General features: G+C 45.1%; 2 protein-coding genes and 1 long non-coding RNA gene across 4 annotated transcripts; all 3 read right to left on the bottom strand.

The window, feature by feature from the left end:
- Positions 1 to 19,734: 19,734 nt before the first annotated feature.
- Positions 19,735 to 22,055, bottom strand: LOC109733693 (uncharacterized). 2 transcript variants are annotated; one of them, XM_073509351.1, is made up of 3 exons: positions 21,635 to 22,055; positions 20,656 to 21,546; positions 19,735 to 20,503 (listed from the first exon to the last, which is right to left on the bottom strand). In XM_073509351.1, the coding sequence occupies exons 1-3, from the start codon at positions 21,647 to 21,649 to the stop codon at positions 19,970 to 19,972; spliced, it is 1,440 nt and encodes a 479-aa protein (XP_073365452.1). In that variant the 5' UTR covers positions 21,650 to 22,055; the 3' UTR covers positions 19,735 to 19,969. The 2 variants fall into 2 exon arrangements, with proteins under 2 accessions (XP_073365452.1, XP_073365453.1); XM_073509352.1 differs by having other exon boundaries at positions 19,735 to 20,446; positions 21,635 to 22,024.
- A 3,719-nt stretch (positions 22,056 to 25,774) lies between these two features.
- Positions 25,775 to 29,209, bottom strand: LOC141041845 (uncharacterized). The gene is made up of 3 exons (XM_073509350.1): positions 26,746 to 29,209; positions 26,261 to 26,660; positions 25,775 to 26,181 (listed from the first exon to the last, which is right to left on the bottom strand). Exon 1 carries the CDS (start codon positions 29,172 to 29,174, stop codon positions 27,093 to 27,095), a length of 2,082 nt encoding a protein of 693 aa, XP_073365451.1. The 5' UTR covers positions 29,175 to 29,209; the 3' UTR covers positions 25,775 to 26,181; positions 26,261 to 26,660; positions 26,746 to 27,092.
- A 2,073-nt stretch (positions 29,210 to 31,282) lies between these two features.
- On the bottom strand, positions 31,283 to 38,618 carry LOC109733695 (uncharacterized). Its single transcript, XR_002225692.3, has 7 exons — positions 38,298 to 38,618; positions 38,167 to 38,217; positions 36,962 to 37,154; positions 35,312 to 35,447; positions 34,465 to 34,594; positions 32,980 to 33,146; positions 31,283 to 31,819 (listed from the first exon to the last, which is right to left on the bottom strand). It is a non-coding gene; the product is annotated as an uncharacterized lncRNA (long non-coding RNA).
- Between the last annotated feature and the right edge of the window lie 33,471 nt (positions 38,619 to 72,089).

A 72,089-nucleotide genomic window follows, 5' to 3' on the forward strand; every position in this document is an offset into this window, starting at 1 on the left:
AGAAACGACAGCTTAGGTTTCTTCCCAAACCATAATTCATACGGTGTCGTCTCAACGGATTTTGACAAAGCCCTATTTAAAGTGAATGCGGCAGTCTCTAAAGCATAACCCCAAAATGATAGCGGTAGATCGGTACGAGACATCATAGATCGCACCATATCTAATAGAGTGCGATTACGACGTTCGGACACACCATTGCGCTGAGGTGTTCCAGGCGGCATGAGTTGTGAAACAATTCCACATTTCCTTAAGTGCTTGCCAAATTCGTGACTCAAATATTCCCCTCCATGATCTGATCGTAAGAACTTTATTTTCCTGTCACGTTGATTCTCAACCTCAGTCTGAAATACCTTGAACTTTTCAAAGGTCTCAGACTTGTGTTTCATTAAGTAGACATACCCATATCTACTCAAGTCATAAGTGAGGGTGAGAAGATAACGATAACCACCGCGAGCCTCAACGCTCATTGGACCGCACACATCAGTATGTATGATTTCCAATAAGTTGGTTGCTCGCTCCATTGTTCCGGAGAACGGAGTCTTGGTTATTTTGCCCATGAGGCATGGTTCGCACGTGTCAAATGATTCATAATCAAGAGACTCCAAAAGTCCATCTGCATGGAGTTTCTTCATGCGTTTGACACCAATGTGACCAAGGCGGCAGTGCCACAAGTACGTGGGACTATCATTATCAACCTTACATCTTTTGGCATTCACACTATGAATATGTGCAACATCACGTTTGAGATTAAATAAGAATAAACCATTGACCAGCGGGGCATGACCATAAAACATATCTCTCATATAAATAGAACAACCATTATTCTCAGATTTAAATGAGTAGCCATCTCGCATTAAACGAGATCCAGATACAATGTTCATGCTCAAAGCTGGCACTAGATAACAATTATTGAGGTTTAAAACTAATCTCGTAGGTAAATGTAGAGGTAGCGTGCCGACGGCGATCACATTGATAGCTCACAAGTATAGGGGATCAATTGTAGCCTCTTTCGATAAGTAAGAGTGTCGAACCCAACGAGGAGCTAAAGGTAGAACAAATATTCCCTCAAGTTCTATCGACCACCGATACAACTCTACGCACGCTTGACGTTCGCTTTACCTAGAACAAGTATGAAACTAGAAGTACTTTGTAGGTGTTTCTGGATAGGTTTGCAAGAAAGTAAAGAGCACGTAAATAAAAAGTAGGCGCTGTTTAGATAAAGACACAACTAAATTAGTTTTAGTAGAGAGCTTTTTGTCACGAGAAAATTATTTGTCCCTAGGCAATCGATAACTAGACCGGTAATCATTATTGCAATTTTATATGAGGGATAGGCATAAGCTAACATACTTTCTCTACTTGGATCATATGCACTTATGATTGGAACTCTAGCAAGCATCCGCAACTACTAAAGATCATTAAGGTAAAACCCAACCATAGCATTAAAGCATCAAGTCCCCTTTATCCCACACGATTGGGCTGAAACCTTCGCCGTGATTTTTTACCATATGCTGCCCTTTCACCGTTTCGTATATATATATATATATATATATATATATATATATATATATATATATATATATATATATATATATATATATATATATATATATATATATATATATGGAGATCCGTAACTCCGATTGGGCTGAAACCTTCGCTGTGATTTTTTACCAAAAAATAGCTTTCTTGCGGCCGAAGAAGGGCATCAACCGCCTTACGGGTGGCCCACGAGGGTCAGGGTCGCGCCCAGGGGGCAGGCGCGCCCCCTGCCTTGTGGCCACCTCGGGCACCGCTTCGCGTTGATCTTTCTCCCAGATTTTCCAAATATTCCAAAAATAAGCTCCGTCCGTTTTTATCCCGTTTGGACTCCGTTTGATATGGATATTCTGCGAAACAAAAACATGCAACAAACAGGGACTGGCACTGGGCACTGGATCAATATGTTAGTCCCAAAAAATAATATAAAAAGTTGCCAAAAGTATATGAAAGTTGTAGAATATTGGCATGGAACAATCAAAAATTATTGATACGACGGAGACGTATCAGCATCCCCAAGCTTAATTCCTGCTCGTCCTCGAGTAGGTAAATGATAAAAAAGATAATTTTTGATGTGGAATGCTACCTAGCATAATCTTGATCATATGTCTAATCATGGCATGAATATTAAGATACGAGTGATTGAAAGCAATAGTCTATCATTTAACATAAAAACAATAATACTTCAAGCCTACTAATAAAGCAATCATGTCTTTTCAAAATAACAAGGCCAAAGAAAGTTATCCCTAAAAAATCATATAGTCTGGCTATGCTCCATCTTCTTCACACAAAATATTCACATCATGCACAACCCCGATGACAAGCCAAGCAATTGTTTCATACTTTTGACGCTCTCAAACCTTTTCAACTTTCACGCAATACATGAGCGTGAGCCATGGACATAGCACTATAGGTGGAATAGAATAATATGATGGGGGTTATGTGGAGATGACAAAAAAAGGAGAAAGTCTCACATCGATGCGGCTAATCAACGGGCTATGGAGATGCCCATCAATTGATGTCAATGTGAGGAGTAGGGATTGCCATGCAACGGATGCACTAGAGCTATAAGTATATGAAAGCTCAAACCGAAACTAAGTGGGTGTGCATCCAACTTGCTTGCTCATGAAGACCTAGGGCATTTGAGGAAGCCCATCGTAGGAATATACAAGCCAAGTTCTATAATGAAAATTCCCACTAGTATATACAAGTGATAACTCAAGAGACTCTCTATATGAAGAACATGGTGCTACTTTGAAGCACAAGTGTGGTAAAAGGATAGTAACATTGCCCCTTCTCTCTTTTTCTCTCATTCATTTTTCTTGTTTTATTTTTTTTGGGCCTTCTCTTTTTTTGGCCTTTCTCTCTTTTTTTATTTTTATTTTTCGTCCGGAGTCTCATCCCGACTTGTGGGGGAATCATAGTCTCCATCATCCTTTCCTTACTGGGGCAATGCTCTAATAATGATGATCATCACACTTTTATTTACTTACAACTCAATATTACAACTCGATATCTAGAACAAAGATATGACTCTATATGAATGCCTCCGGCGGTGTACCGGGATGTGCAATGATCTAGCATAGCAATGACATCAAAAAAGGGACAAGCCATGAAAACATCATGCTAGCTATCTTACGATCATGCAAAGCAATATGACAATAAATGATCAAGTCATGTATATGATGATGATGGAAGTTGCATGGCGATATATCTCGGAATGGCTATGGAAATGCCATGGTAGGTAGGTATGGTGGCTATTTTGAGGAAGATATAATGAGGTTTATGTGTGATAGAGTGTATCGTATCACGGGGTTTGGATGCACCGGCGAAGTTTGCACCAACTCTCGAGGTGAGAAAGCGCAATGCACGGTACCGAAGAGGCTAGCAATGATGGAAGGGTGAGAGTGCGTATAATCCATGGACTCAACATTAATCATAAAGAACTCACATACTTATTGCAAAAATCAATTATTCATCGAAACAAAGTACTACGCGCATGCCCCTAGGGGGATATATTGGTAGGAAAAGACCATCGCTCGTCCCTGACCGCCACTCATAAGGAAGACAATCAATAAATACCTCATGCTCCAACTTCGTTACATAACGGTTCACCATACGTGCATGCTACGGGAATCACAAACCTCAACACAAGTATTTCTACGATCCACAACTACCCACTAGTATGACTCTAATATCACCATCTTTATATCGCAAAACTATTGCAAGGAATCAAACATACCATATTCAGTGATCTACAAGTTTTATGTAGGATTTTATGACTAACCATGTGAATGACCAGTTCCTGTCATCTCTCTAAATAGATATAAGTGAAGCGAGAGAGTTTAATTCTTTCTACAAAAGATATGCCCACGCTCTAACAAATATAAGTGAAGCAAAATAGCATTCTACAAATGGCGGTAGTCTATGTAAAGAGAAACAGGCAATCCAAACTTCAAATGATATAAGTGAAGCACATGAAGCATTCTATAAAGCCATACTCAAAAGATATAAGTGAAGTGCAAAGAGCATTCTATAGATCAACCAAGGACTATCTCATACCAGCATGGTGCATAAAAGAAAAGTGAAAACTAAATCAAAAGACGCTCCAAGATTTGCACATATCGCATGAACGAAACGAATCCGAAAACATACTGATACTTGTTGAAGAAAGAGGGGATGCCTTCCGGGGCATCCCCAAGCTTAGACGCTTGAGTCTCCTTGAATATTTACTTGGGGTGCCTTGGGAATCCCCAAGCTTGAGCTCTTGCCTCTCTTCCTTCTTCTCACATTGAGACCTTCTCGATCATCGAACACTTCATCCACACAAAACTTCAACAGAAAACTCGCTAAGATCCGTTAGTATAATAAAGCAAATCACTACTCTAAGTACTGTTGCAAACCAATTCATATTTTGTATTTGCATTGTGTATACTGTAATATAGCTTTTTCATGGCTTAATCCACTGATATAAATTGATAGTTTCATCAAAACAAGCAAACTATGCATCAAAAACAGAATCTGTCTAAAACAGAACAGTCTGTAATAATCTGAACATTCACCATACTTCTGATACTTGAAAAATTCTGCCAAAATTAGGAAAAATAAATGATTTGTACGGAAAGACAGTGCAAAAAGAATTAGAACCATTTGACGTTCCAGTAAAAAATTAAAAATCACGAACTACAGCCAAAGTTTCTGTCCTGCACCGCACAAGCCAACAAGCATTGTAAACATCCTAAAGGCAAACCTTGGCACATTATTTTTATTTTTAAACTTCATAAAAGAACACAACAGAAATAAATGACTCTCTAAAACTTCCGGGTTGTCTCCCTGGCAGCGCTTTCTTTAAAGCCATTAAGCTAGGCATATAGTGCTCAAGTAATGAATCAACCCGGATCCCAAGGTATATCAAAGCCAATTTTAATTAGCAATGATTTGTAATTTAGTAGTAAGCACAAAGTAACATATATCATGTAATGACGAAGTCTAACTCTCTTCCTATGCATCGGCATGTCATAAAAGAACAATTCATGCACACAAAGTAAAGGCCAATGCATAGTATAAACAGTTTCTTGCAATTTTATCGTGTTGGAAACATAGAGAGGTGGAGATATAGTTCCTCTCTCATAATAATTGCAAGTAGGAGCAGCAAGAACATGCATATTATATCTATAAAAATCATCATGTGCAACTGTAAAAGACAACCCATCAATATAATCCTTAATAAGGGCAAACTTCTCCGATATAGTATATTCGGGAGAATTCAAAAAGATAATAGGACTATCATGCGTGGGTGCAATAGCAAAAATTTCATGTTTAACATAAGGAACTATAGCAAGTTCATCTCCATAAGCATAATTCATATTGGCATCTTGGCCACAAGTATAGCAGGCATCATCAAAAAGGGATATTTCAAAGGAATTCAAGGGATCATAACAGTCATCATAGCAATCATCCTTCGGTAAGCACGAAGGGAAATTAAACAATGTATGAGTTGAAGAGTTACTCTCATTAGAAGGTGGGCACGGGTGATCAATCCGCTCTTCCTCCTTTTGTTCTTCGTTCTCCTCCTCATCTTTTTCATCCAATGAGCTCACAGTTTCATCAACTTCTTCTTCCATAGATTCCTGCAAAATATTAGTCTCTTCTTGGACAGCGGAGACTTTCTCAATAAGCACATTAATATAGGAATTATATTCATAATTATCATAGCAATATTTTAGGATAGCTAAATTTTCAGGCCTATAAACATCATCATCAAAAGCTTCACACTTTTCAAACAAAGATTCAATTTCATAAGCACCCTTAAAAGCAACAAATTCTTCTATTTGTTCCACATCATAGTAATCATATATACCTCTAGCATAAGAAGCCAATGTTTCATTATCATTAAATTTGCAAGAAAAGGGAAGGTGTGGAGCCTTCATCCTAGAGCAACAAGTATAATCATAACTCAAGCATACTTGCCGAGCATACCACTTCAATATATAAATTTGATCCCATAATAGTTTCCCTTTTTGTGTCAAGCAATAATCCCTAAAGTATTCACGTTGATCCAACGTTACTCCCATTACGAAATTGAATGGGGTTTTCTCTGGATTATCAAAGTAGTACATAATTTCTGTCACATAACGAGCATCGAGGATTTTAGGAGGTTCTCATTATGATGATGTCTTACCGAGTGGGCCCAGGGATGCCTCTCCATCACACGGAGTGACAAATCCGAGTCTCGATTCGTGTCAACTCAACAGACACTTTCGGAGATACCCGTGTGCCTTTATAGCCACCCAGTTACGTTGTGACGTTTGGCACACCCAAAGCATTCCTACGGTATCCGGGAGTTGCACAATCTCATGGTCTAAGGAAATGATACTTGACATTAGAAAAGCTTTAGCAGACGAACTACACGATCTTGTGTTATGCTTAGGACTGGGTCTTGTCCATCACATCATTCTCCTAATGATGTGATCCCGTTATCAACGACATCCAATGTCCATGGTCAGGAAACCGTAACCATCTATTGATCAACGAGCTAGTCAACTAGAGGCTCACTAGGGACATGTTGTGGTCTATGTATTCACACATGTATTACGATTTCCGGATAACACAATTATAGCATGAACAATAGACAATTATCATGAACAAGGAAATATAATAGTAACCATTTTATTATTGCCTCTAGGGCATATTTCCAACATAGTTCACATCTTTATGTGATCAGTTCACATCGCTATGTGACTAACACCCAAAGGGTTTACTAGAGTCAATAATCTAGTTCACATCGCTATGTGATTAACACCCAAGGAGTACTAAGGTGTGATCTTGTTTTGCTTATGAGAGAAGTTTAGTCAACGGGTCTGACATATTCAGATCCAAATGTATATTTCAAATATCTATGTCTACAGTGCTCTGCACGGAGCTACTCTAGCTAATTGCTCCCACTTTCAATATGTATCCAGATCGAGACTCAGAGTCATCCAGATCGGTGTCAAAGCTTGCATCGACGTAACTCTTTACGATGAACTCTTTATCGCCTCCATAACCGAGAAATATTTCCTTAGTCCTCTAAGGATAATTTTGACCATTGTCCAGTGATATACTCCTAGATCACTATTGTACTCCCTTGCTAAACTCAGGGCAGGGTATACAATAGGTCTGGTACATAGCATGGCATACTTTATAGAACCTATGGCTAAGGCATAGGGAATGATTTTCATTCTCTCTCTATCTTCTGCCGTGGTCGGGCTTTGAGTCTTACTCAACTTCACACCTTGCAACACAGGCAAGAACTCCTTCTTTGATTGTTCCATTTTGAACTACTTCAAAATCTCGTCAAGGTATGTACTCACTGAAAAATCTCATCAAGCCTTTTGATCTATCTCTATAGATCTTGATGCTCAAGCAGCTTCACTAAGGTCTTTCTTTAAAAAACTCCTTTTCAAACACTCCTTTATGCTTTGCAGAAAAATTCTACATCATTTCTGATCAACAATATGTCACTCATATATACTTATCAGAAATGATGTAGTGCTCCCACTCACTTTCTTGTAAATACAGGCTTCACTGCAAGTCTGTATAAAACTATATGCTTTGATCAACTCATCAAAGCGTATATTCCAACTCCGAGATGCTTGCACCAGTCCATAGATGGATCGCTGGAGCTTGCACACTTTGTTATCATTCTTTGGATCGATAAAACCTTCAAGTTGCATCATATACAACTCTTTTTCCAGAAATCCATTCAGGAATGCAGTCTTTACATCCATTTGCCAAATTTCATAAAATGTGGCAATTGCTAACATGATTTGGACAGACTTAAGCATCGATATGAGTGAGAAAATCTCATCGTATTCAACTCTTTGAACTTTGTCGAAAACCTTTTGCGACAATTCGAGCTTTGTTGATAGTAACACTACCATCAGCGTCTGTCTTCCTCTTGAAGATCCATTAATTCTCTATGGCTTGCCGATCATCGGGCAAGTCCACCAAAGTCCATACTTTGTTCTCAAACATGGATCCCATCTCAGATTTCATGGCCTCAGACCATTTCGCGGAATCTGGGCTCATCATCGCTTCCTCATAGTTCGTAGGTTCGTCATGGTCTAGTAACATGACCTCCAGAATAGGATTACCATACCACTCTGGTGCGGAACGTACTCTGGTTGACCTACAAGGTTCGGTAGTAACTTGATCTGAAGTTTCATGATCATCATCATTAGCTTCCTCACTAATTGGTGTAGACATCACTGGAACTGATTTCTGTGATGAACTTATTTCCAATTCGGGAGAAGGTACAACTACCTCATCAATTTTCTACTTTCCTCCCACTCGCTTATTTCAAGAGAAACTCCTTCTCTAGAAAGGATCCATTTTAAGCAACAAAGATCTTGCCTTCGGATCTGTGATAGAAGGTGTACCCAATAGTCTCTTTTGGGTATCCTATGAAGACGCACTTTTCCGATTTGGGTTTGAGCTTATCATGCTGAAACTTTTTCACATAAGCATCGCAACCCCAAACTTTAAGAAACGACAGCTTAGGTTTCTTGCTAAACCATAGTTCATACTGTGTCGTCTCAACGGATTTTGACGGTGCCCTATTTAACGTGAATGCAGCTGTCTCTAATGCATAACCCCAAAACGATAGTGGTAAATCGGTAAGAGACTCATAGATCGCACTATATCTAATAAAGTGCGGTTATGACGTTCGGACACACCATTACGCTGTGGTGTTCCAGGTGGCATGAGTTTGTGAAACTATTCCACATTGTTTTAATTGAATACCAAACTCGTAACCCAAATATTCGCCTCTGCGATCAGATCGTAGAAACTTAATTTTCTTGTTACGATGATTCTTCACTTCACTCTAAATTCTTTGAACATTTCAAATGTTTCAGACTTGTGTTTCATTAAGTAGATATACTCATATCTGCTCAAATCATCTGTGAAGATCAGAAAATAATGATACCTGCCGCGAGCCTCAACACTCATTAGACCGCATACATCAGTATGTATTATTTCCAATAAGTCAGTTGCTTGCTCCATTGTTCCGGAGAACAGAGTCTTAGTCATTTTGCCCATGAGGCATGGTTCGCAAGCATCAAGTGATTCATAATCAAGTGATTCCAAAGCCCATCAGCATGGAGTTTCTTCATGCGCTTTACACCAATACGACCTAAACGGCAGTGCCACAAATATGTTGCACTATCATTATCAACTTTGCATCTTTTGGCATCAATATTATGAATATGTGTATCACTACGATCGAGATTCAATAAACCATTGAGTGTATGACCATAGAAGGTTTTATTCATGTAAACAGAACAACAATTATTCTTTGACTTAAATGAATAACCGTATTGCGATAAACATGATCCAATCATATTCATGCTCAACGCAAACACCAATAACCGTATTGCAACAAACATGATCGAATCATATTTATGCTCAACGCAAACACCAAATAACATTTATTTAGGTTCAACACTAATCCCGAATGTAAAGGGAGTATGCGATGGTGATCTTATCAACCTTGGAACCACTTCCAACACACATCGTTACCTTGCCCTTAACTAGTCTCTGTTCATTTTGCAACTCCTGTTTTGAGTTACTAATCATAGCAACTGAAACCGGTATCAAATACCCAAGGGTTACTATGAACACTAGTAAAATACACATCAATAACATGTATATCACATATACCTTTGTTTACTTTGCCATCCTTCTTATCCGCCAATTTTTGGGGTAGTTCCGCTTCCAGTAACCAGTCTCTTTGCAGTAGAAGCACTCAGTCTCAGGCTTAGGTCTAGACTTGGGTTTCTTCACTTGAGCAGCAACTTGCTTGCCGTTCTTCTTGAAGTTCCCCTTCTTTCCCTTGCCCTTTTACTTGAAACTTAGTGGTCTTTTGTCAACCATCAACACTTGATGCTTTTTCTTGATTTCTACCTTCGCTGATTTCAACATCGCGAAGAGCTCGGGAATCTTTTTCGTCATACCTTGCATATTATAGTTCATCACGAAGGTTTAGTAACTTTGTGATAGTGACTAGAGAATTCCGTCAATCACTATCTTATCTGGAAGATTAACTCCCACTTGATTCAAGCGATTGTAGTACTCAGACATTATGAGCACATGCTCATTGGTTGAGTGATACGTCTCCAACGTATCTATAATTTTTGATTGCTCCATGCTATATTATCTTCTGTTTTGGACATTATTGGGCTTTATTATTCACTTTTATATTATTTTTGGGACTAACCTATTAGCCGGAGGCCCAGCCCAGAATTGTTGTTTTTTGCCTATTTCAGAGTTCCGCAGAAAAAGAATATCAAACGAAGTCCAAACGGAATGAAACCTTCGGGAACGTGATTTTTGGAACGAACATGATCCAGGAGACTTGGACCCTACGTCAAGCAACCAACAGGGAAGCCACGAGGTAGGGGGCGCGCCTACCCCCACGCCCCCCCCCCAGGCGCGCCCTCCACCCTCGTGGGCCCCCTGTTGCTCCATCGACGTACTCCTTCCTCCTATATATACCTACGTACCCCCAAACTACCAGATACGGAGCCAAAAACCTAATTCCACCGCCGCAACCTTCTATACCCACAAGATCCCATCTTGGGGCCTGTTCCGGAGCTCCGCCGGAGGGGGCATCGATCATGGAGGGCTTCTACATCAACACCATAGCCCCTCCGATGATGTGTGAGTAGTTTACCTCAGACCTTCGGGTCCATAGGTATTAGCTAGATGGCTTCTTCTCTCTTTTTGGATCTCAATACAATGTTCTCCCCCTCTCTCGTGGAGATCTATTCGATGTAATCTTCTTTTGCGGTGTGTTTGTTGAGACCGATGAATTGTGGGTTTATGATCAAGTTTATCTATGAACAATATTTGAATCTTCTGAATTCTTTTATGTATGATTGGTTATCTTTGCAATTCTCTTCAAATTATCAGTTTGGTTTGGCCTACTAGATTGATCTTTCTTGCAATGGGAGAAGTGCTTAGCTTTGGGTTCAATCTTGCGGTGTCCTTTCCCAGTGACAGTAGGGGCAGCAAGGCACGTATTGTATTGTTGCCATCGAGGATAACAAGATGGGGTTTTTATCATATTGCATGAATTTATCCCTCTACATCATGTCATCTTGCTTAAGGCGTTACTCTGTTCTTATGAACTTAATACTCTAGATGCATGCTGGATAGCGGTCGATGTGTGGAGTAATAGTAGTAGATGCAGGCAGGAGTCGGTCTACTTGTCTCGGACGTGATGCCTATATACATGATCATACCTAGATATTCTCATAACTATGCTCAATTATGTCAATTGCTCAACAGTAATTTGTTCACCCACCGTAAAATACTTATGCTCTTGAGAGAAGCCACTAGTGAAACCTATGGCCCCCGGGTCTATCTTCATCATATTAATCTTCCAACACTTAGTTATTTCCGTTGCTTTTATTTTACTTTGCATCTTTATCACAAAAATACCAAAAATATTATCCTATCATATCTATTAGATCTCACTCTCGTAAGTGACCGTGTAGGGATTGACAACCCCTTATCGCGTTGGTTGCGAGGATTTATTTGTTTTGTGTAGGTGCAAGGGACTCGCGCAGAGCCTCCTACTGGATTGATACCTTGGTTCTCAAAAACTGAGGGAAATACATACGCTACTTTGGTGCATCACCCTTTCCTCTTCAAGGGAAAACCAACGCAGTGCTCAAGAGGTAGCATTGAACTATTCTCCTCCATCTTGTAGTCAAAGTACTGTCAGTGGTCTCATACCTCTCGACACGGGCATGAGTGTGAAATACCAATTTCAACTCTTGGAACATCTTATATGCTCCGTGGCGTTCAAAACAATTTTTGAAGTCCCAGTGCTAAGCCGTAAAGCATGGTGCACTAAACTATCAAGTAGTCATCATACCGAGCTTTGTCAAACGTTCATAATGTCTGCATCTGCTTCTGCAATAGGTCTGTCACCTAGCGGTGCATCAAGGACATAATTCTTCTGTGCAGCAATGAGGATAATCCTGAAGTTATGGACCCAGTCCGTGTAATTGCTACCATCATCTATCAACATATTTTTCTCTAGGAACATATCAAAATAAACGGGAAGCAACATCGCGAGCTATTAATCTACAACATAGTTATGCAAATACTATCAGGGACTAAGTTCATGATAAATTAAAGTTCAATTAATCATATTACTTAAGAACTCCCACTTAGATAGATATCCCTCTAATCATCTAAGTGATCACGTGATCCAAATCAACTAAATCATGTCTGATCATCACGTGAGATGGAGTAGTTTTCAATGGTGAACATCACTTTGTTGATCATATCTACTATATGATTCACGCTCGACCTTTCGGTCTCAGTGTTCCGAGGCCATATCTGCATAAGCTAGGCTCGTCAAGTTTAACCCGAGTATTCCGCGTGTGCAAAACTGGCTTGCACCCGTTGTAGATGAACGCAGAGCTTATCACACCCGATCATCACGTGGTGTCTCGGCACGACGAACTTTGGCAACGGTGCATACTCAGGGAGAACACTTTTATCTTGAAATTTTAGTGAGAGATCACCTTATAATGCTACCGTCAATCAAAGCAAAATAAGATGCATAAAAGATAAACATCACATGCAATCAATATAAGTGATATGATATTGCCATCATCATCTTGTGCTTGTGATCTCTATCTCCGAAGCACCGTCATGATCACCATCGTCACCGGCGCGACACCTTGATCTCCATCGTAGCATCGTTGTCGTCTCGCCAACTATTGCTTCTACGACTATTGCTACCGCTTAGTGATAAAGTAAAGCAATTAGAGGGCGATTGCGTTGCATACAATAAAGCGACAACCATATGGCTCCTGCCAGTTGCCGATAACTTCGTTACAAAACATGATCATCTCATACAATAAAGTATAGCATCATATCTTGACCATATCACATCACAACATGCCCTTCAAAAACAAGTTAGACGTCCTCTACTTTGTTGTTGCAAGTTTTACGTGGCTGCTACGGGCTGAGCAAGAACCGTTCTTACCTACGCATCAAAACCACAACGATAGTTCGTCAAGTTAGTGCTGTTTTAACCTTCTCAAGGACCGGGCGTAGCCACACTCGGTTCAACTAAAGTTGGAGAAACTGACACCCGCCAGCCACCTGTGTGCAAAGCACGTCGGTAGAACCAGTCTCGCGTAAGCGTACGCGTAATGTCGGTCCGGGCCGCTTCATCCAACAATACCGCCAAACCAAAGTATGACATGCTGGTAAGCAGTATGACTTGTATCGCCCACAACTCACTTGTGTTCTACTCGTGCATATAACATCAACGCATAAAACCAGGCTCGGATGCCACTGTTGGGGAACGTAGTAATTTCAAAAAAATTCCTACGTACACGCAAAACCATGGTGATGCATAGCAACGAGAGGGGAGAGTGATGTCTACGTACCCTCGTAGACCGACAACGAAAGCGTTGACACAACATAGTGGAAGTAGTCATACGTCTTCACGATCCAACCGATCCAAGTACCGAACGCACGGCACCTCCGAGTTCTGCACACGTTCAACTCGATGACATCCTGCGAGCTCCGATCCAGCCGAGCTTCGAAGGAGAGTTCCGTCAGCACGACGGCGTGATGATGGTGATGATGTTGCTACCGACGCAGGGCTTCGCCTAAGCACCGCTACGATATGACCGAGGTGGATTATGGTGGAGGGGGGCACCGCACACGGTTGGGAGAGATCAACTTGATCAACTTGTGTGTCTAGGGGTGCCCCCCTGCCCCCGTATATAAAGGAGCAAGGGGGGAGGCCGGCCGGCCCTAGGGGATGCGCCAGGAGGAGGAGTCCTCCTCCTAGTGGGAGTAGGACTCCCCTTTCCTAGTCCCACTAGGAGGGGGAAGGAAGGAGTGGGAGAGGGGAAAGGCAAGGGGGGCGCCCCCCTTTCTTGTCCTATTCGGACTCAAGGGGAGGGGGAGCCTCTTGCCCTGGCCGGCCCCTCTCTCTCTCCACTAGGGCCCAACAAGGCCCATTAGTTCCCGGGGAGTTCCGATAACCCTTCGGCACTCTGGTTTTCTCCGAAATCACCCAGAACACTTCCGGTGTTTGAATATAGTCGTCCAATATATCAATCTTAATGTCTCGACCACTTCGAGACTCCTCGTCATGTCCGTGATCACATCCGGGACTCCGAACTACCTTCGGTACATCAAAACACAAAAACTCATAATACGATCGTCACCGAACTTTAAGCGTGCGGACCCTATGGGTTCGAGAACTATGTAGACATGACCGAGACACGTCTCCGGTCAATAACCAATAGCGGAACCTGGATGCTCATATTGGATCCTACATATTCTACGAAGATCTTTATCGGTCAAACCGCATAACAACATACGTTGTTCCCTTTGTCATCGGTATGTTACTTGCCCGAGATTCGATCGTCGGTATCTCAATACCTAGTTCAATCTTGTTACCGGCAAGTCTCTTTACTCGTTCCGTAATACATCATCCCGCAACTAACTCATTAGTTACAATGCTTGCAAGGCTTATAGTGATGTGCATTACCGAGAGAGCCCAGAGATACCTCTCCGACAATCAGAGTGACAAATCCTAATCTCGAAATACGCCAACTCAACAAGTACCTTTGGAGACACCTGTAGAGCACCTTTATATTCACCCATTTACGTTGTGACGTTTGGTAGCACACAAAGTGTTCCTCCGGTAAACGTGAGTTGCATAATCTCATAGTCATAGGAACATGTATAGGTCATGAAGAAAGCAATAGCAGAATACTAAACGATCAAGTGCTAAGCTAACGGAATGGGTCAAGTCAATCACATCATTCTCCTAATGATGTGATCCCGTTAATCAAATGACAACTCATGTCTATGGCTAGGAAACACAACCATATTTGAGCAACGAGCTAGTGTAGTAGAGGCATACTAGTGACACTCTATTTGTCTATGTATTCACACAAGTATTATGTTTCCGGTTAATACAATTCTAGCATGAATAATAAACATTTATCATGATATAAGAAAATAAATAATAACTTTATTATTGCCTCTAGGGCATATTTCCTTCAGCGACATCCTTTTTTCCATCAAGTTAGGATTGCTCCCCATGTCGTTGCATCCTACATGTGGATATTCTTCTAGTATTACAAAGCTCCCCATGTAGCTAGCTCCGTCGGCTTGTCGAATACTCGAACACCACCTAAATTTTTACTATTAAAGGAAAAAAGGTACTGAACTCGTTAAACACCGAGTGTTACACCTTCGCCGTAGCTAGGGTCTGCCCCTTATTCGTACCCTTAGTACTCATTGTCGTGATCGTGACCCCAAAAACTGTGGCAGAAAAATTGGGGAACTAGCCATGGAAGGGGGCCCACATTGTTCGGATCTGTTACAATATTGCGGTGGTTCAGATTTTTTTTATTTCTCATTTAGTTAATAAATTTATTAGTGAACAAGGAAAAATATTATTGAGACAAATAAATAGATTAACATTAAAACAACAATGATTTATTACTCTTGCCATAAAACAAGTTTGTATTTTATCTTTCTGCCATTTCGTAACTATGATAACGAAAAGCAATTTCAGGTCCGGTCAATTTATGAGATTTGTCCATGTATACTATTAAATAAAATGGTCACAGCATGTAATTTTTTACCACATATATGATATCCCTTTCCGGTTTAGAAGGCCCGAGCATATCCTTGAATCGACAATTCGACTAAAGTAATACTTCCTCTATAAGAAAAATAAGATTGTTTTTTCTGTGTGAAAAATGTATATAAGACCGTTTAAATCATTATATTAGTGATCTAAACAATCTTATATTTCTTTACAAAGGGAATACAAATTATATATGACAAAGTTTATACCGTTAGAAAATATAACATTAAAATTTACAATGGTATTTTCTTTGTGATATATAACCATTCATACAGACCACTTATGTGCATGGAATCTTCACGTATATACTGGAACTTGTTGTCACAAAATAGAATTTCACTAGTAGAACTTGTGAAACATGCAAATATTTTTACAAAACACATATAAAAATCATTTGTGATGATTGCTTGTACGGACCCAAGGACATTTATGTAATTTCTTTATTTCCATGATGATGATGACTGCTTGTACTACTAATATTTCTTGAATAAGTAGTTTGACCATAGTTTGACCAAAGTTTGACCAAAATTCAAAAAAACTGAAATTTGAGCATAACTTTTTTTCCTTTTAGAATTTGAGGATTCTAAAAATTTGCAAAACGGCATATGTACCCGGTACCCTCCAGAACACTTCCGGTGTCCCGATATGTACTCGGTACTCTCCGGAACACTTCCGGTGTCCCGATATGTACCCAGTAGTCTCCGGAACATTTCGGTGTCCGAATACCATCGTTATATATATCAATCTTTACCTCTCGACCATTTAGAGACTCCTCGTCATGTCCGTGATCTCATCCGGGACTCCGAAAAACATTCGGTCACCAAATCACATAACTCATATAATACAATATCCTCATCGAACGTTAAGTGTGCGGACCCTACGGGTTCGAGAACTATGTAGACATGACCGAGCCACCACTCTGGTCAATAACCAATGGCGAAACCTGGATGCCCATATTGGCTCCTACATATTCTACAAAGATCTTTATCGGCCGAACCGTTATGACAACATACGTAATTCCTTTTGTCCATCGGTATGTTACTTGCCCGGGATTCGATCGTCGATATCTTCATACCTAGTTCAATCTCGTTACCGGCAAGTCTCTTTACTCGTTCCGTAATACATCACCTCGTGACCAACTCCTTAGTCGTCTTTCTTGCAAGCTTATGATGTGTATTACTGAGAGGGCCCAGAGATACCTCTCCGATACTCGGAGTGACAAATCCTAATCTCGATCTATGCCAACTCAACAAACACCTTCAGAGATACATGTAGAGCATCTTTATAATCACCCACTTACGTTGTGACATTTGATAGCACACAAGGCATTCCTGCGGTATCCAGGAGTTGCATAATCTCATAGTCGAAGGAATATGCATTTGACATGAAGAAAGCAATAGCAATAAAACAGAACGATCATAATGCTAAGCTAACGAATGGGTCTTGTCCATCACATGATTCTCCTAATGATGTGATCCCGTTATCAAATGACAACTCATGTCCATGGTTAGGAAACCTCAACCATCTTTGATCAACGAGCTAGTCAAGTAGAGGTTCACTAGGGACACGGTGTATGTTTATGTATTCACACATATATTTAGGTTTCCGATCAATACAATTCTAGTATGAATGATAAACCTTTATCATGAATAAGGAAATATAAAATAATAACTTTATTATTGCCTCTAGGGCATATTTCCTTTAGTCTGCCACTTGCACTAGAGTCAATAGTCTAGATTACATTGTAATGAATCTAACACCCATGGAGTCTTGGTGTTGATCATGTTTTGCTCGCGGAAGAGGCTTAGTCAACGAGTCTGCTACATTCAAATCCATATGTATTTTGCAAATCTCTATTGTCGGCGTTCTAGGAACGGGGGTACCCAGACTTGCCTGCCTACGGCCCACGGCGTGGCTCCATCGACGGCCTGGTACGGCCCAGCTTCAACATCAACAACTCAAGACCCTCGCGAGGGGTCAAGCCTCGCGAGGAGGACGACACCAAGACCTCCACAAGGAGCCGCCTCCTCAGGCTGGCTCCTAAGGAGCGGAGATCTCTATGCAAGCCTCACCTCGCGAGGTTCGGATGACGTGAGCCATGACGACCAAGACCAGGTGGGCGCCAACGGACGCAGTGTACCAGTTTCCTCTTCGGTGCTAAGGAGGCAAGCACAGGCACGGAGTCCCGATGAATCAGCCAAAGGTTTCCATTCCCGTGCAATAAGACCAAGACCGCCAGGACGGAGGTCATCACCGAGCCCACCACGGCGTCACGACTTGAGGCTTTTGCAGGCGAAGACTACTTTTGTCAGGATAGCATGTACTAGTTGTCTCCCTTCGAATTTGGCCGTTGTGGGATCCCTTCCCGCCTTCATTTTGAAAGAGGACCAAGGCCACTATAAATAGGACTTAGCCACCACCATAGAGGGGACGGATCCATTCCACCCTCACACTCAGTAGCTCACTCGAGCCCAAGAACACTCCTCCTGAGGTTGTTCTCAGACTATGCTAGTTCATCCTCAGCCCCTCGAGGCTAATCCACCACAAAGCAGGAGTAGGGTTTTACACCGCAAGGTGGCCCGAACCTGGGTAAACTGTTGTGTCTCTTTCCCTTACAGTTCGACGAGCTAGGCTGTGAGATTAGCGAGTAGGGAGACTTGGGAGGATGAGTCCTTCGCACGCACCCCAGAGTTCGAACCTCTCAAGGGTTTGCGGAACCCGAAATCCGACATTTGGCACGCCGGGTAGGGGTGCGTCGAAACTTCCTCCGTCCGTCCGCCGCACTCCGCCCGTGCCGTTCAGCTCTCATGGCGGGCGTCGCTTCTCTGACTGGATCGACGGGCACGCACGGAGGCGCCGTGGGTCTCCGGGCCTTCACCCCCGCCTTACGGTGAGTGTAGTGGCCGCCCATGTTCAGGCCGGAGATGCCGCCTCGCTACGATGGCGCGGCAGACCCGGTGGGGTTTCTCCAGGCGTATGAGGAGGCGGTTCTGGTGGCCGACGGCGACGACAAGGTCATGGCGAATTGGCTCCCCATGGCCCTCACGAGCGCGCTGCGCGCCTGGCTCCTGGGCCTAACGGAATCTTCGGTGGCCTCCTGGGAGGAGCTGCACAGCCTTTTGGTCACGCGCTTCGCGGTGCCGGCACCTCACGCCGTCGCAGCCATCCTCGGCGGCTCGCAGGCCGCCCTCGGATCACCACATCAAGCAGTTCTTTCGCCAGGCGGGTGCCGCCCCCATGCAGCGGGCGGCACCGCCGGGTTGGGCGGCGCCCAAGGCCGACCTCACCTTCGACTCCGGGGACCACCTTGTCTTGTCGGTCAGGAGGTCCAAAAAAAAAGAAAAACTGAGTGATAACGAAAAAGAAACAGAAGACCCGGAGCTTTGTTGGGCCGGAAGCTGGCAATAGTCAAGAAGACGACAACGGCCCAGTCTCTTCCGCTTTTGCCCTGCTCGCTCGAGGCGAGGGGAAAAGCTTGGCCGACGCCTCTCCACCGGAGACGCCGCCGTAGGAAACAAACAAATCAATTTCCATGCATGCATTTAACATTACTGATTCAATAAGAGGTTTTTGCTTATGCGGACATAAATTTAATCTGTACCACTTTGACACAACTTGGTTCAAAGCAAGAAAGTTTATACTCCCTCCGTTCCTACATATAAGTCTTTTTAGAGATTTCAAATGAACTACCACATACGGATGTATATAGACATATTTTAGAGCGTAGATTCATTCATTTTGTTCCGTATGTAGTCACCCGTTGAAATCTCTACAAAGACCTATATTTAGGAACGGAGGGAGTACTTCCAAGCAAAAAAAAAGAACACTTTAAGCAAACCTTTCTACCATTTGAACATTCTAGTCACATATACTGGATATGTCAGGCTAATAAGTAATAATACATCTCAACATTGGACACCTGCTTGAGGTCTGTCTGTGTCAACCACAAGTAAAAAGTACTCCCTCTGTATAGCCATAATGGACTGGTATAACATAGACCAAGCAGAAAACACAACCTTGGAAACATTTATTAATAACTATTTTCGCCCTAAGGCATCAGTACAAGCTTCAGTTGAGGGATAAATAAATAATAATACAAATACAGGACTACTGAATTATGGAGCGAGCACAGAAGCTCCTTGCAGCTACATAGCCGAGAAATAAGAGTACATATGCCATGAATGATTACATGGAATCTAGATTTTACTGATGACACCATGCATCTTATTCTTCAATTATTAATTAGGACCTGAAGTGAATCACAGCAGGCGAAGCCATCGGCAACTCCTTAGTAATCTCCTCCCTCAACATATCCTTCTCCTCAGTGGTCCGTGGATACCGAGAAGGACAGACCTTGATATTGGGATCCAAGTCACCGCAGTCCTCGCACACCTGCCAGTCGTACAGAGATATCTCCTTCATGTTCACCGCGATTTCCATGACACGCCTAATGTACCGCACAAAGTTCTCCTCAGGTTGGAAGCCGCAGATGGTGAGCTTAACCAGATTCTTGTGCTTAAAATGAACAGCAGATGGTTGCCACTCCACGTTTGCTTTCTCACAGTAACCCTTTTTCCTTCGAACATCCTTGTTTGTCTCCATTTCACACCAATGATCCCACACCGTGATGCATAGCTCCTTTAGGGAGCTTGCAGCTTCAAGAATGAACATGGTCCAATCAATATTGCATCCTTGAGGAAGATTATCCAGATTCGCAATCTGTAGCTTGCCAAGCACAGGTGCAAGCAGTTTAGGGCACTCAGGTAAAACCCAAATCTGGCACAGCAGAAGCAAATTAATAATTGTGTACAAACTGCAAACAAATTACATTACACCCTCAAGAGCTAGAAAAGGGACTCAGTTAAGTTAATATTACTATTATAAGCACATAAATAGGAATAAGACATATATGGATGACTAGTGAGTACCTTTTCACTTTGAAAATCCAGACGCAGGTCAGTTATCCAGGGTACATTAGCAAGGAGCTGACTTAACTGAATATTACTAGTCGAACTAACACCAACTTTTCCAAGGATTAGCTTTGAAAGCTGCGGGACAGAACCAAAAATCAGGGGATCTTCTTGGTAAGACCAACCAACATATTTGACACGTTGGAGTTTTGGTAGACAGTTGAGTTGGATGGCTTCAAATTCCCCATAGTCGATCTGGAGCGCAACAAGTTGAGCATGCTGTACTTGAAGCACGGAGCGGACCCCTGCGTCACAATGGGTGAGACGCAGAGATTCCAAGCGCTTGCAGGTGTTGAGGATGTTGTGGATGTCCAGTTCACCAAACCTCAAATTCCGCAGCCACAGGTGCGTGAGACCAGCAAACACAACTGGACAATCACCAAACCAAGTATTGAACCGCTTGGCAAAGGAGAGGAGATCATGTTGAGTGCATCTCCAACTAGTCTTCTCCGTGAGGACGACAAACTCAGCGACATCGAGCTTGTGGGTTGCCATGGTGCGGGCAACAGCTTGGCTGATGGAGAGACACTCATCATGCCTCAAACAGAACCTGACCCTCAGCTCGCGGATGGGGATCTCGGGATTCCTCGCACCAAGTATCTTGTCCGTGGTAGCAGCCACAGCAATGTTGTACTGAAAAATACGATTAAAGGTGTCGACATCGGGCTTGAGGTAACGCGCAAGGGAACCAATATCTATATCAAGCAGCGACAGCATGGGGGGAAGCTTTAGCATCCTCTTAGACAGGATGCAGGTTCTCAAGGCATCTAGCGTTTCAACCCTCTCCAATATGTTGAGTAGAAGGTGATCCGGCAGCTTGCTAAGACTGTCAAGTTGGGCTTCGGCTTTCTGCATCATCACATTAACCAAGGAAAGAAAATGAGCCTCGTGGACATGAACAAAGGAGGAGAAAACATGAAAGAAAAAAGGCGCTTACATTATTGTTTTCCATCTCCGCAAAATCTCCAATTGGCCTTATTATAGATGGATCAAAGAAGTCGAAATCTGCTGCGGCTAGTCCGCTAACAAGGGCAGCACACGAATAGGAGGACTCGATCACATCCTAATGGTTACTAACAATATCTCGGGTCACAAACAAACTTTGCTACTAATAAATAAATAGAGTTCCTTTTGGAGTCCGCTTGGGATCTGAATCCAGACGGAAATCGAGCCACTTCCTTTCTAGCACGATTACACAAGGAAGGAATCCCGTGAGCCCAAGGACATACCCCTGGACGGAGGAGGCAAGGGCCGGCGGCGGGGAGTGGTTGTCGCCGCCGGCGGCGGCGGCGGCGGCGGCCTGCCCAAAGGGGATCGGGTCAGTTAGGGTTTCTCTTCTCTTCTCTTCTCTTATACTCGTATATTACATACATTACAGAACGTTAATGGGCCGTGCTATTTTTCCTTTTTCAGGGATTGCTATTTTTTTCACAACATGGCCTTTTTTGGGCTGGCACTGATTGGATGAAACGGGCTAAACGTTGTTAATTCAGTTCGGTCTGGGCTTTACCCTTTTCTGGGCTGGATTCGACCCATGGATACCTGGTTTCTAGTTACTCAAAAAAAAAACTTGCCCAAAAATATGCTAGGCCGAAAATTTGAAGAAAATAACCCAAATTAGGTCTATTTTGCAACAACTTCCCTTTATTACCTTTCGGACACTCATCTGCATCAAAAATGGCGAAATATAACCTTTTGCTACAAATAGTTAGGTCAAACATTTTATCCACGAATGAATAAACAGTGTGCACATGGGCAAAATGGACAAGAATAACCCAAAGGTGGAGCTACCCTTTGGGCAACGTCCAACGCGTAGATGCTATGCTTTGTGCCGTAGCGCCGTTCTGACAGGCGCTACACGACTTTGCCAGTGTGGCGTCATGAGGCCATGATGGGCCGCGCCTTTGGCTAAGTAGCGCCCAAGGCTCGGGCGCTATCCTACCTGCATGGCACCTCTTTGTCGGGCGCTATACTGCCACTTAGTAACCGGCGCGAGCCATCCCTCCCACCAACCCACACACCCCTTCCACGAACAAAGAGGCTGAGAGGGGTGGCTGCGATTTCCTCTCCCCTGTGAATTTAGGCTTTGTTTTTTTCCTCTGTGAATTTCGACCATAATCCCTCTCAGAAGTTTGTTTTTTTTTTCCTCTGTGGATTTCGACCATAATCCCTCCCAGAAGTTCTACTCCGCTTCCTTCCTTTTCATCTGAAAAATCCTTCCCATTATTTATCCTTGGGTGAAACCCTAGTTTTTTAGCTAATTTTTTTTAAATAATACATTTTTTTTAAATTACAGAAATAATACGCAAAAAAAAGATTTTTCAAAAATAATACACCATCGGCCTACTGCAGGCCGACAGAGCCCAGTCGGCCCACAGCAGGCCGACTGGAGGTCCATCAGTTTGCTGCTGGCCGATTGGGCTGTCGGCCAGCAGATTCAAGCCCAGTCGGCCTGCAGTTGGCCGACAGGGTCCAGTCGGCCTGCAGTACACCGATAGGCCTGTAGTGGGCCGACTATGCTCAGTTGGCCTGCTGTGGGCCGACTGGTGCATGCCTATTTTTAATAATACACGCGAATATTTTTTAAAAGTATATATTTTAACACGTTATGAATACATGGTAACATTTCTTCAAATACATTTTTAATGGAAATACCATTTTTTTAAACCACACAACATTTTTTTAGAAACACGCGAATATTTTCTTAAAATGTCATGATCCATCTAAACATTTGTTAACCGACGTGATATGTGAGTATATTGATTGTAATATCATCTTATATTATGGGATGAAGGGAGTACCATTTTGTAGAATGTCATGGATATTTTTTGGAAACACGAGAATATTTCCAGCAAAGGTGACGTACATTCATTTAGTGGCACGAACCATTTCTTATCATATTTTCCAAAAAAATTGCATGCATTTTTTGAAAGGCGGGAACCTTTTTCCATTGTGATGAACATTTGTTTTGAAAGTTATCGACATTTCCAAACTGCGCTTTTCGCGCCATCCATTTCCCGCCACCCATTTCCCGCCATCCATTTCCCGCCACCCATTTCCCGCCAAACAATTTCCCGCCACCCGTTTCCCTCGTCCCATTTCCCGCCAACCTTTCCCGCCATACCGCAGTCGTTCTTTCCCGCCATTTTCTCGTCTCTATCTATAAAACCCCCTTCGGACGGAGCTGGATAAGCATTGCAGTGTAGTGTAGTTGAGATGTCTCATTATCCTTTCGATCGTAGTTTTCACCCTGGGATGAGCAGGACTCTTCTGAGGCTAGCTACCGATTTCAGGATGGATAATAGGATAGTTCCATGGGACGAACTCACCGGTAGTGACACCATAATGAATGAGTTGGCTCACCAATTACGTAGTTCTGGGTGGCCTGAAAGGACCTATGAGGAGGTACGTAAAGAACTTCTTAGGTTGCATGACAGGTGGAAGAAGGTAGTGGTGCCGAAGAGTGAAACTTTCAGAAGGATTGCAGCAAATAATCCATGTTTATGGACTGAGGAGAGCGAGGACGAAGATGATATCTTCATGCCGCCGCTTTCGGGTTCTGCATCGTCGAAGGGCAAGAGTTCTTCATCATCGAAGGGCAAGGTTTCTGCATCGTCGAAGGGCAAGAGTTCTTCATCATCGAAGGGCAAGGTTTCTGCATCGTCGAAGGGCAAGAGTTCTTCATCGTCGAAGGGCAAGAGTTCTGCATCGATCGAGGATGACGATGATGACTTCATGTAGTTTTTATGCTGTATGTTGTGAGTTCATTTACGTGCCATTTAATTTGGATGTAGTTCTATCTAGTTGTTTGTAATGTCTCGTTGTATGAATATTATGTTCTATCTAAATATGATCTTGTAGAGTAGGCATATGTCTCGTACATAAATACATAGTCATTTGTCTCATACATAGAATAGACATAAGTTCTCACACAGAAATAGATGGTAATGTCTCTACTGATACATAGGAGCGGCAATGACGACGTCTGGCCTGCCGGGGAGGCGGATCTCGAATGACAAATGCATCACATATAACTCGGTTTCCTGTAGCAATGCAACTGAACAACCCTTTTCCATTCCCATTCGCTCAGCATTTCTTGAATCTTGCCATCATCAGTTATGTCAATCAATTTTCTTTCCCCAGGGCCATCTGAATGCTTCCTGCTGACGTAGTACACAAAATCGTCTTCCTTCAACCCTTGCTTCAACATGAATTTAGTCTTCAACCAATCAAAAGTGAGGTCCACTTCACTAACTTGCACAACACTTGGAGACAAGCCTTGGACATGAACAATAGGGCTAAGCACCCACTGAGTACTCTCAGCCATCTGCAACACACAAATCGCATTGAGTACCTACCCTACCCCTTAATATCCCCACTAACAAATATTAGACATGTCTATATATTACGAAGCTATATATTACAGAATATTAACGGAGCAACTAATACAATTCACCCTCCGACAATTATATTACGAATATTTGCCGTAGCAACTACAAATATTGACAGATTAATTAGTTGACATCTAAATATATTAACAAAAACTACCGGAGCACGTACGAAAAATAAAATGTGGGCTTAAATATACCCTTGAAGCGTGCGTGCGAAGGATGAAGGACGAACGGCGGCCACCAAACTGCCGGTGCTCCGGCTCGAACGAAGAACGACGAACAACAGCTTCACCTCCACCACAGTGCTCCAATTTACCACCAGCACACTGCAATGCTTATGCAGCTCCGTCTGAAGGGGGTTTTATAGGTAGAGAGGAGAAAATGGCGGGAAAGAACGGCTGCGATATGGCGGGAAAGGGTTGGCGGGAAACGGGTGGCGGGAAACGGGTGGCGGGAAAAGGGTGGAGAGAAACGGGTGGCGGGAAACGGGTGGCGGGAAAAAGTTGGCGCGAACATATGGCGGGAAAAAGTTGGCGCGAACATATGACGATGATGACTTCATGTAGTTTTTATGCTGTATGTTGTGAGTTCAGTTACGTACCATTTAATTTAGATGTAGTTTTATCTATTTGCTTGTAATGTCTCGTTGTATGAATATTATGTTCTATCTACATATGATCTTGTAGTTCCGATAACAGAGTACTAAAATAGAGTAGGCATATGTCTCGTACATAAGTACATAGTCATTTGTCTCATACATAGAATAGACATAAGTCTTACACAGAAATAGATGGTAATGTCTCTACTGATACAGATACATAGAAGCGTCAGTGACGACGTCTGGCCTGGCGGGGAGGCGGATCTGGAATCGGGGACCATCCCAACCTGTCGGGTGCCCTAACGTGACGAGGAGGAATCTCAGACTCTCCCTGGTCATGCTGTGTATCATGTGTGGGGCCTGGTGGAGGAGTCGAAAACATGTTCATCCACTGGGTGTGCTGCGACATCTGAGCCTGTATGTTGTCCTCGGGATGTTGATCACCCCCCCACGTATCATGTGATGCCGACATAGACGCCTGATATCCATAGGCCCCTACGCGATGGAACGGTTCATCATGAAAAATGAGGTCGCGTCAATTAATATTGAAAACAATAAATATGAAGACACATACCTGCTGGGTGTGACGTCTGCTCTGGCTGAAACACGAAACTGGACGAGGGGCCGTGCTGCTGTGGCTGTGGAGAAAACACGAAGCTCGACGTGGGACCATAGTGCTGCGGGTGCCACGTAGAACTGCCAGGTTGGTCAGGACGGGGTGGCCTGGTTGTCGGCTGCTGTGCTAGGCGTGGACGTGGTTGATGTCGTTGCATGGAGTGACGCGGCTGCTCCTGCTCGTGCTGAACAACATCGGTTCTCCGGGTGCACGTGATAGCCTCGTACACAGTCCGTATCTTATTCTGAATTCTTTCCAAGAAGGGCTGTACCACTGGACGATGTTGAAGAAGAGGTCCAGACGATAGTGATCGTCCAAAGGTGGTCACGTCGTCGTACAGTTCGTGTGTCAAGGTAGCCTGCAAATTTCCATGACGATTAATAATGTCTGTCTCTTGCACGTCAAAGTATGTGACAACATTACGTAAAGAAAAAATATCTTACCGCGTACTGCCTAGAGCCCGAAGTATCATAGCTCGGGTACATATCCGACGGAGTAGGATCCGGTAACTCCTCTGGGTGGGAGTACTCAACAATGCGTAACCGTGTTCCGGTCATGTAGCGCCGCAAATAGAGATTGAATTCATCGAGATCGAAATTATGATTCTCGTGCCATAGATTTGTGTTTGCTGTCTCCCATTCTATAACATACGGCTCTAGTCTAACTAGCCATTCAGCAGTTGTCCTGTTCATGCCCTTCCTTGTCGTCCTAAAATTGTGGTGTGTGTTCAACAATTACCTAAAGCTTCGAATGGAGTACTATGAAAGAAAATGCAACATTGAAAAACTGGTTAATACCTGTGGATGTTTCCTCTGAGGACAAAGTTATATGTTTCCGCGAGGTTCGTTGTCATGACACCGTACCTTGCTCCATGTGTGTCATGTAGCAAAGACCACCTCTCTAGAGGCTCATGCTCTATCCACTGCTCGAAGGTTTTAATCGACCTCCCGAGCCTTCTCCTAGTACCATGTGGGTCAAAGCCTGGCAGGTCACATAGCCCAACAACCTCCTCCTCCACGGCCACTGTTCCTGTTGCCAACTGTGCAGCTACTGCTTCAACATGTGCCCTCACCGCTGCATCTCTTGCAGCTTTCCTGTCCCTCACGCGTCTCTGCGTGCACACATTAAGTCTGTCGCGTATCAAATTGTACTTCCATAACTGGTTCTGCTTGCAGAGTTTTTTGAACAGATTCATCAGGTTCTTATTTCTAAACTGCGAGAAGAAATTAGCCCCGAGATGGCGCATGCACCAACGGCTCTGCAAGTCCTGCCATGGAACTTGTTCCTCAGGGCCTGGGTTTGTCAGTGTCCTTATCGCACTGAGTATACCTGCATGCCTGTCATGAAGGATGCACACATTCGGCTTCTCCTTGACAACTGATATTTTCAACTGCCTGAAGAACCATGTCCAACTTTCAATGTTCTCACTCTCCACAAAAGCAAATGCCAGTGGGACGACTTGATTTTGGCTGTCTTGACCTATGGCTGTCAGTATCTGACCCTTGTACTTGCCTGTGAGAAAAGTACCGTCAACACATATCACCGGTCGGCAATGCCTGAAAGCTTCGATGCATATACCGAAAGAGAAGAAGAGACGATGCAAAACCCTCACAGTTGGGAACTCTGGCATGAACATGTCTTGGATATCGATATAGGTGCCTGGATTCCGCTGCTGCAGGGTGTGGAGGAGGTGGACAACAGAGTCATATGCATCAAAATAAGAACCAAATCTCCTCTCAAGCGCTGCATGCTTAGCCCTCCAAGCCTTGCCATAAGAAATTCTGTACTTCAACCTGGCGAACACTTTTGTCTGCACTGCCTTCACTTCCATAGCTTTGCCTTGCACTATCTCATCGTAAAACAGTCGAGCAATAAGCGTGGATGGAAGGTTGGCATGATCTTGAGGGATGCAGGGAATAAGACAAGTGTGATTAACTAAGTCACTTATCACCCAACTTGTGCCATACTTAGGGAGAAAGCCGTGCACCCTTGCGGGACAATCTGCATTCTTGCATACCATTGTAAGGAATTTCTGACTGGACACCTCAGCTTTGAAAACCCTTTGCGTGGACATTGCCCAATTAATTATTGCATCCTTCAGGGCTTGCTTGTTCGGATACATAGCACCCGTCGCAATATTGTTCTGGTGATATTGCCAGGCTGAATCATGTCCATCATTCACGGTCATTGCAGATGATAAGTCATGATTCCACCATGCAGGATTCGGGACCTCCTCTGCATTTTCTTCTTCATCTGACTCGTCAGAATCATCGGCATGACCCCTTTCAAGATCGGTGTCTTCTTCTTCCATCTGGTTCTGCATGTGCCCATCTACCTCGTCAGCGTCCACCTCGCCATTGTAATCACCATCGGCATTTCCTCCTTCTACCTGACTACTCTGCCCTGGTTCATAACCATAAGCATTTCCTCCTTCTACCTGACTGCTCTGTCCTTGGTCGTAACCATAAGCATTTCCTCCTTCTACATGACTGCTCTGTCCTTCGTAGCCACCCTCCCCTTCATGTGCAGTGACCTCCTTCACGACGGGAAGCACTAAAGCAACAGGATTGCATCCCCTTCGTTCACAACCTTGTAACCACCGCACCCAATCGGAGTCTCCCTCTATTGGCCTCAAATAAAAGTAAATTTTTGAACTTGACCGTGTCCACAATGCATGAACACCGACGGTGTTTGTTTCAGTATCAAGACCTAAACTTGCCGCAATCCATTCTTTCAACTGACTAACAGACCATGTTTGTGGTGCGCTGATTGCAACCTCTATGTGAGTAAATTCACTCAGATCTGCTCCCAACTCATTTGTTTGGACAGTACCAGGACCATAGAAAAATCTCAACTTCACTACATCGGACATCTCAACTCACCTATTTTTTTTCAACATCGAAATACAAGTATTAGACATGTCTATATATATATATTACCAGGACCATAGTAAATAATATAATAAATAGGCCCATGTTTACTAATAATAAATAGGCCCCAACTAATAATAATAATATAACCGACAAATATGATAATTCAGTTTATTTGAATTATATGGCCATGTTGATGTATTTTTTATTTTAATCTATGTTAAAATAATTTAGGAAAAGGCATGCGTCTTATTTCTACGATCATGTAAAATTCTTCCTTGCTAAGAAGTTTTTTAACATGTGGTCGTTTAAAAAAAAACAGTGTGGCATTGCTTGTTATGGGTTAAACTTTAGAAAATACGCATAATAAAGGTTAGCGGGTAATCCGCTTCATATTCGCATCGGGTACGCACTGAAACGTTTTTTAACATGTAGTTCTACTTTTCCTATTTTTTGCTTGCTTATTAAATTTTTATTATGTTTCCAACTCTTCAAAAAAAAACTTCTTATTCGTTTTTTAACATCGTTTTTTAACATGTAATATTATTCGTTTTGCTATGCACATGCCGACCCCAACTCTTCAAACTCTTTTTTTTAACATCGTTTTTTAAATTTTTATTATGTTTCCAACTCTATTTTTTAACATCGTTTTTTAACATGTAATATTATTTGTTTTGCTATGCACATGCCGACCCCAACTCTTCAAATAAAAACTTGTCTCTTCTTTCCAACTTTTTATTCATGTTTCCAACTTCTTATCCCGCACCTGTCTACGTGTCAAGTATTAAGCAACAACTTATTATCCCACTAACAACTAATACAATTCACACACCTACAACTATATTACGAATAATCGCACACAAATTTATTTTCACATCGAACGAAGCGTGCGTGCGAACGAATAATATTTACGTATACTACCGGGGCAAATAACAATATTTCCGTATACTACCGGGCCAAAAAACAATAATCGCACACAAATATTTACGTATACTACCGCGGCAAATAACAATATTTACGTATAATCCCGGAGCACCTACGAAAAATAAAATGAGGGCTGAAATATACCCTTGAAGCGTGCGTGCGAACGAAGAACGAAGAACGAAGAACCACGAACGAAGAACGACGAACGACGAACGACGAACGACGAACGATGAACGACGAACGACGAACGACCTCCACCACCACCACCTCCACCACCTCCACCACCTCCACCACCACCACCACCTCACCACCCCAACTGCCCCAACGACGAACACTGCCCCAATTTCACCACCACCACCTCCACCAAAATGCTCACCACGACCACCACGAGCTACCCCGTCAGTAGATCGACACCTCTTTTCGCTGCCCTAAATGAGTTGAACCCATTCACGGTGCCAAAATCGCGAAAATGTAGCTCATTTAGGTGTACAAATGTGTGCCATTTTTCTGTAGAGAGAGGAGGAGGAAGAACACAGCAGAAAGAGCCACGGGAGAAGAATAATGGAGGAAGGAGAGGATATGGGCGGGCAGGGAGAAGAAATAATGCAGGAAAGAGAGAAGGAGAGGATAAGGGCGGGCTGGCCAGCGCGCGTCAGGTCGGCCGCACCCTGTCGGCCACCAGGTGGCCGATCGGCGGGCGGGACGCCGACAGGGGCGCACCACGCCGACAGGCCGCTGCCTCCCCCCTCGCGACGTGGCACGACCAACCACAGGCCGCCGCGTGGCTGCCCGGCCTGCAGTCGGCCTCTTGATAGCCGATCGGCCTGCAGTGGGCCGACTGGGCTCAGTCGGCCTGCAGTGGGCCAACGGTGTATTATTCTTGTAAATTCTTTTATGTGCGTATTATTTCTGTAATTTAAAAAAAATGTATTATTTAAAAAAAATTAGCAGTTTTTTATGGATTCAAATTTTCTATGAGAAATTGAAATAATGTGGGGGTGATTTAGGCTTCGTATATGAGTTGTAATCATTGCATGTGAGTTGTTGATTTGTATTGTAAATCATGCTTGCATAGGATTTTGTGTCTATGTAATAATACTCACATATGAAATATTGTTAGATGATTGTTTAAATTTGTTTTAGTAGCTATGTATGATTGTTGAGATGAATACATACGAAAATCATGTCTTAACTAATACGTATTTATATATTAAATATAATATACGATAACACTGACCTACAAAGTAGTTCCGGAGCCATATTTTTTAAATATCGCGTACAAAGCATTTTCCTTGGTGTATGCCATATTCGATTGTCTTCTCGACAACCACATATACCAATTTACTTTTTGAGAATCTCAGATTTTCCGCAAGCCACAACTCTGCTCTCTGCACTTGCCATCTCACGGCTTGTCTTGTCTGTTTCAGCATCCAGCAGAAGACAACAACAATCTTGACTGTACAGCCTTCGAATGCCTCGGGCACCAGCTTGTTGCGTCGAGGCATGTTGGAATGGAAAGCTATGGAGAGGTGATCTCATGTTATGGCTTGTAACTATGTTATGCCAGCTATGTACCTTTGATGATCTATTATGAGCCTGAACAACCACTGTTGATGCTAAAGTACAAGGTCTTGCGACTGAAGGCGTTCATGGCGTAGTCGACCCGGATTTGACCTATGTCCATGTTGAAGTGAACCAAATCCCGGTTTCCCTTGCCGAAGAGCTGGATTGCCAGATATAATTTAGTGAATGATGAGTGATCATTGAACAAAAAACAGAGCAGGATCATCCGCAAAAAAAAAAAACAGAGCAGGACGGAATGAGTATGGTCAAGTATATATCATATCGACGTATATATCAGATCGACGAATATAAGAATCAAGTGCAACACATCGTAATCATCATTGGTATATTGCACTAAAAGTTTCCTGACCAGGACTGAGCGCGCGTCCAAAAGGATGTTCGAGGACACTACTAGAACTCTTTTCCAATTCTATAGTATGGAGCGCCCATCATTATTAACAGGACAGATATGCTGGAGGGATAGAACAGCTGATAAGAGAAGAAGTACAAACTGAAAAAGATGCAAACAACTGAATTTCACTAGACGCTCACTTCAAACTTAACACTGGTTCCAGAAGTCCAGTTTGATGTTGTCGGTTCATTAATCTCCACACCAAGGGACAACCGACTTATCTGGTGTGAAGTTGTCAGCCGGAAAACCATGCACCGCAATTTCTCATGTCATAGAGTGCTGATTGCTCAAATCAGCCGGGAAACAAGAAAAGGTTTGCTTATGCAGAGCTAAATTTAATCTTTACCACTTATAAAATTGAAAGAACTTAGTCGAAAGCAACAAAGTTTATACTTTCCAGCAAAAAAACACTTTAAGCAAACCTTTCAACCATTTGAACATTGTAGATATATATACTGGATATGTCAGGGTATACATCTGAACATTGGAGACCTGAGGTCTGGCTGGGTCAACCACAAGTAAAAAGGACTTGGTACGTATCAGGGTAACATATTTGAACACCGTAGCCATAATGGACTGGTATAACATAAACCAAGCAGAAAACGCAAGTGCATCAGTTGGTTTACAACTTGTAAGATAAACTTCTCCAAAAACCTATCAAACTTGTAAGAGGTACCACAGATAAATATCATGATAGTCTAAACAGTTATTAATAACTATTTTCACCCTAAGGCATCAGTACAAGGGCCTAACCCGCTAACCAGCACATGGAGCAATCTAAACCACAAGATCATCACAGTAACAAGTCCGTGGTGGCCGGAAGACCAAGCAATGAATAATTGGCTCGATGGCCAGACCATCTCAGATCAAGAAAGAGCAATGAGAGAGAGAAGAGTCCAAGGACTCACCTGAACCAAAAACAAAGCGGCCACCACTGCCGCTGTTACACATGTGTAGGACTGCTGGATAAGCTTCGTACATGTGTCGGATAAGCTTCGTACATTTGGCGGGTACCAACTTCCCTCACTCTCAGCCTGTGACCTCCCAGGTTATTTCCACCTTGAGTTATCACCTCCTGTGACATTAAAAAGGAACCACAGAGTCAGGTCTCACTCTAATCAACACAAACACAAACACAAACACAAAACATAGAGGTGAGTAAGGTCCATGGCTCTGACCATCTATTCACGATAGATAAACACTATACACCACTCGGTAATGGCAGCTACTCCAAAATAGTACATGTAGTGTGAGCTATCACAATATTGAGCAAACCAAATTTAGAAAGCCTAAGTAAATCAATATCATCGATTCTTCATTATAACCCATCAAATGCATGGAATGGTCTAGAGGAGGAACTCATCAAATTAAAAACCTCATTCTGGGGTTGGGGTTTTGTTTGCATGCCTATATGAAAAGAAAGTACATATATATGTAGGCTAGCACTTCATAGAACAGAAAATCAGTCAATGACTGTTAAAAGAAGCAGTTTAGATGATCACAGGCAATATATACACAAGCAAGCATAAATGAAGAACACTTAGAGGTGGCTGATAAAAGAAGCAGTTCGTCGACAACACTTAAGAGAGAAACAAGGATGCATAAACGCCAGAAGAACTCTGGAGCACACAGCTAGCAGTTCAGCATTTAGATATTCATTCATGCATCACACAGATTATGGCATTCTGTGATGCTCGATTCATACAACAAAACTTAAGCAAAAAAGAACTGCAAAGTCAGGCCTCACTCTAATCAACACACAATAAAAACCTCTGAATATAACCGGTGCTTACATGTATGAGGAACTAGACTAATTGGCTACTCGGGAGAGTAGTCCTAATATACACCATCTGCTGGCTTCATTCAGTATGACTCAAATGAAAGGTCGCACCGTACACAAACAAACTCGAGAGTTTGGGGTATCACAAACCATCGAGGCTAACGACAACAACAACAACAAAGCCTTTAAGTCCCATCAAGGCTAACAACATGTAGATTTAATAAACCTAGTGAGTCAAACATAGAGCTCATACTATATTGTGAAGAAACACATGTGTGTTAGATCAACAGCAGGTGGCATTCAGGATCAGTGGCCCCTGGCCAAAAATCAAAGCACAAGACAGTTCAAATTTTTAGAGTGGTCAAGTACACACGCTTGAGCACAGGCTCTCATGCCTAAAAATTGGGGGTCTACAAACTGAACTCAACTAAGATATTTTTTAAACCAACAAGCGTTTATTGGCAGGAAGGTTTTAATCTCACACACCAGGGATGAAAACTCCAAGACTCCAGTAAAAGGCTGCAATACTATATGTACGATCACACGGGTATCCATGAATTCGGCACCTCGCAGAACAAAAGTAATGTTTATATAACTAAAAGACAGGGACTACCTTCTATGCCGTCGCAAGTTTTATAACTGCAAAATTAAACACTTTGAAGGGAAGTAATAAAAAAAGCAGGTCCTCTCCATGACAGAGATGGCTTGGAAGCAGCGGGTCACGAGGATGAATTAGTTGATCCCTGCACAGTTAATTGCAGGTTGAGTGTCTCAAAATGGATGCTCCATGGGTACATATATGGACTAAACAAACTCATTTAGCACTCATGGAAAAAGAAAGGATCATTTAGCCGGGCAGATAATACTCCAGTAAGTCAAATTTATTGAAACACAGGAAGAGTTCATATGAAATCCATTATTTGCAGAAATTTCTGAACATGGGTAACCAACCACTGTTCAAGGCTAGCAAGACTTTTGATTATGGTCAAAATCACTTTCACATCAAAGCATAAGACTATGCACCACTCAGGAACAGATTCAAGAAGACAATATGCAGTTTTACTTAAGAAAAAAGACTATCACAATATTTCAATAATATGAATCCAATTCACAAGAAAAAACTTGAACGACATGGACAATACAAATCACGGGATATCCATATACCCCTCAATTAGCAGTTACCAGGTAGTCGAACAACGCTTGCAAAGCTAGTTAGTGAATAAAGCCACCAACACAAAAAGAACAACAACATCATGAAATAATCTGACACAAGTTAAATATTAGCTCATAGTGTCCCCTACATAGTTCTGCAACTATGGAAGATGTTCACTCATATTGGTGTATTTCTCATACACATACACACTAGGCACTCTTGTTCTACTACTAAATCATCCGCTCGATGGCCAGACCATCTCAGATTAAGAGAGAGCAATGAGAAAGAAAGGAGTCCAAGGACTCACCTGAACCAAGGACGAGGCGGCCACCACTACAGCGGCTACATGTGGCAGGATAAGCTTGGTACATGTGCCGTGTATCAACATCCCTCCCTCTAAAGCCTGTGACTTCCCAGGTTTTTCCACCTTGAGCTATCATCTCCTGTGACATTAAAAAAGAACCACAGAGTCAGGTCTCACTCTAATCAAAACAACACAAACACAAACACAAACCAGAGGCTCTGACCATCTGTACACAGTAGCTAAACACTATACACGAATTGGTAATAGCAGCTACTCCAAAACAATACTTATAGTTTGAGATATCACAATAATGAGCAAACCAAATTTATAAAGCCTAAGTAAATCAATATCGTCGATTCTTGATTCTAAACCATCAAATGGATGTAAGCATCAAATTAAAAACCTCATTCTGGGGCAGGGTTTTGGTTTAAATGCCTATATGAAAAGTATATATGTAGGCTAGCACTTCATTTTACAGAAAAACAGTCAATAACTGATAAAAGAAACAGTTTAGATGTTCACAGTCAAGATATACACAAGCATGCATAAATGAAGAACACTTGGAGGTGGCTGATAAAAGAAGCAGTTCATCGACAACACTTAGAGAGAAACAAGCATGCATAAATGCCGGAAAAACTCCCAAGCACACAGCTAGCAGTTCAGCATTTAGAAATCCATTCAGAGTTTCAGACATCACGCGAATTATGTCATTCCATGATGCTCGATTCATACAACAATACTTAAGCAAAAAATAACTGCAGAGTCAGAGGTCTGACTCTGATCAACACACCCATAAAATCTCTGAATAGAATCGGTGCTTACATGTATAAGGAACTAGACTAACTGGTTAATCACAGGAGAGTAGTCCTTATATACCAACCATCTGCTGGCTTCATTCAGTATGACTCAAATGAAAGCTCACACCACACACACACACACAAACTAAAGAGTTTGCGGTATCACAAACCATCAAGGCTAACGACATGTTGATTTAACGTTAAAAACCATAATTGCTGGGAACATCTAAACCCAGTGAGTCTAACATAGAGCTGATACTATATTGTGAAGAAACAGAGATGTGTGTTACATCTATCTAGAGTTCTAAATGTGTAGCTCACTTCACAAGGAGAACAAAGCAAAGCAGCAGAGAATCACATCAAGCAGAGTATGCCTCAAGTCACACGCATGCACAGGACAAATAGTTCACAGAAAAGCGACTGGTGTAAGCTAAAGTTAATGTGAAAACAAGAAGTTGTTTCACTGAGCTTGAGATTTACTCGTGATTTTATTTATTTCCAAGACATGCGTTACTTTGGTGATGAGGTGTATAAGTCTGCTTAAAGCACAATGTAAAAGAGAAAAGGTAGGCTTTTTAAACTTTATTTCTTAGATGGATCCATTGAACACCCTTGCAGCACAGGCCCGCATGCCTAAACATTGGGGGTCTACAAAGTGAACTCAACTAAGCTATTTTTAAACCAAGAATGGTTTATTGGCAGAACGGTTTTAATCTCACGCACTAGGGAGGAAAACTCCAACACCGCGGTAGAAGGTTGCAATACTACATGCAAGATCCCGCATGTATCCGTGATTTCTCAGTACCTCGCAGAACAACGGTAATAAATATTTATAGAACTGGAAGACAGGGACTACCTTCTTTGCCTGTTTGCGACTTTACTTTCACAAAGTCGCAAGTTTTCTAACTGTGAAATCTGACACTTTGAAGGAAAAATAATGAACAAAAGCGGGTCCTCTCCATGACGGGGATGGCTTGGAAGGAAGCAGCACGTCACGAACATGGCATCACACTTGCCAGTCCTCACCATCAGCATAGTCTGGACATGTCCTGGTTAAGAGAGAAAGGGTTATTGGATACGACAAATAAAAAGTAGTAAACTGAAACAAACTAGGGAATAAAGAGCACGCATCTGCAAGCCTCACATTTTTATAATATAAAACTAATTAAAAGTATTCAACTGAAGTACTCTCCCCGTTCCATAACATAAGAACGTTTTTCAAACTATGTTAGCTTGAAAATGTTTGTATATTATGGGACAGAGGGAGTAGTAAACAGGGACCATACATAATACGAAGACTTGATGAATACTTGTATGCAATGCAAACATCTTTTACCTACCTTTAAAGAGCCAACACGCAATACTAAAAGGAATTAGGCTGAAAAGAAAGATGAGCGTATATTTTGATACATGTATTTTGCAAAACTACACAAGCTTATTTTGAAGTTATCTAGACAAGTTTGTGTTGTTTGCTTGTGCTCTTTTGGACTCACTCGGGTAACATTAATAAGCTAGCTGGTTGGTTCATTCGCAATGTGCATCAGACATGGATGGATGAATTAACTAACTTGCAGTTCCAGACCAAAGCAAAGAACTTTATGAAGCCGGCCAGTCAGTGAGGGTCATCTTCAATCAATCAGCATGTATGCATGTATGTCTCTGTGTGCCTGCGTGTGTGTGTGTGTGGGGGGGGGGGGGGGGGGGGGGGGGGGGGTTGAGCTCTACTAATCATGCACCCACTCCGTGCTAGGCTGATTAGAGAGCACGTACCAAGCTATCGTATCTGTCTGGCACACCATTTTTTCTTGTAAAAGCAATGAAAATTTTGCGGAACGGAATTCAGGAACACAATATGGAATGCCTGATACTAGCATGAACAAGACGTGTCCACTACCCGATTATCATCAACAAATCGGCAAAGATGATGTGCTTTAATAAATTCAAAGAAGAGAAATTGATACAAGAAGGGCCTTCAACCCAACCCAATCTGCCTATTTCCGTTGAGGATTTGACTTGATTTGACGACAAGGAGAAATTTGGGCGACGACAAGGACAAATCACCTTGCAGGAAGAGAAGACGCCAACGACGCACCCCCAATAGGAAGGGAACCGCTAGAAAGAAAGAAAATCCATAGCGTCAGGCGCACGAGCAGGAGCCGACAATGGACGAGAATTCGGGGTCCCGTGCTCACCTCTGGCCCTGAGGTGGATGAGGAACTTGCTCTCCCTACTCGAGCTGACGATTTGGTCGGTGAGGAGGAGATCTCGTCGTCGCTGCACCGAGCCAACTCGACGCAGCGCCAGTGCTGTTGGGGTCAGACTCGCCTATCCGCGGGAGCGTCGCCGACGGTGGACGTGCCCTGCGAGACCACCTGCTGCTCGGAGGAATCGATCCCGCGACGGCCGAATCCAGTGGCGAGAGAAATTGAGGGCGTGGGGGCGGCGGCGATGCGGAAAACGGGAGAGGAGGACAAGGAAACAGAGCGGGCTTGGGCTCGGGGGATGGATTAGGTGGTTAGAGCAACTCCAACGGGCCGACTTTGGACTGCGCATTTGTCCGCTTTTTATTCATTTGCGTCGGCTACCCGCCCGCCGTCTGCCCAGTTTTTTGGGTCGGCAGTGCGCCCAACGCGCCGACCTATTTCATGTCCGCATTCAACTTCTAAATAAAAAAGGCCCGTGACCGATCATGCCAGCGGCCATGTCTCATGCCGGCATCATTCCAGCGCCTGCATACAATGTCGGCTTCAGAAAATACCACAGTTCATGCTGGCGCACCCGCCAGCCAGCCGGATCACATGCCAGCACACAAAAAAGGGTGGGACTTGAGTTCGACCACGCCATCGCGGCTCCCGTGGTCATGCCGGCACACCTGTCGGCATACAAAAAAGATGGCCCTCGCCGCCGTAGATCACTCGTCGTCGAACTTGAGCATGTCGGCCTGCATCTTCTCGAACCACGGTCTCTTCATTGGCGGCACGGTGTTGAGATCCACCTTCATAATCTCCACCCCGGTCATCATGCTCGCGAGAGCCACTTCTTTGGCCTTGGTCTTGGCGTTGGCGGCCTCGATCTCTAGCATCTTGGCTTGCTTCTCCGCCTCGAGGTCGAACATCTTGGCTTGCTTCTCGGCGTCCATATCAAGCCTCCTCCTTTGGATCTCCATGAAAGCATCCATTTGCTCCGCCATGAAACGCCGGCGCTCCTCCTCCCTTGAGTCCTTCTTATTCATCATGTCGTCCACGCTTGCGATCAAGGCGTTGGTGGCCGCATCTCGCTTGTCCTCCTTCTTGGAGTTGGTCTTCCCCCGCGGCCGTGCCGGCTCGCCCTCCCCAACATCCTCCACGGCTTTCTTCCCCCCACGTGCCTTGAGTGCGGCATATTGCGCCTTGAACTTCTCCTCATCCTTGATGACCCGATAACAACAGGAGAGGTTGAAGCACTTGCCATTGCGTTGAACCTTGAATGCCTACAAAATGTTTGCATGCAAGCATCTGGGCAAGTGATATGCAAATGAACACGCAAAGGATGATCTTGATGACACAAAAGAGGGCGGCTTGCTTGCTATCATACCATGTCTTGCATGCCGATGCCGCTCACGAGGCGGGCCTTGACGCTCTCAAGGGTGGCGCAAAACTTGTTGCACTCTTGTTGGATCACCCTCCGCCGCTTGGAAATGGAGACCCACCCGCGCGTGCTCACAAATTGGTAAGGTGGAAACTTCTTGCGCTCACGAAACTCTCAGTGGACACGAGTCCAAAAGGTTGAATGCTTTTGCTCGGCGCCCGTCTTGGGGTCTTGTCCGATGTCGCACCAACACTCGCAAAGAAGCTTGTCCTCAGCAGCTGTGTACGCCTTCGTGCGCTTGCTCTTGCGCATCGGCTTAGGACCGGCGGCTTGGTTGGCGAGCTCGTCCTCGAACAAAGGCTGCACTTCGATGTCGCACTCGTCCTCTTCCTCTAGCCCGTAGTCGTCCGGGAACTCGTGGTCGAGGGGGAAGCCGTCCAGGTCGATGCCGACCTGATCACGCATGAAGGCCGCCTGATCGGGATCATCGCCAGCGGCCGGCGTGAACGCCCCGCGGCCGTCCTAGCTTTGTGTCGGCGTCGGGATCGTAGCCAGCGCCCGGCGCACCCCCCTCGAAGATGAGGTTCTGCATGTAGTCATCGTCGGCGGCGGACGACATTTCCTCGAACAGGTTACGGGCGTCCGGGAGCCCGCCCGCCGGCGTCTGTCGCGCGCGTTTCCTCGTGCCGCCGGATGACAAGCCACCGGCCACCGGGGTGGCGTTGAGGTCGATGGGCGCGGGCGCGGGCGTGGAAGGCGCGACCACGCGCACGTCGGGCGAGCACTCTCCGGAGAGGCAGGAGGCCTGCGGGTAGACGTGGAAGCTGGGGATCGGGTTGCAAGACGACGCGCGGGGTGAGTCGGGCAGCACCATCCAAGGAAACGCCGACGAGCCGGTGCTGGCCGCGGCGACTGCGGCTTGGACGAGGCTGTGCTGGCTAAGGTTTACCCCTAGCATGTACAGCGCCTCCCTCGTTGCCGCCGCGACGCGCGCATTGGTGAACTCCTGCTGCGCGGCGGCGACGACGGCGGCCTGCGTGGCGGCCTCATCCCTCGCGTCCGCGGCGTGCCTCCGGTCCTTCCTCTTGGCCGACTCCCTTGCCCGCTGTTCGGGCGTCAGCGGCTTCTTCGGCTTGGTCGCGGCGGCGGTCTTGCGCGGGGCACGAGGCTTCTTCGGCTTGGTCGCGGTGGCGCCGGACGAGGCGAGGAAGGCGAGGCCCGCGGCGGCGTCGAGGTCGATGGCGTCGTCCATGGCTGGTTGGGGCGGGAGCGCGCGGGCTGGAGTGATTTGGAGGGAAAATGGGGGGAAATGGCGGTGGCTCCGACCGACAGGCGAGCCCGGGGGGAGGAGTAGGCGCGCGCGCGCGTCCGTCTCATGTCCGCGCCGACGCAAATCCGGCTCAAAATTGGGCCGGGAATGGGTCGCCCGCGGACGAAAAACGAACGCGGGCGGACGAAATGGGTCGCCCCATTGGAGTTGCTCTTAGGCTTTGTTTGGTAGGAGTTGATTTGGGAGGTTTGGGGATGAGGGGATTTCAGGAGATTTGGCGATTCCCCCTCTTCCACCCAATCCCCCTGAAAACCCCAAATTCCTCTCCAGCCACAATCCCCTCAAATATAAAACATCATTTGATAGGGAGGGATTGCCATATTGAGTTAAAATAGTGTAAAATAGTTAAAAATCCAATCTTTACAGATTAAATAGCATCATAGCTGGACAAACTTGCTATAAAATTGTGAATGACACCTAATAAGTGTAGAAATCCTGCAAGCAAATATGCTTAGACATTAAACAACCATATTAATTAATCATGTCAAACATATATGGAATGTAAACTTAATATTCTTCTGGAAAATTAACTGGGTGTTCTGCAAGCAAGTGATAAGTTGAAAAAAGTTACATGTATTATGTATTATCAGAAAGACCTCACTTTACATCCAGACTTGATGGAACAATAGCATGCATCAAGAACATACTTGAGCTTACAAACTGCAATGGTTCACATCCCCAGATAGGTCCAAAGAATCCATCATAATAAAGATAGTAAGTTTCAGACTATAGAAAAGCAAGAGTAACAAGACTATTTGCTTACTACTGTTCAGTCCTAAAAAACTTACCTCTAGATACAAAGAAAGAAGTGTACAATTACTACAAGTAAATATTTAAGTCAAGTACTTTCTCCGTTGCAAACCATGAGGCCCTATATCTTAAGATTTAGTTTTGACAAAAAAAGAGAATTAAAATCTTGAGCATACAGAGAGGACATCGACAGCAAACAAGTTAATCTAGTATATGCGATTACAACTAGTTCATTGAGATAAGGACAGTGATACTATTGCTGTACGTTTTCGGGGACTAACTACCTTCTTGGGGCTCTGCAAATTATTTCATCTGCACATGGTCACTGGATCCATTACAATTTGGCTAATAAAACTAGTACAGGTTCAGGTCTGAAGCTAAATTATAGAGCCACAAATTTGTAGGCAATGAGCACCTAACTACTGTTTCGAGTCATCAAAAGCTGCTGTACGCAATCAAGTAAGCAAGAACCTGCACATGAAGTCATTGTTTAGTTGATTCAGGGGTAGAGGTTGCTAGAAAATCTGGAGTATGCTAAACAACTTGGACGCCTACAATGCAAGCAAGCTGAAACATAGCTGAGATAACAATCTGCATAGGATAGTGACTAAATGGCCATTCTCAGAGACAAGTCGCAGGTGAAATTCTCTGGTTGAACATCTTAAGCTAAGAGCATCTCCAGCCGCGCCCCCGACAAGGCCACCCAGGCGACTTTTCGGCCGCCGGCGCCAAAAAATCGGCCCAGTCGCGCCCCCAAGGGCCCAATTTTCGCCGGCTCGGGCCGAAATTGGGCCGGCGGACCCAACCCGAACCCAGCGTGCTGGGGGGCGCTCGGGGGCGCCGGTTGAATCGTTTTTGGCGCGAAAGAGCCGCAGGCCCTCCTTGCCAGCGACTCGTCTCGCTTCTCGCCGCTTCGTCGTCCTCATCGCCTCGTTTCCCGTGGCGAATCAATGCCAAAGCTGCCGCGCCGGTCAGTCTCCGCCATTGATGCCTCACGGGCGGCGCAGTGAAGGCGTGACGACGCGCATCCCCACGCATGCCACGCGTAGACGAGGCGGCCACGCGTGCTCACGGCGCCTCCGCCTATATAAGCCGACCCCAGCGCGCCGGTGGCACGCACAGAGTCTCCACCGCCGACGCGCCCTCTCTCCCCTTCCTCCCTCTCCCCTCGCCGTCCCAGTTCAAAGAAATGGCCGAACGATTCCCAGACGACGGCGTGGCAGCGAACGGCTTCGGCCGCCGCCACCTTCACGAGGACGAAGCTCGGCTCCTCTTCGAGGCTGAGTACCCGGTCCCACCGGACATGCGGGTGCCTGGGGCGTGGAGAATCAGCGCCGGCGGGGTCCCGGTGCCACCACCGCCCACCGGGGCGGCGCGGCGTGCGGAGATAGCGTGTATCCGCGCCTCCCTGCCGCGGGCGGCGAGGGAGGGGCCGCGCTACGTCCCCGACAGCCCGCTCTGGGAGCCGTACTTCTGCCGCCGTCACGCCGAGCAGCTCGAGGCCACCAACGGCGTCGTGCCCTCCTGTAGGCTCAACTCCGAGGGAAGGCGCCGATGGTGGGGCGTGCCCGGCCGCACGCTGGAGGCCGTCCTCGAGTACATCGAGGGCGGCAACACGCCGAGGCTGGAGTACCCCGAGCCCCCGTCCTTCTCTCGCCGCCGTGGGAGCTCGTGGACGCCGAGGTGCATGGACCCCGGGGCGTCCTCCTCCTCGTCCGGTCGGTCGACCGGCTCTCCCTGCCTCCGCCCCGTCAAGCCGGAGCCCCAGGACACGCCTGTCAGCCGGCGCACCCGCAGCTCCGGTGTCCGCATCGCCGACTCCACCCCCGCCTCTAGCCGCCTCGTCCTCGTCGCGCCCAAACCGGAGCCCAGCCTCCCCCCCGGAGTACGAGGAGCTAGCCCGGCGCGGCTTCTCCGACGAGGACGCCCTACGGTGGGCGCGCGACGACTACCTCCGCGACGAGATGGTCCGGCAGCACCGGGCCCTGGAGGAGATCGCCGCCCGCAAGCGGGGGCGCGAGGACGAGCACGGCGTCGTGATCCTCGACAGCGACGGCGGCGACTACACGCGGTTCTACAGCCTCCTCGGCATGTAGAACGGCGACGAGCGGCGAGCCGAGGGAGACGGCGGGCCTAGTAGTGTGTTTTTTCTTTTTTGTAAAATATTTTAAATATGTATGAACTCTCGCCGTGTTTGGTTGAATTTGGTTTGAACTTGCCGAAATATGTATGCACTCGCCGAAAATGGTTGAATTTGCTCCATGTTTGTGCCGCACTTTAATTTTCACAAAAATCCGTGGGCGCCGCGACTGGGTGGCATCACGCTCCCAGCGCTTGTTTTGCGCCGGTGCGGCCCCGGGGGGCAATTTTTAGCGCCTCCTGGGGGGCCAACGGCTGGAGATGCTCTAACAACTTGCTGGCAGCAAATCCAAGGCCCAAAATTGAGATCTACACCAGCCCTTGTCCTCACCCCAACTCCAGCAATTCAATCTGCAGTAAGAGAAAGCATGGATTGTGTGTGGATCGATTTGGTCGGCTCACAACAAAAAGAAGAGATTGACGGTGGCGGCAAGTGGGAGACGGGCGAGGGTCCGTGGCAAGAAACCCTAGGAAGGGGGAGAACACCACTCTGGCGGAGGAGGACGCCGGCGTCGAGGTCCCGGCGGTGCCGTGTCGAGGAGGCGGCTGGGCGGCTTCGTCTTCTTCCGTGTCGCCGTCTTGTCCCTTCTCGCCCCGTGATTCCGCGAGAATCCCCTCGATGCTTCAAAACCACGTGGTTTGAGGGGGATTTCACTGGATCGGAGGGGTTTGCCATAACAAACCATGTCCCCCAAATGGACATGTGGGGAATTGTGGGGTTTCTGGCCCCCTCGGGGATAATCCCCTAGAAATCTCCCCAAACCCTGCGCGCCAAACAAGGCCTTAGGGGGGAAACGAAAAGCTTTCATTTTGCCCAAAAAAAGGCGAAAAGCTTTCGTTTCGATATCTGCCGAACGTCATGGATTTTGACGTTTCAAGTTTAACGCGTGAGGAAATGTAGCTTAACGTTGATTTTTTCTCCCCGACACAAGCTATTACTAGTGGGTCTCATCAAGAAATAGAAAATAGAAATGTATGGCAACAAGTTCTTTTTTTTGTCATGGCAACAAGTAGAATTCTTCTTTATTGCATAGTTTTTTATGTATGGCAACTAAAAATCTAAGTTTTGCACGGCAATTACACATGTTTTGCCATGGCAACTGAAGTTACTTTTTGCCCACGACAACAACTGGATTGTCTATACAACTGATTTTTCAAGTTTTTTGTCATGGCAAATATACAATGTTTTGTTTACTTTGGCAAATTTTGCAAAGTTCACGGCAATTTTCATCTTTGTCCTTGTTCACAAACAACGGCATTTTTTGCTCTATACGACAACATTTAGGTGATTTGCCATGGCACTTCTTAATCTAAAAACATGGCAAACTTTAACATGTTTCAAAAACATGGCAAACTTAAGATGTTTTTGGCCATGTATTAACGCGGCATGGCAATTGTAGTTCACGGGGCATGACAAAAATACTTTTATTCACATCTAAAAGTGTTTTTTTTTCTACGTTTGTGTTGCCATGGCAACTTTACTTTTAATGTCATGACAAATTTTTACTTTATTTTTCTACATGGGAAATTTATTGTATAAAGCATAGCAATTTTATTTTAAATGTGATGACGAATTTACATTTCCATAACATGACAAATTTTAATATGTAGCATGGCAAATATACTTGTGTAGCCATGGCAATTTTTAAATTATTTCCATGGCAAAATTAGTCCATTTTTGCCATGGAAAAAAATAATCATTTTTGCCATGGCTTACTTTTAATGACATGGAAAATTTTACATTATTTTTTGCCATGGCAAATTAATTGTAAATAGCATGGCACTTTTTATTTAAATATGATGGCAAATTTACATTTTCCAGAACATAGCAAATTTTACTAGGTGGCATGGTAAATATACTTGTGTTCCCATGGCAATTTTTAATTTATTTTCCATGGCAAAAATACTTTTATTCACATGGAAAATTTTAGTTTAATTTGCCATGGCAATTTTTTCTAATTTTCACATTTGTGTATTGAAAGATGGCAAAGTTAAGAATTTTTTATCCATTGACATGTCATTGCTCAGAATTATTTTACACATGCCCAACTGGTAAGTTTTGTAGAAATCTTTTTTGTTCTATCCTATATGTCCATTTGTTGTGCTTTTCTGTTTTTTCATTATATCATGGCAAACTTTGCACACTCGATTTTAATGAAGTGTGTATGAGCATCATGGCAAATCATGTAAATTCTGCAATATACCCTTTTTCATTATTATACGGTAGTTTTGTTCATTAGAGCATGGCAAATTTTTGTTCCAAGATTTTTTCCAGGGATGGCTTTTCTTGCTCGAGTGAATTTTTTAGGCCTTTTTGTGTTTTCCCTATTTGTTGGCACAAAAGCAATGCCTAGAATATTGTAATTCTTTTGTTTTTTAATTCTTGAAGGCAATCATGTTTTTGGGCTAGTCCCATTGGGCTGGCACGCTGGAGGGGAGGGAGCAGGTCGTTCGGAAGGGAGGGAGATCGTACCGAACAGAAACGTTCGGGAGCTCCCCTCTCCTGAATTGTGAAGGAAATATGCCCTAGAGGCAATAATAAAGTTGTTATTTATATTTTCTTATATCATGATAAATGTTTATTATTCATGCTAGAATTGTATTAACCGGAAACTTAGTACATGTATGAATACATAGACAAACAAAGTGTCCCCAGTATGCCTCTACTTGACTAGCTCGTTAGTCAAAGATGGTTAAGTTTCCTAACCATAGACATGTGTTGTCATTTGATGACGGGATCACATCATTAGAGAATGATGTGATGGACAAGACCCATCCGTTAGCTTAGCATAATGATCGTTTAGTTTATTGCTATTGCTTTCTTCATGACTTATACATGTTCCTCTGACTATGAGATTATGCAACTCCCGAATACCGGAGGAACACTTAGTGTGCTATCAAACGTCACAACATAACTGTGTGATTATAAATATGCTCTACAGGTGTCTCCGATGGTGTTTGTTGAGTTGGCATAGATTGAGATTAGGATTTGTCACTCCGAGTATCGAAGAGGTATCTCTGGGCCCTCTCGGTAATGCACATCACTATAAGCCTTGCAAGCAATGTGACTAATGAGTTAGTTACGGGATGATGCATTACGGAACGAGTAAAGAGACTTGCCGGTAACGAGATTGAACTAGGTATGAGGATACCGACGATCGAATCTCGGGCAAGTAACATACCGATGACAAAGGGAACAACGTATGTTGTTATGCGGTTTGACTGATAAAGATCTTCCTAGAATATGTAGGAGCCAATATGAGCATCCAGGTTCCGCTATTGATTATTGACCGGAGATGTGTCTCGGTCATGTCTACATAGTTCTCGAACCCATAGGGTCCACACGCTTAACGTTCGATGACGATTTGTATTATGAGTTATGTGATTTGATAACCGAAGTTTGTTCGGAGTCCCGGATGAGATCACGGACATGACGAGGAGTTTGAAATGGTCGAGAGGTAAAGATTCATATATTAGAAGGTTGCATTCGGACATCGGAATGGTTCTGAGTGATTCGGTCATTTTTTTTCGGAGTACCGGGAGGTTACCTGAACCCCTCAGGAGAAGTATTGGGCCTATTGGGCCTTCTTGGAGGAGAGGAGAGAGGCCACAAGAGAGGGGCGCACGACCCCCCCTTGCCCAAACCAAATTGGACTAGGGGAGGGGGTCGGTCCCCCCTCTTTCCTTCTCCCTCTCTCTTCCTTACCCTTTTCCCTCTTCGGTGGAAGGAAGGAGGGGGGCCGAATCCTACTTGGACTAGGAGTCCAAGTAGGACTCCCCCCTTGGCGCGCCCTCCTCTAGGGCAGGCCTCCTCCTCCCCCTCCTTTATATACGTGGGGAGGGGCACCCAAAGAGACAACATACAATCTCTTAGCTGTGTGCGGTGCCCCCCTCCACAGTTACACACCTCGGTCATATCGTCATAGTGCTTAGGCGAAGCCCTGTGCCGATAACTTCATCATCACCGTCGCCACGCCATCGTGCTGACGGAACTCTCCCTCGTCCTCAACTGGATCAAGAGTTTGAGGGACGTCATCGAGCTGAATGTGTGCTGAACACGGAGGTGCCGTACATTCGGTACTTGGATTGGTTGGATCATGAAGACGTTCGACTACATCAACCGCGTTACTAAATGCTTCCGCTTTCGGTCTATGAGGGTACGTGGACACACTCTCCCCGCTCGTTGCTATGCTTCTCCTAGATAGATCTTGCGTGGTCGTAGGAAAATTTTGAAATACTACGTTCCCCAACTGTGGCATCCGAGCCAGGTCTATGCGTAGATGTTATATGCACAAGTAGAACACAAAGAGTTGTGGGCGATAATTTTCATACTGCTTACCACCAACGTCTTACTTTGATTCGGCGGTATTGTTGGATGAAGCAGCCCGGACCGACATTACATGACCGTGTTCATGAGACTGGTTCTACCGACGTGCTTCGCACACAGGTGGCTAGCGGCTGTCAGTTTCTCCAACTTTAGTTGAATCGAGTTTGACTACGGCCGGTCCTTGTTGAAGGTTAAAACATCACACTTGACGAAAAATCGTTGTGGTTTTGATGCGTAGGTAAGAATGGTTCTTGCTAGAAGCCCGTAGTAGCCACGTAAAACTTGCACCAACAAAGTAGAGGACGTCTAACTTGTTTTTGTAGGGCATGTTGTGATGTGATATGGTCAAGACGTGATGATATATAAATTGTTGTATGAGATTATCATGTTTTGTAACCGTTATCGGCAACTGGCAGGAGCCTTATGGTTGTCGCTTTATTGTATGAAATGCAATCACCATGTAATTGCTTTACTTTATCACTAAGCGGTAGCGATAGTCGTAGAAGTAATAGTTGGCGAGATGACAATGATGCTACGATGGAGATCAAGGTGTCAAGCCGGTGACGATGGAGATCATGACGGTGCTTTGGAGATGGAGATCAAAGGCACAAGATGATGATGGTCATATCATGTCACATATTTTGATTGCATGTGATGTTTATCCTTTATGCATCTTATTTTTCTTAGTACGGTGGTAGCATTATAAGATGATCCCTCACTAAATTTCAATGTATAAGTGTTCTCCCTGAGTATGCACGGTTGCTACAGTTCGTCGTGTTGAGACACCACGTGATGATCGGGTGTGATAAGCTCTACGTTCACATAAAACGGGTGCAAGCCAGTTTTGCACACGCAGAATACTCGGATTAAACTTGACAAGCCTAGCATATGCAGATATGGCCTCGGAACACTGAGATCGAAAGATCAAACGTGAATCATATAGTAGATATGATCAACATAGTGATGTTCATCATTGAAAACTACTCCATCTCACGTGATGATCGGACATGGTTTAGTTGATATGGATCACGTGATCATTTAGATGACTAGAGGGATGTCTATCTAAGTGGAGTTCTTAAGTAATATGATTAATTAAACTTTAATTTATCATGAACTTAGTACCTGATAGTATTTGCATCTCTATGTTGTTGTAGATCAATGGCCCGTGCTACCGTTCCTTTGAATTTTAATGCGTTCCTAGAGAAAGCTAAGTTGAAAGATGATGGTAGCAACTACACGGACTGGGTCCGTAACTTGAGGATTATTCTCATTGCTGCACAGAAGAATTACGTCCAGGAAGCACCGCTAGGTGCAAGACCCGCTGCAGGAGCAACACCGGACGTTATGAACGTCTGGCAGAGCAAAGCTGATGACTACTGGATAGTTCAGTGTGCCATGCTTTACGGCTTAGAATCGGGACTTCAACGACGTTTTGAACTTCCTCATGCAAGTAGTCGAGGAAGCCGCTTTTGGTGGAAGCCGCTGTAGTCGAGGAAGCCAAGGAGGGGCGCGGGGCGGAGCTTGCGGAAGCGCCGGAGGAAGGAGCGGTCGGCGACGAGGCGGCGGAAGGAGACGCAGGCGGCAGACGTGCGGATGAGATCCACTGGGGTGGGAAGGCGGAGGAAGATGTTAGCCAGGAGCTCGTCGTGGATCGCCGTCAAGGCCATCTTCCGGCCGCTCTCGGGGCTCCGGCGTCGGTGCGGGCAGCGGCGGCGGCGGGTGTGCTGCTCTGTGGGAGTTCGCAGGAGGCTGTGCGTGCTGCTGGGGAAGTGAGCCGACAGAAATGGGCCAAGTTGAGACTCTGGGCCGTCTAATGGCTGAACGAACAAACCGTCGGCCTACATCGCCGGTCCGCACTTTAGCAAGTACACGAGATTTTCCTTAGGTACATTCGCTTTTCTGCCGGTTTTCTCAAACAAACCGGTTGCAGTAAAGAATCCTAGAATTTTAATAAGGTGATGAAATTTCAAAAATAATGTTCACAAACTTTTAAACAAGGTTATATAATTTAGAAAATGTTCTCAAATTGTTCGTGTTTTCAAAAGGTGTCCTAATAGTTTTTTCAAAAATTGTGCGGTTTTAGAAAATATTGTTGAAATTTAAAAGATGTCTTTGAAATTTGAAAAAAATCATGACATTAAAGAAACTAGATTGTAATAACCTCAAAGGAATAAGGCAAAAAAAACCTGGCTTCTAGCTCAAACCGCCATCTTTCAATCTTGCTTGTCACTTCGAAAACTCCTGGAAAAAGCTCTGGTAATTATGTTGATTCTCTTTTTTGGTTTATAGTGAATTTTGGTAATCAACATTTCTGGGCATGTTTGTTATGTAGATACCCTGTATCTTTGTGTATGTTTGCACAACAAATCTCTCTCGTACTTGCTGAGAATAAGATGGTCAATTTGTAGCTCCCAGTACGTACGAAATGAAAGCCCAGCGTCTAAGAATACTCAGAGATCTATGTTTAGTTTGTAGCTTTGATTGACTACTGAAAAAGGCTTTCGCCCCGCTTTATATATAAAGCAAAACGGCCAAACCGATATAGGGTGATTAGGAAAACCTCTACAAAGCAGATCAAAGATAAAACAAGAATACAAGAACACCCACACCCCACCAAGAAACACCAAGGCTACTAACTAGAAGAGACACCGCGCCCCCATGAGAAACAATCGGACATCAATGCAACACACCCACCAACACTACAAAAAAATACACTTCCGTGATGATACGTGTTTGTCATAATAGGTCGCGTTTTTTGTCATGCATGTACATCCATGACAAATTTATGACAGAATCAAGATAGTCATACCTGTGCTGTCGTAGAAGTGTTCCATGACATTACTAAAATTATCATCACGGAAGTGTCCACTTCCATGACGATAAATCGCGCGTCACAGAAGTGCTTTCGTCAAGGGTGACCGACACGTGGCATCCACCGTAACGGAACGCCGTTAAGCTATCGGGTCGGGTTTTGGATCCGATAACCCGTTAACAGCCCCGACCAATGGGGATTTTCCACGTGTAAAATCATCATTGGCTGGAGGAAACACGTGTCGACTCATCGTTGGGACAGATGTCATCCACTCATTGGACAGAAGGCGCCTATGATACGTCGACACGTGGCACGGCCCAACAGAGGCCCATTCCTGTGAAAAGGCCGGCCCGTTTGACTTGGTCAAAAGGTGGCGGGCCGGCCCATGGAGAGCCTGTTAACGGCCTGTTCGCATATAGCCCATTTACAGCCCGCTAACCCAAGACCCGTTACGCCCTATCCGAATTAGGCCCAGTAGCATCATCTGGGCCATCCAATATGATTCCAGCCCGTTTTCACTTCTGGCCCATGTATGGCCCATGACGTCTTTCGGCCCATATGAGGCCCTATGTAACTCTTGGCCTATTAACGGCCCGTGGTGAAACTGGCCCGCAATGAACAGTGTATCACTTTACACCCATTAACGGCCCGTGGTGAAACTGGCCCGTAATGAACAGTATATCACTTTATACCCATTAAGGGCCCGTTATTCAGTTGGGCCGTTTCCAGCAAATGTTATCTTTCGGCCTTCTCAGAGACCATTTATTCTTGGGCTCATTTCCGGCATTCATTTACTTACGGCCTGTTACTGTCATTTTCTGCTTGTGGGCCAAATTCAGCCCGTGGTTACATCGGCCCGTTTGTGGTCCGTTAATACGTTGGACCGTTTTCATAGCGTCATCAAATACGGCCTATTAACGATGGCCCGTTATGGTCATACGGCCCGTATAAGGCCCATTGATGATACGGCCCGTAAAAGGCCCATTGTTTCTACGGCTCGTAGAAGGCCCATTGTTTCTACGGCCCGTAGAAGGCCCATTGTTTCTACGGCCCGTAGAAGGTCTACTGTTTCTACGGCCCGTAGAAGGCCCACTGTTTCTACGGCCTGTAGGAGGCCCAGTGTCACTACAGTAAATATTAGCCCATGGTTATTGTGGCCTAGTTTTAAAAAGAACTGCACTGACTACAAGCAAACAAATAAACAAGACAACAAGGAAATAAATAAGCAAGCAACTTATGCTAGGCTATCATGGCTGTTACACATATTACATCCACTAGGCATCAAAGTTCGCCACCAGTGCAAATATAGGGAACAAAGCAGCATATCATATACACTGGTTGTCAAAGTTGGCGACCAGCGCAAATAAACGCCGCAGCAAAACAAATCCAGAACTGAAACCACTTCAGAAGATCTCAAGAAACAATATCCTGGGTACCCATAATGCTGGCAAGATGCTTAGCAAGCTTATTAACTTTCTCTTGTTTGGCGCTTAAATCCTCCAGCGCTTGCTGTTGCACCAGAAAATATGCATCTGAATTCTGCAGGGACTTCCTCAGTCCTTCAGCTTCCTGTCGCAGCACATCTGATCGATGTCTTTCAACTTGAAGTTGAGACTCAAGAAGACGAACTGATTCAGGCAGCAAGTTCGAAGAGCTTGTGCCAGCAGTAGTGGCCAGTAACTCGAACACTACATCAAGACAGGACTTTTGGGTTCCCTCACTGTCGTCAAGATAGTTTTTATCAGCTTTCTTGGAGACCAACAGGGATGTCTCACTATCTTGAACCTTATCTGCATTACTTCCTTTACCATTGGATAACGCGGTACTGTTCTCCAACATTTTGTCCGCATTCTAAAAGAGAAACAAGCAGACACATCACATGTTTACCATGTTGTATATGAAACTCATTTTGGTAAATGAGTTCAGTAGTAAAGTGGACAGGATAACAGCATGAAACAAACATATATCTATGTACCATGTTCACTTTATGGTCTATATCATTCTAGTTTTTGTTGCCAAATCAAGATAGAGACACAGTTCAAATAATATTTGTTCAAGACAAAGCAGAATAGACAGAATATAAGTGTGGGTGACTATAGAGCAATAACAACACTTGTAATGTGCATGACATGAGAACATAACTGTTTATTCAATTGAAACTGAAATCAACATAGAGCAGGTTACAACAGCAAACCAGTTAAAGAAACAGGTTTAAAACATACCTGTTGCGCCATTGGAGTTTCAATTCCATCCTTCAAATTTGAAAATAGTTGGTATGAGTAAATACAGTAATGCAAGAGCAAAGGAGTATGAACCATAGCTACAGAACCTAACCTGAGAACAAATCTTCTTCTCCTTTAAGCGTTGAGTTGGGATTCGGAGTGGTGGTCCTCGTGCTTTGGGCACTGCAGTTCCCTTACTAACCGCTCATGTTTGGGTGCTCTGTCGTGGAGATGGTGCTGTGTCAACTGGAACTGGGTTACTATCTGCCGGGGTTGGGGTTAGAAGGGGTGTAGCTGGTTCTCTGTCCAACTGGGTAGGGGTACAATCTGCGAGAGTCTGGGTTATGTGTGGTGGATCTGGTCCCTGGGCAAGTACAACCGTGGTTCTATCTGCATCAACTGGTAGCACTATCTTTTCTGAAGACCGTGTTGTTACTCCCTTAGATACTGCCATCACGCTCTCCAATTCAAATGGCTGATAAACAAGAAAAGTAATTGAAAGTATAGACATTGTATGATAGACAGGTGCAATGCATAGTGGGGAATAAAAGAGGCCATGAAATAATTCATATTTATGTTGTCTAACCAAACAGAATAGCATGACACAATTTCACATATATGATGGCTAACTAAACAGGATAGCATGACACAATTTCACATTATGATGTCTAACTAAAAAAGATGGAAAGACATAGTTCAAAATATGAGACTATGTAAACGGGATGACATGACATAACTATATAATGTGTTTATTAAATAGGTTGGCATGCCATAATTCACATACATTCATGGATAGAATGCCATAATTCTAAATATGATGACTGTAAACACTAAACAGGATGAGATGATATAACTATATGATGTCTTTATTAAATGGGTTGCCATGCCATAATTCAGATAGATGATGTGTATGTACTATGTAAACATGATGGCATGATATAATTCAAATATATGATTTATATAGTAAGCAAGTAAGCAGATGGCAATCTATATATGATGTAAAAACTAAGCAATGCAAGACAACATGCATGACATGGGTAATATAACCCTGCCAAGTTTGAGCATAGACCTCAGGGGGAAATAGGACTGGTCATCAGTCTCTGAATCCTCCTCTGAGGAGCTCTCTGTAGCCAGCAAGATGTCTGCTTCAGCAGGTAGCATTGTCTGCTCTGAATACCTTGTTTTCACTCCAGATACTTCCATCACCGCTTCAAATGGCTGATGCACAGGAAGAGTAGTTGAATATACAAACATTGTCGACAAATGGAACACGTAATACAAAAAAATGATAGCATGATATAATTCACATACATGATGATTGGCTAAACAACATGGCATTGCATAATTCACATATATAATGCCTTTGCAACAAGATAGCATTGTATAATTCACATATATAATGTCTTGCAACAAGATGGCAATGCATAATTCACATATATGGTAATTAGACACTGAACAAGTGGCATTCACACAAAGCATGTCTAAACTAATCAAATGGCATAGCAATGCGAGACACCATACGCACGATATGAGCAACATAACCCTGCCAAGTTAGAGCATACACCTCGGGGGGGGGGGGGGGGAATAGGACTGGTCATCTGTCTCTGAATCCTCCTCTGAGGAGCTATCCGTAACCAGCGAGATATGCGCTTCGTCAGATAGCATAGTCTGCTCAGAAGACCTTGTTTTCACTCCAGAATTTGCCATCACCGTGTCAAATGGCTGATGCACACGAAGAGCAGTTGAATGCACTAACATTGTTGACAAATGTAATATGTAACGGAAAAAAAGGATGGCCTGATATAATTTACATATAAGATGACTGGCTAAGCAGGATGGCATTGCAAAATTCACATATATGATGCCTGGCTAAACAAGGTGGCGTTGCATAATTCACATAAACGATGAATAAACTAAACAGATGGCATTCGCACAAAGGATGTCTAAATTAAGCAGATGACATATTTGATGTATAAAGTAAGCAATGCAAGGCACCATATGCATGATATAACCAACATCAGCATGCCAAGTTAGAGCGAAGACCTCAGGGGGTAAAGAGGAGTTATCTTCTCCTTCTGAATCCCCCTCAGAACAGATATCTTCCTCTCGATTACAATCTGAAATGCGTGGAGGGGGGGCTGCCTTTGCGCCTACCATGGAGCGACGTCTGCATGAAGTAATATTGCCACGCAAGGCTCGTCTCTTTTGCTCTACATGTTCAGTTCCACTGTTTACAATAACTGTCATGCATAGGAATAAAACATAGTGAGATTATGTAAGGAGTGCATGCAGAAATCCAGAGTGATGGTAGCAACCTGTGGATAGACCCAAAACCAATAATAGCAGGCAGATAATGGCTTCAGTTAATAAATACAGATAATGGCTTCTTTACTGTTTGTTTCCCACCCAACATGAAACTCATAGTAGACACCGGAGATTAACCAGATAGTAGATAGATACTATTGATAGCGGCCCCGATATGTACCCCACAACCATTTAAAAACTCAAGTTTGACCATTAGTTTGGAGCTGACTCAGAGTCTAATCGGTGAACAGGACGATAAAGTAGCATGTAATATTAAGCGATGCATAACGTAAGCAGACACGAAAGAGTGCGACCTCTCTTGCGGACCCGTGTAGTCCTCGAGGTCATCTGCTCGGTTGATGATGGTAATGCAGTTTTCATGGCTGCCAGCGGCGGGGAAGAAGATCTGAGGCGGCGAAAGACAGTCTGGAGGCCGGATCCCTGCTGTGCTGGACCCTTCTGTCGTTGGAGCAGCTGAGCTGGGGTGGACGACGGCGCAGCAGGAGCGGGACAAACCACGCAAGGTTTTCTTTGACAACTATCTGTAAGAGAAGTAATTCTGTAAGGGCTCGTTTGAACTGGAGGATTCCAACAATGCAGGGATAGGAAATAGACAGGAATAGGATAGGAATGCACGTGCAAAACAGAGAATTTAAAAACACATGATTTCTGCCAATCTGGGTGTTTGATTCACAACAATTGGAAGATCACAGGATGCAAAGAATCATGGTGAGATTAAGTCAAACCACAAGAAAATGTAGGGTTATAATGCTATTATGCTACTATCTCTTAGTCCTGTGCTTCATGAATAGGAATTTGAAAAGGAGGACAAGTGAAAATTAAAATTCCTACGTTTTTTCTTTCAAGGAGACACTAAAGGAACAAATCCGTGTGCTCAGTGGACAATATATATAACATGTAGAGTAAAAAAGAGATGCAACAAGTGTACAACCTCTTTGGCGAAGCCATGTCGATCTCAGCGTGATTGGGTTGGCCGGTGAGGATGCTCCGACTGACTTTGCTGTCGGAGGAGGGGAAGAAGATCTTAGGCGTCTGGAGATGGAGCCCGAGGTACTGCTCCGCTGTGATGGAGGGTTTCGTCGTTGGAGCAGCTCCGGTGAGTTGTACGACACCGAGGCTGAAGCAGGACAAGAGAGACAACGAACAACGTTAACCTGAGTGGAATTCTAATAGCATCTCCAATACATGACATAAAATACATAACCACAAAGTGCTAGATGTAAAATACATCAGCCGCTCATCTCTGAACTTAACTGTCAAAACTGAACTTAACTGTCGAAACTGAACTTAACTATCGAAACTGAACCTAACTGTCGAAACTGAATTTTGCTGTCGAAACTGAACGCACTAGCAAGGTGAGGCTACATGTCGGTCGACTGAGTTTTTCATCTCTGGTCAGTCGATTTTGCAGCCGTTGGATACGAAATCAAGGGCCTGTGGTTCATCTTCAACCTCCACCCCCCCCCTGAGCCGCCAGCCACCACCGGCCAAACAGCAGCCCCCCGCCGCCCGCGGCCGGCGGTGCGCCGCCGCGCCCGCCCCAAAAACACTCCCCACTGCCGGTTCGTCGCCGCCCCGGCCATCCCTCTAGCCCCCCACGTGCCGAGCTTTTTCTCCGGCGATCCCCACGCCACCGCCCCGCCAACGCCCCGCCACCGCCCGCGACCACCGCCCCCATCCTGAACCCTAAGATAGATAGTGGGGTACCTCTCCAGCGAGCCCCCCTCCCCGCTGCAGCTGGTTCTTCCTTCACCCCGGCGAGCCCACACCTTGAAAATCGACTAACCCAAAAGTCGATTCAGTCGACTGAAGTGTAGCCAAATCGGAGCAGCATCGCAAGCAAGAGCAAGAGCGAGAGCAGCAGCGCGAGCAAGAGCAATAGCAAGAGCAGACCAGGCAGGGGACCGAGAGCAAGAGCAGAGCAGCAGCGCGAGCGAGAGCTAAAGCAGCAGCAGCTCCTACTGATGTGGACATCGCCGCCGAGGGAGCGACGCCGTGGAAGAAGTGGCCGGCGACGCCGCCGTGGATGGAGCTGCGCCGTGTCGGCTCGGAACCGAGCGCCGGCAGCACCGTGAGATCGAATCAAGAAGAAAATGCGGCGATTAGTGTACAACCTCTTTGGTGGCGCCGATTAGGCCGCAGCTTCATCCGAGGAAACGGTGATGATGATGCTCTTCCGGTGGTGCAGGTGAAGACGGTGGTGTGGGAATGGAGGTGGCGCGAAAGACGAGGGGAACGTCGGGGCAGCTCCTTGGAGGTGGAGGACGGGGTGGCTGAACCGGCGGGACGATGAGATTGACGACGGATCCTCATCCGGTACGGTGGATGAGGGACGTCGAGGTGTTGCTGTGGACGACGTCGTCGGGGAAGAGGCTCCAGCTGGGTGGCGGACGGAGCAAGGTGTGGGGTTTCGTCGCGGGTTTTCGCGGCCTCGGTGTACGAATGGGTGGGCGGATGGGATGGCAGTGGGGAACCATGGCTTAGAGACGCGCTTGTCCGAAATGTGGGGTAAGTTACGAAAGTACCCCCCCCCCCACCGATTTGAGGCGGTTCTTTCAGTTCAGGGGTACCACGGGCATTTCGCGTGTCGGGATTTCACAGGAGGTGGGAGTTTTTGCGCGCGTTGTAATTTCGGAATAGCAAGGCGCGGGTTGAGATGGAGGGAGTTGTCGGAGCACAACGAGACAAAGATATATCTTAAATATTTCAGGCTAACAAGGCGCGGGTTGAAATTTCCGGACAAGCCTAACGTGTACTGTACCAAATCAATGCGCACTACAAATGTCATTCAAAGCTTTGAATTCATGTTATGTTCAATTAAAATATTTCGCTACGTGTATAATGCATGCAACCTACTACTCAAATGAACGTTTTAGTGCATTCCAAACGTATATACTACCGCTTCAATATGAACTAAATTTGAATAAGATCTACAGTAATGATTGTTGTGAAGTCAAAGCATTTGAATTCGTTTCTCTGTTTTAATAAGATCTACAATCATCATTATTGTCAAGTTAAACCATCGTTTGTGTATTATCTTCACAGCACACCACATGATTAGTCTCGAGTTACATATGAACTATGTGTACTATATGAACTCGAACTAGATTTTTTGAATCCACTTTATTTTGATTTCAAATCACATTACATTTCTATCTCTAGCTAGATCTTCATAATCTAAACCATGTCTCATATGTATAATGTGTTTATCACATTATGTATGGTGCCCCGCCCCCTACGCCTACAAGTATTTAGATGTGAGTTGCAAACACCACACATTACCACAAATTCAAATAAAATGTGAGAATGTTCGATATATAGTATTGTTTAGATTGCTCGATATTTAGTTGTAAGATGCAAATGCCGCACATTATCACAAATTCAAATAAAATGTGAGATTGTTTGATGTATAGTATGGTTTAGATTGTTCGGCATTTAGCTGTGAGTTGCAAACGCCATGCATTATCACATTATGGTATAACATGTGCACAACACGTGTATCACCGCTATATTCATGCATGCAATGTTTAAAACACTATGATCTCCTATTCAAATATATGAATCCGCTTTCATATCAAATTATGATCTTTGTTAGTCTCTTACACCCACACAATCCTCTAACCTTTGTAGCTACCACTAACTTTCTCTCGTGCATGCACACGCCCTCCTCGCCCTCCCCCTCCCTCGGCATTCTATCCACCGGGCACATTCATTTTTTTCTTTAGGTTGTTTTCCCAGAGTCTCCACAACTCCTTTCCGACACACACCGATCGATAAACCTCTCCAGCGATGCCTGCCTACAGCATACACACACAGCTTCAATCTCCTCCTTTATGTGTCCTTGCCTCGTGTCTCTCATATGGTCAGACACACGTGTAAACTCTCGCCCCTCTTTTCATCGATCTCACAACCGCACACTCCTCCCCCTATCTAGCTAGTAGTTGGGCCTCTCGCACCACCTCCTAGCTCCATTCTCTCTGTCTATCCGTCTCGATGGGCCTTATTTGCCTCTAACAAATGGACGTACACCGACCGATCTCTCGCTATACATATAGCCAGCTAGGTCCTTATAACTCGTTTTTACCCACACATCGATCGATCTACCTCATTAGTTGTGTCTCTCCCTTCCTCCGACAAACAACAATTGATCTACCGATCTAGTTAGGTTTGCTTACCAAACACATGGTTCCCCTTCATCATCCATGGATGCGTCCCGACAGATCTATCATGCACAGGCACACACAGAAACACATCCCCACTCTTATTGATAACATTGCAGTTCCACCCTCAGTTTGTCTAGTAGGCCTCTCCCAACATCTCCGAGAAGCAACTCCATCACCCATCCAGCACTCTACCCCTCTCCCTCCCTCTCCCTCCCTCTCTCTCTCCTCTCTCTCTGTCCCATCATATTTCCCGTCCTTCAGTTATGTATGGATGTCGACCGATCTCCCTCAAGACATAGCTGGGTCTCTCCTTCTCAACACATATACGAGTCGTTCTACCTCTATAGTTAGGCCTCTGCCTACCCCTCCCCCCACCCCCTCCCCCCACACACACCGATACATCAAGCGCTCTAGTCATGTCTCCCTGCCACACACAAACTTGACATGTGCCCTCTAACGTTCCGGTAGGCCAGTCGCCCTATATCTTTGACTTGCACACACACACACACAATTTCGATGGCTCTCTTCATCGATCTCGCACCCACCCACTTGATCCTCTCTTCGACTCTATCGATAGCTATGACCCCTCCCTCTCTTCTCGTGGATTGCCCGACCCTCTATGTATGATATGGATAGGCCTCCATTTCACACACATTGCATGCAAAATTTTGTTTGAAATGTCATCGACACATATTCCCACAAATAATTCACGAAATCAACCCCCACCCCACCCCACCCCCCACCACAAAACAAAAAACACTCACGAACGCGGTTTGTATCTCTCACACACACCCACGTAGGTGGGGGACGTGCACAAAGAGAAGAGGTGCATGCACGGCGCACGTACTCCCGTACCTTTCCCAACCACACCCGCGCGGGTACACGGTGGAGCTCATTTCTGTACGAAAAAGGCAGCCCACGTGGTAATTTGGCACGTGTACTGGTTGTCCACTTGGTGGAGGGAGGATCGTCTACCACGGGTGAACAAACAAATTGCGACTTGACGCATTATGTTAAATTAAAAAAAGAGGCAAACCATGTGGGGCCTACCTTAGAGGCAAGGCTCTATACACTGGAGTACTTTTGATGTGTCCCGTCAACTCGCAGAACGAGGAGAAGCTTGCTTAGTACGCCGTCTCCCCCGCCCACGGGCGCGGTGGCTCGCAGGATGAGGTGAAGCTTGCTCCTCCCTCGCCCATGCGCGCGGTGGCTCGCAGGACGAGGAGAAAAATTTACTACTCCCTCCGTTTACTCCTCGTCCCTACTACCTTGGTTATAGAGATTATATCATATTGTTTGGAATATATATGTCCTTTAGTAGATTTCAATATGAACTACTAGTACATACTCCAAACACTGATGTATATAGACGTATTTTAGAGTGTACATCCACTCATTTTGCTCCGTATGTAGTAGCACTCTCCCTCGCCCATGTGGTGGACGTGCAGCAATTCATTCGGTCTCATATAGCCAGAACGATATATACTGCACTACCATTATTGCTCGACTTCCCGAAGAGGCGAAGAGCCAATCGCAAGGTTAATATTTTGGAGATGCCAAGCGCAAGGTTATAGGAGAACGAGTAGTAGGTGCCGCGTCATTTATAAATAATTTTTTTTCTTCAGTGGCACGTACGCAATATGATAGGTTCATATGGAGAGAAAAGGAAACCGCTCCACTATATACATAGTCAGGACGGGCCAGCCTACACGGTTGCTTGTTGGGGTTGCTCTCTTCACACTCTCTCGCACAAAACGACTGTGGCCACATCTCTAACATCCCGGTGGATCACGTCTGCTTGGGGAAGGGGTGGATGCTTAGTGTAGAAGCGGTGGCCGTCGCCGACGGCGAAAACCCACTGTCGGCACGTCCTGATCAGGGGTCCCCGCCGTTCTCTCTCACAAAGTCGGTGAGGTTGCCTTCGTCCCTTGCTCACTACCGCGACGTGGGCAGTTGCCGCCTCCCGCCGCCCTCCTCAAGGTTGAGCTACGTCCCTCAGGTACAACTCCCTTTACAGCCGGCTTGCACCACTGCTCCAGCTGCCCACATCACTCCCTGTGGATATTTCTCTACTTCTTTTCCCCGCACATACCTGATACCTCTACTGGCTTCTACGTACTGTATTTGTGATGAGTTTATGTCTCATCAACTAGTCCTAGTAATCTTATTCTAATCACGCTTCTTCAATTTCTTTGCCACAGGGATGCTCATCTCGATTTTGGTGAAACTGCACAAAATGATCCGATGGTCAAAAGGTTCAAACTTCATTTATTAGGAAGCTCGAACGTTGCCAGCAAATTGAAGCCTGGTCAGGGTTCACGGTTCAAGGGCTAGGGACTGCATGGATCTTTTTTTTTCTTTAGCTGCCTCTGTTCTAAAATAAGTGTCAACTTTAGTAGTAGTACAACTTTGTACTAAAGTTTGCACAAAGTTGAGACACTTATTTTGGAATGGAGGGAGTACATATTTGCTATGATCTGTCAATCATTGAGATGCAATAGCATGCATGTTAAGTCTCCTTTGTATTTGATGAAATGTTGCAACGGGCAACCTTGGACGCAAGATACATGTAACAGGAGCAGCTGGAAGCTTCATAGCATTGTACAAATTTATCTCGCTGATAAATTACAGTACGTACTAGTACTATACTAGTACTTCCTCCGTTCCTAAATATAAGTCTTTGTAGAGATTTCACCATTAACCACATGCGGATGTATATAGATACATTTATGTGTAGATTCATTCATTTTGTTCCGTATGTAGTTCACCTAGTGGAATCTCTACAAAGACTTATCTACTAGTAATAGCTAGCCCCCACTACTAGGAATTCTCTATCCTCTCCTTGAGCCACATCATCAAAATTGACGTAGATGTTAGATGAAGTAAATCAGTCATAATAGCCGTCTGATCTAGACATTGAGAGGCTCCGCACTAAGCCACATGCAAGCATGCAGAAATACCGTGGCACATGCATGTGAGTGGGTTTTAAATCACATCAACATGTCTGCATGCAAGCATGCACCGGTAGCATGCATGTAAGTGAGCTTTTAAGTCCCATTAACATTTCAAAAAGAAAAATATAATCCCATTATGCAGTAGGAGTTGGCTGGTCTTTTTTCCTTACGTGGGATGATCTAAATGATGATGGGAGTTTATTTAGTTTGGCTACCACATTTGTCATGCGGTTATAGATTTTTTTTAGTTCTATGAAATCGATAATTTTGCGCAGAGAGATATACCGCTGTTCCGCGGCAACGCGCGGGGACTCATTTAGTAATATTTAGGAACGGAGGGAGTACTATGTAAAGAGTTAGGTGTCGCACGGTGATAGTGTGAGGTGGGCCATGTAATCACTGAGCCTGCGTGTTTTCACTGCTCTTGCACTCCTCCGCTGTAAGAATGGAGAAAATTGTAATCTACTACTCCTTTCGCCGAAAGCATGGGACATCCAGCAGTCCTACCACCTCAGTAATAAAGACCAATGAGCCGTCAAATCACATAGACCCAGCAATAAGTTGGACGGACGAAGCAACCATCACTCTTGCGCCAGTGAGAGGTCGCGTCCACTCTGCCCGGGCATGAATGCGGCACCGATTCTTTGGAGCGGCGCTGACCGTTTCGGGCGGGAAGCGCGCGCGGGCGATGGAGGGGCTTTGGGTGGGCCAGGCTGGTCAGGAGCGGGCGTGGCAGCTGTCCGCATGTCCCTACCGGACACGCCCGGAAACAAGAGGATGCACCGACTCTCGCGGCTAAAATCGTACACTACACACCATATCTCTGTAGGAGTAGGTCGATCTGTCGCACTCTCTAACACACACATGCTGTTAAACACACACACGCACACGCACGCACCTTGGTCCCGTTGCACCTTCTAACGTGACTTATTACACCTAGACGGAGGGAGTAGTAAGTATACGAGATACGGTGGCACACTGACTTAAGTCGAATACAAGTGCCCAAAATTTGTGTGCATGTTATAATAAGGATTCACTTAAAATAGTACGTGAGCGAACAGAGGGATCAATTGGACAGTGTTCCCGAGCAGTAGCGAGATGTGTGAGGTAGTAAGATACACCGCTGGCGCTTTTAATTTTTCTTATTAATTTGTTTGTTTCACCCTCTGACTGGTGGGACCCAACGTACTACGTGGGGAGAGGTAAGGTGACTAAGGCTGCATTATTTCTGCACCACTGTGGATAGTCTTACCACCAAAGCCACATGACACGATTATGATTGAAATCCTAATGACTCCCACACACACACAAAAAAAAACACGGCATGCCTGTCACACGAATGCAGGAATGTATAAAAGGTTATTTTCCTCTTGTTGAACATAACGGGAGGGTTGTGTAGCTGGTTAGCCTGTTTGCTCATCAAACTTGAGGTCTCGGGTTCGATAACTACACTTGAGCATAATTTTTGGCAGGAGGATTCTTTGACTGGTCAAAATGTTTTCTAGGGTTTGTACGCTTCACACTCTCTCTCCAGTATATATATACACGCTGGAGCCTCAGCGCTTGTAGTTGCTCTCTTCACACTCTCTCGCCCTCTCCCGCTGGAGCCTCAATTCTTGTAGTTGCTCTCTTCACACTCTCTCGCCCTCTCCAGATCTAAACAAGACTTCGTTGGCCTCTCTCTCCCCTCACTGCTGCTCAAAGAGCCGGCAGGATCCGTCCGCCGGGAAGGGAAGGAGGCTTAACGCTGTCGCCGTCGGCGAGGGAGGGAATCCACTACCGGCACTGCTGTTCACTTTCCACCCAGCGGCGGCGCGGGAGGGCCTCCGACCCCTTCTTCTTCGCAGCCGTCCGTCGCCCACCGAACCACGCCCCAAGAACCTTAAGGTATATTTTACTTACTCCACATGCATTGCTCTAGCTGCATGTATACCATGAATCTAGGACGTGGTTCAAAGAGGAAAGGGGTGGGGGAAAGTAGTGGAAAAGTTGTATATAGCATGAATCTAGGACGTGGTTCAAAGAGGAAATGAAGGGGGAAAGTTGTATAGCATGAATCTAGGACGTGGTTCAAAGAGGAAAGGAATGGGGGAAAGTAGTGGGGAAAGTTGTATCGCATAAATCTAGGACGTGGTTCAAAGAGGAAAGGAAGGGGCAAAAGTACTAGTTCAAAAAGGAAAGGAAGGGACAAGGCTGTAGAGTTTGAGCAGGACTAGATTTGCTGCGCTCACATAGGGAAAGGTGTCTAAAGATAACAAAACTGGGACCAACTCAAATATGCTCCTTGGTTGTTTGTTCTTTGTTGTAACAGACTGTGCATGACCACAGTACATCGGTAGATGCACATGGTGCTGGTGCGTCCACTGTCCCGTGCAACTCATTAGCTGTTGTTAATCTAAGGCCCTGTTTGGTTAAAAACTCCCTAGTCCCTACCTGCTTGGTTCCAGGGACTAAACATGGACTAGAGGTTATTAAATGACATGATAAAAGACCATGTTACCCCTAGTAATGAACTAATAGAAACAAGGTGCGATGCGTGGCAGGGGCAACTGTTGGAAAAAGTCCCAAAAAGACTCCCTCGGGGTCTTCTTTCTTTAGTCCCAAATGCCCACTTTTAGTCCCGAAAAGTCCCTCCTGTTTGGTTTAGATGTGACTGACACGGAGTTTTTTTAGTCCCTACACCAAAATGTCCCTGTAAACAAACACCCTCTAATAATGCCGCTGGAAAATTGATACAATGCCATAGTTAAAAGCGAATTACATGTTTAACGAATTTTATTGTTAATATAATCTCTATGTTAATATTAATCAGTGCCACCGTTTGAGAAATGCTACTGTCTTGCTTTCTTTCCCATTTAGATAAGGTAGATGCTTCTTTTTGTTGGCTTCTGTGTCATCCACCGTTATTGACCACTAATTGTTTCCTTTGCACCTCTGTGTAAACAGGGTTATTTACTTCACCTCGTTGCCATTGTGACCTTTTGTTGCACTGCACAAAACACTTTTGTTTTAAGAGTGTTTTGTGCAGTTCAACCAAAATGTCACACCGACAACGTTGCTTGATTGCTTGATCTTAGTGGAACTGCACAAGAGGAGATCTTACTTCCTATCCGTTAAGGCGAATTTGGTTCAGATCTTCTTCTTGTGGGTAGTTTGAATTCCGCATCATGAGAGGTCAGTACTAGCCTTCTTTCACATGATTCTGCAGTGTGCTTTCATATGTTGTGCTACTTGTACGATAATGTTGCTTGATTTTAGTGAACTGCACAAATGGAGACAAGACTTCCAATCTGTATGTGCACCGTAATATCCCATTGAGGTAAGATAAGGATATTTCACAACTGCTGGCCTGTATTTTGCCACTTTCATCAGAAAATTAAGTTTAGTACTATACTTGTGCTCCCTAATTGACATGCCAAATCTTACATTGAAGGCGAAGCTTGTCTGTTATTGAACCAAGTGATGAAGGGGAAGAACAAGCGGAAGAAAAACAAAAATCAACTCCCGGTGCTGTAATGAAGCACTGGAACTGTGATGACACAAGTAATGATATAGTTTTGCATCTTAATTTTTTGCTATGGCTGGAACGAGCAATTGTTTTGCCACTGATTTGATGCCATACGTAATTATCTCTACTTGTGCAAACAGGGATCTTCTTTGAAGATACCATATATTTTAGTGGAACTGCACAAGAAGATGTTGGAAACATTAAACTAATCGAGGAGTATATAGTAAGCATGGCCACCCCCGTAGATAGCAACAGATGGTTCCGGAGAAGTGCTTCATCTGTATGCTCTACACAATCAGCCTCTTGACATATGTTGGTACTCACCCACTGATTTCATCCATATGATTGAGCTTTGTCATCTCTATTGGTGTTGTGCTACTGTTTAGATACTGTCATGAAAAAGTGGTATTGTCCTTGAGAAGTGCTTCATCTGTGCTGTTTTAAATATTTCCTTTCCTTTTTTTCGAGCAAACAGGGATCATCTTCCTCTGAAGAAGAATATGGAGTACGTGAAGTGACTAGTTCCGATTATGCCAGGATGAAGAAGCCCTGTCTATCTTCTCATCAGAAGGAGTAGTTGAAGGATGGTTACATTACTCCCCACAAGACCAAACTAACTTCAGCTCAGAAGGACAGACAAATCTCCACTTTTTTTGCTGTGATGCGCGAGTACAATGTTGTTCTAGGATTCTTTCTGGTGAGTTCCATTTTTCTAAAACTGTGCTCTACATGGACCATGTATGTGCCTGTTGAAACTGTCAATTCATAGTACAGTTTGCTTTATACTAATCACTTTTTTGTATTTGTGCAAACAGGGGTGCTCAGCTTGATTTCAACGGGAACTGCGCAAAATGTTCATGAATACATCGAATCATTCATTTCCACCACAAGAAAGGAGGTGCCCATAAGTTCAAGGCATTGCAACATATAAGGGCGAAATCATACAAGCTACGCGCGAATTTGGTTGATTTTGGTGGAACTGCACAAAAAGAACAGCTGGTTTATTTAGCACGAGGTGCCATGTCAATGTCCGAACTGATGGCAAACCATGTCCATTCCACAATCGTAGGCATTTGATATTTTGGAATGGGACAACCTTGTAAAATTTTGCTCATTGATTTTAGCAAGATATGCGTTTGATATTTTCGAATGGGACGCCCTTTGCTGTCAGCAGCGGCGATCAATTTTTTCTTTATTCTTTAGTTGTGAAGTAAATATTGCCTCTGACATGTGAGTCGCTGAGATGCATAATCATCGATTGTTTTGAATGTTCTCTATGAATTGCCAGGCCTGTGTGTTTGATTGCAATGTACAGAAACGCTAAAAAGCTGCTCAAACTCTTTGTACTCCTTCTGTTCCTTTTTACTTCGCACATTGTGAAAGTGCATACTTTTTTGTATAAGATTGGTCAAAGTAGAGATACTTTGACTGCAGACAAAACTTGTATGCAAACTAGAAAGGACCGGAGGGAGTACATGTGAAACTGCTGCAAACGTGGTGATCACCCTGGGAATAATGCTAGTACGTATTGTTTTGCATGTTCATCCAATGCCAGTGATACAGGAATTCGAACTAATCGAAATAAATTCATTCATACACGGTCGGATTTCATATAAACATGCCGGATTTCATTACATTTCATACATTCTTAAACTAAAAAGGGGTGTTTGTGGCCGCATGCATCTCCCAGATGCAGAGGCCGGGGGTCATCCTCCTTTTCGAAAAAAAACTAAAAAGGGGTGCGCTGGAGGTATAATTAATTAACCGAAGCTACCCACCTGTGTCCCGCTGAGCCGAACAGAAGCTTCAGTGACTTAACTGCAGGTGCAGTTGTGTAACTGACATGTGGCCTCTTGGGCCCACGTGTCAGTCAGCCAACTGCACCAGCAGTTAAGTAGAAGCAGCGTTCTTCTCCAGCGCAGCTCTCCGACTCCACGTCGCCGCCAAGAAGCTAACCGGCCGTCAATGGTCAACCCGCCTAGCTTGGCTTCAACCGGAGGGTAGCAGCGGTGGCCTTACTTGGACCCGAGCGGTGGCGACCTACCGTGTTCTACTCATCCTCGTTTTCTGTGTGGCGCGGCCTCGTTGGCAGCGGGGCGGGGCCTCGGCGGAGCCGGCGATGTCCTCTGTCTCATTGCCGGCGGGAAGTGCCTCAGCGGAGTGGTGGAAATCCTCCCCCACGTTGCCGGCAGGGTGGGGCCTCGGCTGAGCCGGCGATGTCCTCTGCCTCGTTGTTGGCGGGGCGGGGCCTCGGCGGAGCCGGCGGTGTCCTCTGCCATGTTGTTGGCGCCGCGGGGCCTCGGCGGAGCCGACGGTGTCCTCTGCCTCGTTGTTGGCGCCGCGGGGCCTCGGCGCAGCAGGGCGTCGTCGACGCCAGCGGAGCGGGGACTCGTCGGAGCCGGCATTGTCCTCTGCCTCGTCGTCGGTCTCGCCAAACAGCGCCTCGCCCGCTTCATCGCCCTCTTTGCTAGCCTCTTTGTAGGCGGCCGCAGCCTCCACCACCCGCATGCGGTACCGCCAGCGCTCGAGGCGGCCCTTGCGGGCGGAGCGGTACGAGTCGAGCAGCGCCTCCTGCTCCGCCCGCTCTGCGGCGATCTGCTCCTCCGCCTGCAGGTGCTCCTGGAGGAGATGGTGGTTGTAGGCGGCGTCGGCCTGCGCCTCCCGGAACTGCTCCTCACGCATCAGCCTCACCCTGTCCATATATTGGGCACGGGCCTCACCGATGGTCATGGTGCAATGCACCGGCGAGGATGGCGCGGAGGAGGGGGTTGGCACCGGATCGTCGACTACCATGTTCTCCATTAGGACGTCATCGTCCTCTGGCTGCCTGCCGGCCAGCCGGTCGGCAGCAATGGCTGCCATCTCCTTATTGTCCGTCGTCCGCCCGTCCCGAAGAGCGCTGGAGCGCGAGGAAGCCATAGTGGGCAGTAGTGGTGTGGACAGGAGAAAGGGAACGGATGCGTATGATTGCGGCTATGGCCGGCACAGCAGTTTATATAGCAATGGTGGGCGGGCGGAGGGACGGACGTGTGGCGCCGGACTAGCCGCCTCGGCAACCGCGTATCATTAATGTGTGCGGCAGATGGACGGACGGACGGCACTTGTGTCGTTTGAAGGCGGAGCAATCGCCTGCACCGGGAAGCGGGGCGGCCGGCACTGACTGTTTCGGGCGGAAAGCGCGCGCTGGCGAGGAGATGATTTTACTTGGATAGGATGACAATGGGGACCCACCAGGTCCATAGCCTCACGTACGCAAGTGCCTCCTTATTATATATATATATATATATAACTATAATTTATTTTGCTTCCTCCTGGTTTCTTGACATCACGGTCCCACACCATTGTCAACCTATGTACTCCCTCCTTTCCGGTTTATAGAGCTTATCTCAAAATTTTAGTTTTTCCATTTTATAAGGCTCAATTTGGTTGTTTTCCATCACATGTTCAGATTCTAAGGTGCATTAAATCATTGCATGCAAGTATTAAGAGAAAATTGACCAATGCATGTACTTTATGCATGCATGCATTGCAATTAATGCATTGATAAACATAATTTTTTGAGGATAACAAGAGCATTAATTAGGTGCTTTTGCAAAACCACAAAAAGTATTCCACCACTCGCCATCTACCTTGATTGGTGAGATTTTTGAATTGAGCATTATAAACCGGAAAGGAGGGAGTAGTCAATAAACGAGAGAATTGCACAAGAAGCGGCCGACAGCTGGGACCAAGCAGCTCGAGCAGTATTTGTGTTTTTGAGGTGTGAGCACTACAAAGTTTTTCGATGTTTACCCCATATATTAATTTTTCTCCTCTGAACAACAACGAAAACATCACTGCAGGTATTAACTGGGCGGGCTGTGGCCCGTCTAGCCCAGGCCAGATATCCAGCCCAGATATTAATTTTTTTCAAGCTGAAAATGGCTAGCCCAGCTATACTTTTTTTTAGGAATACCCAAGCAAGGTCAAGTTGTTATTCTCCGCCCCGCTGGGCTGCAAATCTTTCCTAGGAGGGATGCATTAGGCTTAACAAGAAAATGGGCTTTAAGAAATAATAAATGCGATGCAATTATAAAAACTGGGTAGTAACTATAAAAAATGCACCAAACAGTGATTACTTTATAAAATATTATTTTTGGAATATTGAAAATTTTAATTTCATTAATTGTTGCGAGCGCAATGTTTCATTAGATTTTTACGTAATATAAATTTATATTGAAATTGTATTTAACCTGACTAGAAATTTCAGGATAAAAATATTCGGATCCCATCAAAATGTGGGAAATTTTATTGAATTCTGTTTTGAACGGTTGGTTGAAATGGGCTGTACTTTTAACAAACTGTAAATGGGCAATAGTAAATTCCATTAGAATTCAAAAATGGGCTACACATTCTTACAAATCTCAAATGGGCTATAAGTTCTCTGCCACACACTTCTGGCCTTACTAAGTTGATGCGTCCCCTAAAAAAACAGAGTTGACGCGTATGCAAGGCTTTGTCAACTTATAGTCAACACACGGTTCTAGCAGCAGTGGCCGTTGGATGTCCATCCAACGGATGCCGTGCTTCTTCTTCAATCTCAGATATTCTAGCTTCACCCGCCCAAAAAATGATTCCTCCCCCTGACATCTGGGGCGCACCGTTTCGGAAGCTGACCTGTGGGCCTACTAAGTTGACGTACCAAGGGCTTTGTCAACTTAGTCAATATAAACGATTCTAGCTGCAGTGACCGTACGATGTCCATCCAACGGCCGTCGTGCTTCTTCAACCTCTGGTCTTCTTGCTCCAGCCGCCCAAAGCAGCGCCGGTCGTGCCGCCTGCTCCTGCCTCCCGTGGCCGGCTGTGCTGCCGCGGAGGCCTCACCGCCCCCTACTACTCCCACCGCTGGCCAGGCCATCCCTCCACTCACCCACACCCCCTGTTATTCTGCGGCGACGGCAGCACAGCCGAACCAGTGAACCCTCGTACTCCTCTCCACGTGTGCATCCACTGCCGCGTCTTCCCCGGCTCTGCGTCGTCCCCTTCCTAGGCCTCGCCGTCGTCCACCGCCGTGGTGCTCTCGACGCGGCGTGGTCAACGTGGTCAAGGAACGACTTCCATCGGACGTGGACTGTATGTGGAGAGGCTGACATCTGGGTCCACGGCAGCCGCAAGGAAGTGCCTCCTTATTACGCGCAAAATAATTATTCCTCCACCTGACATCGGGGACCCACCGGACGGGCCACCGTATTTCACGAAAAAAATGATTCGCCCCCTGACTGCTGGGACCCACGAGCTACATCTTCGCACGCAAGGAAGTGCGTCCGAAAAAAAAAACGATTCGCCCCCCTGACTGCTGGGACCCACTAGCTACATCTTCGCACGCAAGAAAGTGCGTCCGAAAAAAAAGATTCGCCCCCCGACTGCTGGGACCCACTAGCTACACCTTCGCACGCAAGGAAGTGTGTCCGGGCAAAAAAAAAAATTTGATTCGCCCCCCTGACTGCTGGGACCCAGCAGCTACACCTTCGCACGCAAGGAAGTGCGTCCAGGCAAAAAAAAAAAACGATTCGCCCCCCTGACTGCTGGGACCCAGCAGCTACACCTTCGCACGCAAGGAAGTGCGTCCGGGCAAAAAAACAAAATGATTCGCCCCCCTGACTGCTGGGACCCACAAGCTACATCTTCGCAGGCAAGGAAGTGCCTGACAGTCGGGACCCACCTGGTCGAAGCGTACGTAGCGTTGTCATCCTGGTCGCGAACGTGTACGTACATACTGGTCGATGTAGAGGTACGCACGTGTCGTAGTAGAGGCGCACACGTAGCATGTACACGTACGTACAACGGCCAGGGTGCAAGAAAGAAAATACGGCCACGTATGTGTACATACGGGCGGGGTCTCGAACGC

Source organism: Aegilops tauschii, chromosome 2 (genome assembly GCF_002575655.3).
Source record: "Aegilops tauschii subsp. strangulata cultivar AL8/78 chromosome 2, Aet v6.0, whole genome shotgun sequence".
Classification (NCBI taxonomy): domain Eukaryota; kingdom Viridiplantae; phylum Streptophyta; class Magnoliopsida; order Poales; family Poaceae; genus Aegilops; species Aegilops tauschii.

Coding starts and splice junctions, on each gene's coding strand:
- LOC109733693 (XM_073509351.1), bottom strand. Junction 20,504..20,655: donor TGGATTTTCAAAGTGAAAAG/GTACTCACTAGT, acceptor CTGCTGTGCCAG/ATTTGGGTTTTACCTGAGTG.
- LOC141041845 (XM_073509350.1), bottom strand. CDS start 29,174: ATGTCCGATGTAGTGAAGTTGAGATTTTTCTATGGTCCTGGTACTGTC.